The sequence below is a fragment of the Helianthus annuus genome, chromosome 9, assembly GCF_002127325.2.
Source record: "Helianthus annuus cultivar XRQ/B chromosome 9, HanXRQr2.0-SUNRISE, whole genome shotgun sequence".
Lineage (NCBI taxonomy): Eukaryota > Viridiplantae > Streptophyta > Magnoliopsida > Asterales > Asteraceae > Helianthus > Helianthus annuus.
The window spans coordinates 189,499,573-189,571,661 of record NC_035441.2 but is presented as its reverse complement, the minus strand read 5'-3'; the positions used below and the strand labels follow the sequence as shown (position 1 = coordinate 189,571,661).

Genomic DNA, 72,089 nt, shown 5'->3' with positions numbered 1-72,089 from the left:
ACATCGAGATTGTGGGAAACTTTTCAAGCAGCTCTAGGAACGACGCTGAATTTGAGTACCGCATTCCACCCGCAAACCGACGGGCAGACTGAAAGAACGATTCGTACTATTGAAGACATGCTCCGTGCGTGTGTTATTGATTTTGGTGGTAGTTGGAGCAAACACCTACCGTTGGTCGAATTTTCGTACAATAATAGCTATCACTCCAGCATCGAAATGGCACCTTTCGAAGCCTTGTATGGTAGGAGATGTCGCTCGCCTATTGTATGGCACGAGGTCGGTCATTCACAATTGACTGGACCCGAGATTCTACAAGAAACGACTGACAAGATCCACCAAATAAGGGAAAATTTGGTAAAGGCCCGGGATAGACAAAAGATGTACGCCGATAAACGACGCAGGCCCCGCGAATTTGCAGTTGGCGACTACGTGCTCCTAAAGGTATCGCCTTGGAAGGGAGTAGTCCGATTCGGCAAAAGAGGGAAACTTGCGCCTCGATTTGTTGGACCTTTTAAGATTCTGGAAAGAATCGGTAAGGTTGCCTACAAACTCGAATTACCGGAGGAACTCAGCAATGTCCACCCGACTTTCCATATTTCAAACCTTCGAAAATGCGTAGCCGACCACGACGCAATAATACCACTCGACGATCTTCAGGTCAATGAGACGCTACACTTCGTGGAAAAGCCTGTCGAAATCATGGACCGACAGACCAAGCAACTCAGACGCTCTCGCATTCCTATTGTAAAAGTACGATGGGAAGGCAAACGAGGCGCAGAGTTCACTTGGGAACTCGAAAGTGACATGAAGGCCAAGTACCCGCAGTTATTCAGGTAGATCTGAAGCATCAAATAGGTAAAATCACACGGCGATGTACGGTTCTCGGCCTAATTTCGGGACGAAATTCCCTAAAGGAGGGGAGACTGTAACACCCCGTGTTTTCCAAAGTCAAAGTCAAAGTCAAGTGTTGACTGTTATTGGAATTAAAGATTAATAAAGATTAATTTCATTTTAGTTTCATTTTGATTTTCGTATTATTTGGAGTAAGTGTTGTATAATTAAACTAATCGACCGATAATCGAACTATGAATCAACGATCGACTGTGAATGATAGGAAGTAACAACGCAATAAAGCAAGTCAATCAATAATCAAGCTAATCAAATCAAGCATCAAACTCAAGTGTGGGGATTTTAGTACTTTTATACGTGTGTGTGCCTTATGTGTTATTTGTGCATGTTTACTTTTATGTTAAAGTGTGTGGTGAATCAATCAAATCAATCAAGACTCGAAGGTGAATCAAACTCAATCAAAACCGACCTTGGAAACGAGTTGTAAGGATGCTTGCATGTTAGATATAGTAGTTGGGACTAAAAGTAATTTGATTAGGAATTCTATCATCCTCAAATCATCGTTCATCGAACTCGAAATATCGAAAATCGTCGCGAAACACTCAAAATCAGGCAAGCCGTTCGAACAGGGCAACCTGAACGAACAGGCTAGCCGATCGAACAGGGCAACCTGATCGAACAGGCTAGCCGATCGAACAGGACTGTTCGATCGGACAGCTGCTCGATCGGGAATGCTGTTCGATCAGCTAACCTTTCCTCTTTTGGAAGCCTATAAATAGGGCTGTCTTTGTCAAACTTTCCACTTTTGGAAAAGCTCTGACCGACCAGCCTCTTCTTCTCACTAAATCCAAGATTTCTCTCAAACCTGTAAGTATTTCACTCTAATCTTTGTACGTTTTTGTTCATTAATCGATTCTCCATCTTTCCATCTTTCAAAATCTGAATTTCATCCATGAAATCACCAAGATCTAGGCGTTCTTGAGTGATGTCATCATGGTGTTCTTGGTGTTCATCAAGAACATCATGTTCTTGACTTCATTCAACCATGAATAAGCTAGATCTAACCGATTTCCACATCAATAACTTAAAATCTTCCAAAGATCTTAACATTTCACGGTGGAAAAAGATTGGAAGATGGGTTTTCATCTATCTTTCAACTCTTTTACACTCAAAAAGGGTGAAAACGAGACTTGAACCGACTTACAAATCAACCTAAACAAACACATGGTTCAAGATCCGGGTTTTACCAAGAGATTTACCGATCTCGGGTTGAATGTTGAACTTAGGTTCCAAACCGTCTCTGACCGAGTTTGGGTGATTCCTGCTCAAGTCAGTAGGCTAAATGGGGACTTCAGCTTTGTGGTTCAACTCGTAGTCAAGATATCTCTAAAACATCAACAATTAACGGGAATACCCAAGTGTTAGGTGAAAAGTTAACCAAATCGAGAAGCTGGCCGAACGGCTAGGCTGTTCGATCGAACAGCCCAACCGAACGACTATGCCAGCCGATCGGTTAGGCTAACCGATCGACTAGCACTTAGACCCACCAACTCACAAAAAGTGTAGTATTGACGAGGTACTGTTCGATCGACTACGCCACTCGATTGTAATCATTACTGCTCGGATCATGAGATACTATACTTTAAAACACTTAGATTTTTGAAACAATGGAATGTCACCCGATCGAGCATGCTAACCGATCGAGTGACATCTTGCCAAGTCTGCAATGCTAACCGATCGGTTGGGCTAACCGATCGAACAACTGTTCGATCGACCAACTTGAAAGGTAGTACAAGCCATCATACACAAACACATCCTTCACATCAAAGGAAGAAACAATCCACTTGAAGGAACCAGCCGATCAAGCCAGCCAGCCGATCGAATGGATGTTCGAACGGACTTTCAACCCAATCGAACAGCCCACTCGATCGAACTGCTGTCCGATCGATTGGCCTATCCGATCCAGTTTTCCTTTGTTTACTTTTTCCGCGTTACTCATCGTTATGTTATCAAACTATTCAGGCTAACCTATTCTCAGTGCTCCCTTCAATCCACAATCAACCACTGTGAGTATACTCGATCCCTTTTTGCTTTCAGCACTTTTGGGTGTTACATACGTAAACTATCAAAATCACAATCAACACAAACTACTTGAACGCTAACTGATTTGCATGTGCTACTTGACTAAATGATTGCTGTTTATTATGTTTACACGTGGAGTGCTATCTACCTGCTTTAGCAACATAGTACTATAGTTTGGACTCAGCACCCGTTCACACGGGGGTTGCTAAGGACAATTACTTGCATGGATTACGGTGGTAATCATGTATTGCGAACTGTCTCGGACAGTCAACCCGCAGTCGTTGGTATCAATGGTCCCATGTTGATAATTTACATGCATCGTTTTCCCTTGTGTACGTGCTTGGTTATGCGTAAACTATTCGAACTCTATATGCTATATCAAACTTGTGTACTCACCTTTACATTATATGTATTGACTTTTATTTTAACGTATGTGACAGGTGTTTAAGCTACTAGCGTGCTAGGGAAGCGAGGCAATAATAAACTTCTAGGAGTCTGTGTCCTTAGGACAGTGTCCACATACCTGTTCCAGGGCCATAATTATCTGTAGATCTTGCACTGGCACCTGTAGTCAGTAAGATCCACAGTAGTCGTCTAGGGGTCTTAAAACAATATTTACATTTGGTCTGTAATAATTAAGAATTTGAGTTGTCGGAACAGTTCCCATATTGTTTGGTTGATTTCTATGATAACTTGTTATTATTTGGGACACGGTATGGGACGTGTTATATAACTGAATTGTATGATAGTTGTTGTGGAAACTTCTGAACAATCTGTTTCGCTCAGTGCCGCGCCCCGATGATTCCGCCATCGGTTGGGGTGTGACAGATTGGTATCAGAGCCATAACTATAGGGAATTAGGTTAGACACGATCTAGTCCGGATCGCTGTCTTAGAGACCTAGACTATAGTTAGGAACCAAGAGACCAAGTTTACGTGCTTATTTTATGTTGTTTCCTTCTAATCTATCAATACATCCGAACTCCGAGCCAAATTTTGTAGTTTGGACGGGATTAGGAGTGAAACCCGCAAATTCCTGCCTAAATTACAAATTTTGCCAATTATTTTTTTGCAAATTTCTATCAACAAACGGGGGGAAAGTTATACCAAATTCGGGGCTGAAACCCATGAATTGATGAGAACTTCCTCTAAATTTTCTTAAAACAAGGAAGAAATTGCTAAGCTAGGGGTGAAACCCTAACCTTGGCAGTTTTTCCGATTTTATTTTATCTCGCCAAGGCAATTGACGGACTCCAACGACCTGAACTCACGAGTATGACCTAGAATGCGCATGCGTAATGCCCAAGAATCGAGGCAGAAACATGTCCCCTAGAGTCGAAAGTGACGACAAGTCAACTGCGAATAGTTAAATCGCCATGGTTAGTCAAAGTCTAGTAGCCGCAGACAATCCATTTTTCGATTTGAGTGTTGCTTTGTTGATTTTTATATGATTTACCTGTTTACGTGCTTTAAGGTTTGTTGATTGCTCCCTTTGCTATCAATCAGCGTGACTTTTGTTGCTACCCTATCTCGATTCGAATCCCTGTTGATGTGATCTAAACGAAACCAGTGTGCTAGGCTACGCTATACGATTAAGTTAGACGATACAAGGTGAAGCTATCCGATATGCAAAACAAACGACACTCGACATGTGGATATAGGTTTCTGTTTTCTGACTGCTTCTGTGATAAAATTTCGTACGTGTTTAGGAAATTAAGTGCTCTATTTGCTTAATTGCTTCTGTGCTTGAGTTGCTTCTGTGCTTATGTGTCTCTGTGATTATGTGTTTATGTGTTTATATGTGTTACGTGACGCGAGATGCGACGTGATTCTAAGCTTTAGTAAACTAAGACGTGCGAGATTCGAATTCGTTGTGTTGAGCCCTATGGCGATGTCTATTGCAGACCATGTCGTCATCATCCAGGCCTCGTCAACGTCTTACTCGTCGGGAGAAGAGAGATCGTCGTCTTGCTGCTATCCTCTCTAAAACAGTAGCAAAGGCTGTGAGTGAAGTATTCGAGAACGCAAGCAAGTCATCTGAGGAATCCCGAACCCTCACGCCCAAAGACTCCAACAAAGCTACTTTTAGCTTCAAACAATTCAAGGCATGTGGGCCAAAAGAGTTTACCGGTGAAGATGGCCCTACGGCTCTGTTTCATTGGTTTGACTCTGTGGAAGTTACCCTTCGTCAAAGCGGATGCCCAGATCATCTCCGTACTCTCAATGCTACCGGTGTTTTCCAGTCACGAGCCTTGGACTGGTGGACCGCAGAAAGGAACAAGCGCGGGAACGACGCTGCATACGAGCTGACGTGGAAGGAATTGAAAGCGATCATGATGGACGAGTTCTGTCCTCCCCACGAACGCCAAAAGTTGGAGGATGAGTTCTGGAGTATCAAGCAGAAGGAGGGCGACAACGCTGGTCTCACTGCCCGTTTCAAGCAGTTGAGCATTATCTGTCCAGACCAGGTCAAGACTTCTGACATGACCATCAAGAAATACATCCGTGCTCTTCCGGATTGTGTTGCAGATTTTGTTCACGCCGCCAAACCCGCAACGATCGAGGAAACCTACCTACTCGCCGCTGAGATTAACGACAAGCGAGTTAAGGCTGGTGTCTGGGATAAGCCAAACAAGTCTCTGCATCAAGTCACCGCAGCATCAACCGACAACCCTACTGCTCAAGCCTCCAAGTCCTCAAGGAGAAGAAAGAAGAAGAGTTGCGCTGCCGCAACCACTGCTACTCCACTACAGTCTGTACCCGCGCAGCAGCAACAGCCACAGCGTTCAGCGCCAGTGATCAATGCGCCGCCAGCTAAGCGTGCGTACACCGGCCCCCACCCACTCTGTGCTACATGTTCTTATCATCACCCGGTGGGTGTGGCCTGCCGATTCTGCGCTCACTGTAACGTCTACGGGCATTTCACTGCGAGTTGTCGCTATGGTCCCCGTCAAGCTCAAGCTCAAGTCGCTGTCAACCAAGCTCTACTCCCTGCTCCTCAAGCTCCTCAAGCTGCACAGGCCCCAGCAAACAATGTTCGGACCTGCTTTGCATGTGGTGACCCTAACCACTTCGCAAACCGGTGCCCGAACAGGGTGGTGAAACAAGAAGCTCAACAACCCCAGCAACAACAACAACAGCCTCAACAACAAGCCACTCACGCCAGAACTTTCAACATCAATGCACGTCAGGCTCAAGCTGACAACAACGTGGTCAATGGTACGTTCCTTGTGAATGGTATATATGCATCATGTTTGTTTGATACTGGAGCCGATAACTGCTTTGTGTCATTTGAATTTGAGAAGCTTCTTAGACGTAAGCGCTCTTATCTTTCGACACCCTTCGAAGTAGAAGTTGCTACCGGGAGAACCATTGCTGTCAATTCTGTGCTCCGTGATTGTACTCTCAAGCTCAACAATCATATATTCCCGATTAATCTCATTCCAATGCAGCTCGGAAGTTTCGATGTCATAGTAGGCATGGACTTTCTTCGTGAAAACCATGCTGAAGTTGTGTGTGCTGATAAGATGATTCGTTTTGTGCTAGCTAGTGGTGATACTCTATGTGTTTATGGTGAAACTACTGCGAAAGATCTCAAGCTCATGTCCTGTCTTCAAACTCGCAAATATCTCCGCAAGGAATATCGAGCCTTCTTGGCCAACATCGTTGTAGCAGAGGCGGACAAGAAAAAGAAAGTTGAAGTCAATGATGTTCCTGTTGTCCGAGAATTTCCTCAGGTGTTCCCTGATGATCTTCCTGGATTACCTCCAAGTCGTGATACCGACTTTCGAATCGACCTTATTCCAGGAGCCAACCCAGTAGCCAAGGCTCCGTATCGACTCGCTCCATCTGAGATGCGAGAACTCTCGAACCAACTCCAAGAGTTACTTGAAAAAGGCTTCATTCGCCCGAGCACTTCTCCATGGGGCGCGCCAGTCCTTTTTGTCAAGAAGAAGGACGGGTCGTTCCGGATGTGCATCGATTACCGGGAGTTGAACAAGCTGACCATCAAGAACCGATACCCCTTACCAAGAATCGATGACCTGTTTGACCAACTACAAGGTGCTCAGTGTTTCTCCAAGATTGATCTACGTTCAGGCTACCATCAGTTGCGGATTCAAGAGGAAGACATACCCAAAACCGCCTTTCGAACCCGATACGGCCACTACGAATTTGTTGTCATGCCTTTTGGTTTGACCAACGCACCCGCGGTCTTTATGGATCTGATGAATCGCGTGTGTAAACCATTCTTAGACCGTTTTGTCATTGTATTTATCGACGATGTCCTGATCTATTCCAGATCGAGGGCCGAACATGCGCAGCATCTGCGATTGGTTCTCGAGTTGCTTCAAGGAAACCAACTCTACGCCAAATTCTCCAAGTGTGAGTTCTGGTTGGAGGAGGTTCAATTTCTGGGTCACATTGTGAATAGTCGGGGTATACACGTTGATCCTGCAAAGATTGAGGCAGTCAAGGGATGGGTTACGCCAAAGAATCCGTCAGAAGTTCGCTCTTTTCTCGGATTAGCTGGTTACTACCGACGATTCATCGAAGGATTCTCAAAGATTGCTGTACCGCTTACCTCCCTTACCCATAAAGACAAGCCTTTTGTGTGGGGAACCGCGCAGGAAACTGCTTTCCAAACCCTCAAACACATGCTGTGCCATGCACCAGTTCTTACACTGCCGGACGGAAGCGATGACTTCGTTGTCTATTGTGATGCTTCAAACCTTGGACTAGGCTGTGTTCTCATGCAACGAGACAAGGTTATAGCTTACGCATCTCGACAGCTCAAAATCCACGAGAAGAATTATACAACCCATGACCTCGAGCTCCGATTTGGAGTTTAGGGTTGGATGGTGGTGGTTCTGACGGTGACCGATGGGACCTGTGTTGTTATCTCCGGCGGTGTTTTTAATGTTATGACCTGTGTTGTTATCTTCGGCGGTGGTGGAGTGTCGATGGCGGAGGTGGTGGGTGCTCGATAACGGCGGTGGAGTGCCGATGTTGGAGGTGGTGGGTGCTCGATGATGGTGGTGGAGTGTCGTTGTCGGAGGTGGTGGGTGCTCGATGGCAGGTGGTGGGTGCTCGATGTCGGAGGTGGTGGGTGCTCGATTTGATTTAGGGTATGTACATCATTTTGTTATTGTTGATGGGGTTTTCTTTGATTTGATTTTGGGTATCTACATCATGTTTGGTTGTTATTGTTACTGGGTTTTTGTTGGGTTTGAATCTGGGTTTTTGTTGATGAACTGGGTGCATTTTTGATGAACTGGGTTTTTGTTGGTTTTGAATCTTGTTGGTTTTGAATCTTGTGGTTTGAATCTGGTTTGTTCTTGTTTGATCAGTGACTGTGGGGTTGATATGTTTTGGATTGGATGGCGATGATGCAAAAAAAAAAACTAGATTTTGATGACGATGGCGCGGCAAGGACGGCGGAGGGTAGGTTTTTGAACCTGCAACCCCACTTTGCAGCCTTTTTGATTATCGGAAAATCTGAGCCAAACCACGTTTTTTCTTAGATACACTTTGTTTTGATGTTGTTGTTTCAAAAAAAAAAAAAATATGAGGCGTCGATGACGATAACAACCTATCTGAGACACCTACCGAGTTTGCGATTTTCTGGGTGCATTTTTGTTTTGCGATTTATGGGTGCGTTCGTTTTAACGTAAAACGTAAAAACGTAAAAAGTTTTACGCAAAACGTAAAAAGTTTTACGTAAAAATTTCATGTAAAACGTAAAACATAAAAATTTTACGTAAAACGTAAATTTTTTAACATAAAAAGTAAAACGTAAAAAGTTTTACGTAAAATATTTTGTTTGTTGGGTTTTTTTTAGGCGTCGATGATGAAAACAATATATCCGAGACGCTTCACCGAGTTTGCGATTTCTGGGTGCATTCGTTTTTTCCTAAAAAAGTTTTTGTAAAAAAAAAAAAAAAATCGTAAACTTTTTGACGTAAACCGTAAACTTTTTAACGTAAAAAGTAAAAAGTTTTAGGTAAAACGTAAAAAACGTTAATGTAAAAACGTAAAACGAAAAAACGTAAAAATTTAACGTAAATCGGAAAACGTAAAAAGTTTAACGTAAAAAAAACGCCGCTTGAAAAAATCGAGCGTAAAACGTAAAATGTAAAATTTTTAACGTAAAACGGAAAAACGACGCGTTGAAAAAACGACGCGTGAAAAAGCCGGGCGTAAAACGTAAAAAACCGACGCGTAAAACGTAAAAAACCGACGCGTAAAACGTAAAAAACCGGGGCGTAAAACGTAAAAAACCGGGGCGTAAAACGTAAAATAACGTTAACGTAAAAAATTGGTGCGTAAAATGTTAAAAAAACGTTAACGTAAAAAACCGGGGCGTAAAATAACGTTAACGGTAAAAAATTGGCGCGTAGAACGTTAAACGTTTTACATAGAACGTAAAACGTAAAGATTTTAACGTGAAACGTAAAAAGTTTTACGTGTAACGTAAAAAGTTTACGTAAACCATAAACTTTTTTATCGTAAACCGTAAACTTTTTTATCGTAAAAAGTAAACTTTTTTTTGACGTAAAACGTAAAAAACGGCGCGTTAAAACGTAAAAATTTTAACGTAAAACGTAAAAAAACGGCGCGTTAAAACGTAAAAAATTTAACGTAAAAAAATGGCGATTTTCTGTTGCGTTCGGTTTTGCGTAAAAACATTTTTTGTAAAAAAAAAATTAAACCGTAAATTTGTTAACGTAAACCGTAAACTTTTTATCGTTAAACGTAAAAACGTGAAACGTAAAAAGTGTTACGTAAATTTTTTCGTAAGTTTTACGTAAAACGTAAAAAGTTTATCGTAAGTTTTACGTAAACTTTTTCGTAAGTTTTTCGTAAATTTTTTTCGTAAGTTTTACGTAAACTTTTTCGTAAGTTTTTCGTAAAACGTAAAAAGTTTTACGTAAAACCTAAAAAGTTTTACGTAAAACGTAAAAACCTTTAAGTAAAACGTAAAAAGTTTAAATTTTTAACGCAAAACGTAAAAAGTGTACAAAAAGGGGCGCGTTAAAAAAAGTGAAAAAACGGCGCGTTTAAAACGGCGTGTAAAAAAACGACGCATTAAAAAACGTGGAGAAACGGCGCGTTTTAAAAAAAACGACGCTTGAAAAAACGGCGCCTAAAAACGCGTAAAAAAACGGCGCGTTATAAAACTTCGGAAAAACGGCGCGTTAAAAAACTTCAAAAAAAGGCGCATTAAAAAACTTCGGAAAACGGCGCGTTAAAACGGCGTGTAAAAAGCGTGTAAAAAATTTGGCGCGTTAAAAAACGTGGAAAAACGGCGCGTTTAAAAAAACCACGCTTGAAAAAAACGGCGCGTTAAAAAACTTCGGAAAAACGGCGCGTAAAAAACGTGTAAAAAACCGCGCGTTAAAAAAAGGCCGATTGAGAAAAACGACGACTTAAAAAAACGGCTTAAAACGGCGCGTTCAAAAAACGCCGATTGAGAAAAACGACGCCTTTAAAAAACGGCGCGTTAAAACGGCGCGTAAAAACGGCGCGTGAAAAACGGCACGTGAAAAACGGCGCGTAAAAAACGGCGCGTGAAAAACGGCGCGTAAAAAACGGCGTTAAAAAACGGCGCGTTAGAAAACGGCGCGTTAAAAAATCGATGCGTTAAAAACGGCACGTTAAAAACGCCGATTGAGAACGGCGCGTTAAAAAACGGCGCGTTAAAAAACGGCGTTAAAAAACGGCGCGTTAAAAAAACGACGCGTAAAAAACCGGCGTTAAAAAACGGCGCGTTAAAAACGGCGCGTTAGAAACGGCGTGTTAAAAAAACGCCGATTGAGAAAAACGACGCCTTAAAAAAACGGCGCGTAAAAAACGGCGTTAAAAAACAACGTTAAAACGGCGCGTTACGCTTCAAAAACGGCGCGTAAAAAAACGGCGCGTTAAAAAACGGCGTTAAAAACGGCGCGTCAAAAAAACGTAAAAAGTTTAACGTAAAACTTAAATTGTAAAAAGTATAAAAATCTTTTAAAAAAAATCTGAATTTAAAAATGTTTTTAATAAAGAAATTATGTTTAAAAAATAAAAGTAATAAAAAGTAATTAATGAATAGGACAAAAAAGGTAATTTAAAATTAATATATATAAAAAGACAAAATAGAGTTATTTTACTTAAATACCCTTTTGGATTATAATATTAAAGACATAATAAGACAAAAATCTTTTAATATTAATATTAACTACTTTTAATCACATCCATCCATCTAGTTGATCTAAAGGCCATAAAGTGGTTCTCATGGTTTTTACAACTAGAGGTGGTTTTCATTTTAGCGATCCCATATATATATATATATATATATATATATATATATATATATATATATATATATATATATATATATATATATATATAGGGTAGGGATATGGTAAAAAGTGTCCAAAGTGTAAGAAGTGTAAGAAGTGTTTTAAGCCATTGGATCTTTGATCTAATGGTTGAGATCAATAGGGTATTAAAGTGTAAATTGTGTTTTAATTAGAAGGGGCTTTTGTAAAATTGAAGGGCAATAGTGACTTTTCCAACATTTCAAATATGGTAACCGTTTCAAAACCACCCATCAAACTCCTAAAGATCAGCGAATTATATGTAACCGCCATCAATCTCCAAAAAAAAAATCAGCGAATTTCTTCATACTTTAAAACATTCCCAGATTTTTAAAACGTAATCGCAGATTCAAGTCATGGTGTTTTATCTGGAGACATTGTTGATGGCGTGGTGTTTTATCTGGAGACATTGTTCATGGCGTAGTGTTTTATAAATACAAAACATTCCCAGATTCAAGTCATGGTGTTTTATCAGGAGACCTTGTTCATAGTGTGGTGTTTTAAACATCTATGATTCAAGTCATGGTGTTTTATCAGGAGACATTATTCATGGTGTGGTGTTTTATCTGGAGACATTGTTCATAGCGTGGTGTTTTATCTGGAGACATTGTTCATGGTGTGGTGTTTTATCTGGAGACATTATTCATGCCGTGGTGTTTTATCTGGAGACATTGTTCATGGCGTGGTGTTTTGTCTCCAGATGTTTAAAACACTATGCCATGAACAATGTCACCAGATAAAACACCACGCCATGATTCAAGTCATGGTGTTTTATCTGGAATCCCCAGCAACCTTCTATGAATATAACACCATACAACTTAATAGAACACCAGAATAAAACACTATGATACACATTAACCTGCATCGCTGGACTCCCTAAATATATTTTGTTCAAATCGGAGAAGATGATCTGAATCGGAGTTCGGAGAAGACGATGACGGAAGGTTAACAAGATGACGTGAACTGTGATCAATCCCTAAACATTCTCATAGTCAGTTTTTTTTTCAGTTATATTGTAAATCAATTAAATGACAAAAAAATACAATTACTAATCTACCCTTTTGAATTAATTAAGAGGAGGGACACTTGTCATTCCAAGATTATTTCTTACACTTCTTACAAAAGACCCACTTTTTACAGGATCCTCTACCTATATATATATATATATATATAAACGGGATCATGAGAAAACGCTCAAAAGTGTGAGAACGCATCCTGACCCAACACGTGTCCCGCGGCATAGAGAAGGGCGGAGGGGCTTTTTTGTCTTTTTATTCTTCTTTTATTTTCCAACGCTGTATAATATTTTATGGCGTCTAAGTTTTTTTTTTGCCGTTAATTGTATTTTTTAAACTTTTTAGCGTTGAATTAATTGTTTTTGTGTCACATATATAATTTTTTGGCTTTATAGAGTTTTCTGGTTAATTTTTTTGACGTTTATGGCGTTTTGTATAATAATTCACTACGAGTCTCTAATATTTGCATAAGATTACAATAAGACCAATTTTTTTTTGGCGTTTAGTGAATTTTTTAGCGTTTAATACCCTTTACAAGGTGTTTTGCCAGCAACTGTTCTCACAGTTTTCATACTTCTAGCGTTTTGGTGTTTGTAGTTTTTGGCGTTTTATATAATAATGTATTTTATTTATAGAGAATTAGATAACAAATCAACATATAACTTGATATCAAAACAATATAAAATGAAAACAAAAGTACTACAAAATGGTAATCTAATTTCTCTTCCGAATCTTCACTGTCATCAGCCTCTATCTTCTTGAATTTGTTTTGGCTTTTTGAACCTTTTTTGAATACTTTAGCTAGATGCCAACTTTCCTACATAAACCCCGTCTTTTTCAGAAGAAGCTGCTTAGTTGCATCCTGTTTTTTGGTGTGATATTCTTGTTTGGTGGCATGTCATTGAAGATCAACTCTTGCTTGATGCTATTTGTAATAATGGAGTCCAAAATAGCATTTTACACTTGTGTTGAACCCTTTCTTCCGTGCCTATAATCATCAAGAACAAAGCTCACATGATGGCATATCACTGTCATCAGTCTCTTTTTCTTGAATATTTGTCCATCTCATCCAGCAAAATATTATTGAGTTAACCCCCACAGAAAAAGGATTCATTTCAGTGAAAGCTTTGACATCTGTGGCGTTTTAAAGGGAGTGGTTTCTAGAGGATATGGCGTTTTTGTGTTTTTTTGGGTGTGATTAATTTCATTGTGTATAGACCCCTCTCTTATAGGAGTTTTTTGGCGCGTAGTTTAGGCGAGACTTTTTATTGTCATAAAGTAACTGTCTTTTCAGTTACTGTTTTTTGTATTTACTGTGTTGATCAGCTTTTATCAGTTTTATAGGTTATAGACGTCCCATCTTCTAAGTTTGGCGTTTTCTTTTAAATTTCCTTATGCAGACCAACATGACAAAATACAATAATGGAGTAAATAAAATATTAAGGAGGAAAAATATTTTTTTTGTTATTTTTGGCGTTTAGTTAGGGTTAACCATTTTTAGTATTATTTTGGCATTTTGCTAATAAAGATAGTAACATATCATTTAATTCTCTTAAAAAAAAGATCACATAGAAGAAAAAAAAAAGAGGAAAAAAAATTAAAATCCTTCGTCAGAAGGTTCTTTATCTGAATAGTATCCATCACTTGTGTCATCTTCTTCCTCCTCGGAGTCTTCATCTTTTCCTTCATCCATGTCATCACATTCACCTTCATCAGCTTCTTGTTCCTGAAGATTCTGAAGCCTCCACCTGAACATGTCTTGCATTAACTCCAATTTTGAGTCTATTTCTGTGTTGGTACAAGTGGCGTTATGCAATTCTTCCATGAAACCCAGTCACTGCTTTGTCATGATGTTCTCTAGCCAGTAGTCTTCCTGCTCACCGCTGTCGTATGTAACCGTCACCATGTCTGTTTCATCATCAAAATGCCATGATGTCATGACAGGGTCTGGCTTCACATCTCCTTTGATTAGTCCAAATTTGCTGGTTAATGCTTTCATAAGCATATGCGTTTCATGGCATTCGTTGTCTAGAGCGATGCCTATGGATAAGATTTTCCTCTTTATCTCTTCTTCCATCTTCAGAATTGCCCTGACCGTCTTAACATACACCCTCCTTCTATTGTCAAAATGGAGGACGTATCGCCCGATCCCCAGAGTGTATCTCCACGAAACGATTGTTGCCATTTTTGTCGTTTTGTTTAAGTTGGCGTTTTTGGTTAACGATTTTTTTTTTTTTTGCAGAAAATGGATAGATTGAAGTGATTATGGAAGCTATGTTTTACGTTTGTTTATATAATGATGTTTTTGGCGTGTAATTTAGGAGAGAATTTCTTCTAATAAATGTTAATAACTGAAATTCAGTTATTTGTGTTGTTTCATCTTCCTCCTGTAATATTCAACGTGTTTCATTTTTAATTTTTGACGTTTTGTTTTCAATGGCGTTTTATTTTTTTATGGCGTTTTATCATTTGATGGCGTTTTGAATATGAGGGGTAAAAGACCCTTTTACCCTTAATGAAGCACATCCCACCTAACAATATTGATGTTATTTACGAAAACGCCACCGCGCAATCTAGTACATGGATTGTTTTGATCGAACGGTCCATAACCGTTCTCACACTTTTCACCGTTTTCTCTAAATCCTAACCCTATGTTCTCACACTTTTCACCGTTTTCTCTAAATCCTGACCCTATATATATAGGGTTAGGATTTAGAGAAAACGGTGAAAAGTGTGAGAACGGTGAGAATGGTTATGGACCGTCCGATCAAAACAATCTATGGACTAGATTGGCGCGGTGGCGTTTTCGTAAACAACATCATATTTATTACGTCGACGCGCTTCATTAAGGGTAAAAGGGTCTTTAGACTCCTCTACATTAAACGTCAAACTCCTGAATAAAACGCCATTAAATTCCCGCCTTAAAATACAAAGCACATATCATCCTAATCTAAACGCCATTAAATCAAAAACGCCAAACTTTGTTTTTAAACGATAAAGCTGAACAAACAGTAACTGAAACGACAGAACTTAACTACTAGCATTTATTATAATAAAATCCCGCCTAAAATACGCGTCAAAAACATCCTATATAAACAACATCTCATACCTTCCATTAAACACATCAAACCCAAAACACCATATTTTACTATATACCATTCATCTTAGAAATGCCAAAAAACCCAAACATCAAAGATTTCAATCGACGTTTCTTTGAGATACACTATTTTCTCAGTAAACTTTCACTCAATGTGATGGGCAAAATCCTTATGTTGGGATCTTTCCATCTCATTGAGCAAAATCTTATTGAGTCTATCCTCAATATAAACGCCAAAACATACAAAAACCACAAAATTGAAAAACGTCATTTCTTCGGGATTCAGTTTTGTTCTCAATAAAGTTTCGATGAATGGGGTGGATAACATTGTTAGATATCTTTCTTAATTAAGGATTAACAATGTTGTCCATCTCATTCAGCAAAACATTATTGAGTTTAGCATGACCAAAATTAGAGGTTTAAAGTACTTTTGTTTAGCGGCGTTGTTGTTTTTTTTTTTTTGCGTTTGGTTTGTGTGTCTGATCTTATATTGTTTGTTATGTAACTTCCAAGTAACATGTTATGAACAATAAGTAGAAAAAAAGATGGAAAACAAATGCTATATAAGAGATATAAAACGCCAAATTCCAATCTGTGTGTGTTCTGTAACAATGAAAAATACAAAAACGGCAAACTACTCTTCACTTGCTCTCGAAGACCGGGTCAATTTTCTTTTAGTTACGGCCTTTTTGCATGTCGATGCGTAGTGTCCGTAGCCTTTGCAATTCTGACACTGTCTTTCTTTGGCCCCGGGTTTCGACTTTGATTTCGTTTTCTCGATTGCTATCTGCTGTTTAGATTTCAGGCTCTTCCGAGATCCAGAACCTTTGGACTTATACCCAACATGGACTCTTATCGGATTCTTGTCGTTTTTATATTGATCGGTTATCTCGACAAATCTATCCCTAGTACTAGCAGGAGGAGCAACAATTTGCATATCTTGAACCTTTTTCATATAAGATTGAACATGATCCTTGTATAAGGATAGCTCATCTTTATTACTACATAATTTGAAAGCGCCATAATACACACGCCATAACTTTATTGATTAACAAATAAACAATACTAATGCAGCGTGATAATGAAAACGCCATGAGATGAATAAATAAAAATAGGTAACAACATGAATAATTAACAAATATAACATCATAATGAAAGTGCCATAGTTAACAAAACTGATGTTTACACAAATTAACAAATAGTAATAGCTGATGTTTACAAAATACTACTAAATAATATTAAAAACTAATCAGGTGCAAAACTCCAATGATCGTAAAAACATAAGAAAAATACTAGATCCGAAACGACAATTAAAATTAATAATGAAAACTCCAATTATCAGTTCTTACTAATTGTTTAACTACCAATTAAAACGTGAATAAATTGGATACATGAACAACGTCATTGAAAGCATACAACACATTATGAAATATTAATTGGAAAAAAACAATGAAACAAGCATAAAAGAACAAAACGTCATATATGTTGTATATGTGTTGCATCATTTGCTGGAACAAAAATATGAAACGTCATCAAATATTACTTTGTCGAACAGAATCCACGTTAGACGCCATAGATATGAGAAAGCTTGGAAAGGAGGTAACAGCTAATACGAAATCTTTGGAGTTTTAATTTGAAACAGATTTATAACACGAATAAGGAGGGAACGTACAAAAGGACAATCGTACCCCTGCATATCATTTAGCGCCCCTGCCACGTATTGGGCCAGGATCCGTTCTCACACTTTAGGGCGTTTTCTCCTGATCCCATACCTATATATATATATAGTTGTTTGTATATAATTATAAGTCTTATGTGAATAAAATATATATATATATTATCTATATATTTTTATCTTAATTTTATAAATAATAACTATTATGTACATAGGGTAGGAGTTGGCTACAAAGCCATTTTTTCCTACAAAGTGTATTCCTACATCTGACATGTGGCCATTGGAGTTTTTAAGGTATTAAGGTAGTTTGATTATTGTTTTAATTATGGATTATATTAATAGATTAACTAACTAACTAGAAAATTAAGGAAACTAAATATCTCACTGAAGTCAAATCGACAGTTTCGTTTAAATTATACAATCGATACAGAGCATTCGTATTGCATCCGGTTCTTCATAACATCTTTACTGATCAAAATCATGGCGTCAAATGATATGGTTGATTGCGGTGATGGTAAAGTTTTATGATATTGCATAAACTTGAATATTTGTTTGATGTGTTGTAGCGATTGTATGATTTATCTAACAATGATTACGATATCGAATTAATGTTGGAGGATTTCTTATTGTGTTTTAACAGCATGCAGACTAATATCGTTGTGTTTTAGCAATTTATCATTGGATTAATTAGAGGATTTTTGTCGTTATGTTTTAAACATTCACTCTGTAACATGTGTTTTACCAGCTGCAATACTTCATGAACAATTTTTTGACGATGTGTTTTACGAGCTGCAATCCTTCATGAATAATTTCTTAACGATGTGTTTTATTTTACCAGTTACAAGTTAATTTATAATGTGTTATAACAGTTTGTGTTTTAATAAGGGAATGTATTTGTAATTATTGACATGTTTTTAGGAAGAAGATGTATCTATAATTTCTTGACAATGTGTTTTACCAGTTACAGGTTAATTCACAACCTTTTATACCAGTTATGATTCACAAATAACATGTCTTTTGTGGTTTCTTGTCGTGTTTTATAATTTTTAGGTTCTTAACGATGTGTTATATTGTACGATTCACGATATGTTTTCTTGGGTTTCTTCATTGTATTGTATGATTCGCGATATGTTTTCTTGGCGTTGTGTTTCTTCACGAAGGAGAGAAGGAAGAAAGAGAGAGAATCGTGAGAAATGTGGAGTGGTTTATAGGATGACAGTTATTTTCATATTTAAAACAAGCTAAATGACACATCTGCCACTAATTAATTAAAGCATCCTATTTTTAAGACACACATATTACCAAAATGCTATTAAGATGATCTCAACCATCAAACACACACTTCCAATGGTCAAGATAACTTCCTACACTTTATAGAGAAAAAACACTTTATAGAGGAACCTCACCCTATGTAGATATATACATATGGTGGAGTTATCCCATAAAAGGAATTTTATCTAAGGGGTAGATTCATGTAAAGTAGAGGGGCTCAAGTTGCAGTTTACTCAAAATAATTTAAAATAAAATATATATCAAACCAAGTAAACCACATGGAACGGTTAATCGTTGTCTTTTGTTTTTGGAACAAACCAAGTTCCATCATATTTCATTCAATCTTCATTTTACTGTACATTCATTACGTACTCCCAGTCACAACACCACGTTCCATAATTAAAAAAAAAAAAAAAGAGCCTAAAAAAGGTCTCCTGTCCAAAAAGATGACCCCCCCAGATGGAAACGCTTTTTTAACCTGCACATGAATTAGCACTGTCAGAGTGATTCCCAGTGGTTATGGTCACTTTACTAACTACTACTTATCTGCATCATCAGTATAAAAAAAAAAAAAAAAAAAAAAAACTGAGACAGCATGAAATTTCATATAACAGTTATCAAGGGAAGGATGGCTATCTATACCAAAAGAGATGCTTGGTTTCTTACTGAATTGACCAGCTTCATAATTAATCTTTACTTTCACCCTTTGAAAGCAGCAATAACATTACAAGTGTTTCTATTTCGTTTCTTCTTGTTTTAATCTCATACAAACCAAAAAACTATTATCAAAGAAAGGTCTTGTTTACTAAAGAAAATTAGTTTAGTTTAGACTGGAGGACTTTTTAAGATATAATAAGCCAACCCGTGGTTACAATAGCCAACTCCTAAAACTCATGGCATCGCATATTTTCTAGAAACACCAAAAGGATTATTATGATAACACTTTTCCCCCATACAGAGAAGAAGAAGACTGACTACCTTTTCTTCTAGATGTAGTCTGTTTAATTGCGTGACCAGAACGATTACTATTTGGGACAGATTTCAATGAAGAAGATTCAGGCTTCTTGTTAGAAGAGGATATAAAACCTGAAGGAAGAAGAGCGTCTACAGCTTCCCTTTGTTGTTTCCTCTTCTTATGATTCGGGTCAATGCTTCTTTCTACTGATATACTACTCCCTACAGCGGTATTTCTATCAACCCTTTGTTTTTCCTTCTTACCCCGAAAATCTTTATCAGTGGCTGTTTTCTTTACGCTGTTTTCAGATTCATTGCCCTTGTTTGCAGATGATGATGAATCATGATATTGCACTTTTGCTTTTTTCCCTTCTTTACTATTATCATTACTATGGTACCACCCTCTTTTACTTTTAGAGCTTCTTGGTTGTCTGTTAACCACATTCCCTTTTTTCTTATCTGAAACACGACGGTCACTCTTTATTATTAGGGAATTATGAAACATGGAAGCATATGGCTTTTCAACTGATAAAACTAAATTTCTGTCTTTCGCGTCGTTGACAAGTGCTCCCCAGTTCTTATTTCTCTGCAACGTTCTCACATTTCCCAAAACCCACAGAGAGTGTTTGGCCCTTGTCAATGCCACATTCATTCTTCTAACATCAGCAACAAACCCGATACCTCCGTTGGAGTTTGTTTCACTTGTTCCAGAGGATGATGCCCTAACTGTCGAAACTACTAGTATATCAACCTCCCGACCTTGAAAACCGTCAACCGTATTAAGTTCCATTTCATCCAATATACAAGAACCAAAAGCAGCTGAAAATCGTGAACGCAACAGGGATAGTTGAGACCTATACGGCGTTATAACCCCGATCTTTCCTCCAACAAACTCTGATGGATAACTGTCAAAACCAACAACATTTCTAAATTTCTAAAACTGGTACTGAAAAAGGATCAAAAACTAAACAAACAGACAGCTATACCACTTCCTGAAGAATCTGATAAGTTCTACTGCAGCATCAGCCTCGCACTCATTGTAGAGAGAACCGGAGTTCTTACCATGAAGCTCCACCCCATCCGCTATATCAAAAAACAAATAAGGCCCGAGGCCTTTGGTTTTGTGAAACGGTTTTTCTTTGCTAGACATCCCATCCCCATTCAGTAAGTTACCATCATAAAAATGCAAAGAAGGAAAGCGGCATATCTCTGGGTGCATCCTGTACTGAATAATAAACATTTAAGCCAAAACCCAATAATTAGTGTCAAACATATAGTGTATGCATGCATGATTTGTGGTTTTATGAGAGTAAGAAATAACAAAGTAAAAGATATTGTCTACCTGCTGTGTAAGCATAGTAACAGGGTGACCCGCTTTCTGTAAACGCTCAAACATACTGCATTGGTAGAGATATTTACTTGCAACATCAGAGAGAACAGTTGCAGGAAGCTGCTTTGGATCTCCAACCTTAAAAAAAACAATATACATAATGAATACGATTTGTACATGACATTCAACTTAACAACAAAAAAGTCAACCCATTACCATAATACACTTGCCGCCCTTTGACTTTAAGAGCTGTAGAGGAATCAGAGTCGCAGGTTCCAGAGCCTGTCAACAAGGAAGTGCACACTTAGACACCAAAGAATAGACAAAAAATGGAAAAAGGAAAAGATTCGTACTTGAGCAGCTTCATCAATTACAACGGCATCAAACAATGAAGACTCAGACGAAGGGCTGAACTTATGGGTTAACATAGATTCAGAGCATACTGCATACAGATCTCCACCACAACCACTCAATGTTGTTATCACAATTTCAGCTTCCTTTAGTATAGACTTACGCAATTTAAGTTTAAGAGCTTTTCTTTTCTCATTAACTTTCTTCTCTCGTGCCTGAGCAGCAGCAAGCTCTATGTACACTGCTTTCTTGTCGCTGTATAGCACTCTTAATCGCGCCCCTATTTCTGCATCCGACATTTCCTTCACGTCATCACCCCCCATGCCAGCATCCCCTTCAAGACAATGTTTTGTGTCAGGATTTCCATTGCTTAAATTGGCTCTTTTGGCTTCGAGAAATCTAATACGATCCACTAACTTCTCTAGCTTAGAACGAACAACACTTGAGGAATCTCCCCCATCCATGTCACTCTTCACATCCATCCTATTCTCCTCCTCGGTTAAACGCTCGTCAACGAGAGTGTCAATGAAAAAGGGCAGAGAACTTGAATGAACTGTCTTTGCATTACCTACCCTAACAAGATACGGCTTGTACATTGATCCATCGCTTCCATACAAGCCATGACTGGAAATTCTGGATACTAATTCATCAACCGCAGCATTTGACTGTGCACAAATGACAACTCTACCCCTTATATGACTGGCAGTAGCTGTATAGTTTTTACCCTCGCCGTCTTTTAATTGTTTGGCCAAGGCTGCATCCTGCCAGGCACGTGCAAATGCAGCAGATTGACTCAACTTATTCATGGTAGGTCTCATATCACAACTTTCAGTCCTTCGAGCATTCATTCCAGTTAACGAAAGCAAAGCACTGACAATAGCTACAATAGTTCGCGTCTTCCCAGTACCTGATATGAACATATATTAGATAAGAAGAAAAGAAGGCTGTAGTAAGACATTTATGTGCATAAAATACCTGGAGGGCCCTGTATAAGGGATAGATGAAGATCATTTCTTTTATCAGTGACAGTATTTATAGCTTGGAGTTGAGAGTCGTTAAAAGAAGATTTAAGAATCTGTTGTAATAGCTGGGACAGGTTACTGAGATCCATCCTTGATTTGATGAGCTTAGGTTGGTTATTAGGATTTAAGATGATGGGAAGTAGAGGAATACTATGTAGTGATGACAACGCCTGAAATTCTCTTAGTTGGGAGGTGATGCTCATGATGCGATAAATATACCACTTGCTTCGTTCCATTAGAAGCTTTTTGGCCCGATTTAGACGAGAACATCCGTTCTGAAGATACAACTTGATCATTAATATACTTGATCTTCTTTTATTATCTTTCTCGCATCTTTCTATCTGAACCAATAAAAAAACAAGTTGTGTCAAAATTCAAAAAAAAAAAACAAGGGCATAACATTTATAAAAAGGATAGAACATTTCAGTGAACGATAAGAACTCAAACCCTAGTTGCAGCCATGGATGTAGGTCAGTTTAGACCGAATCACATCAAATCCCTAGTGTTCTTTTTTCATCTATTTTTTGTCTGTGTGTGGTGCTGCCGATCATCAGCAGTCGCTGTGATCAGAACAGCTTCTGACTAAATCACCACTGGTCAAACTCACCGGTCAACTGATGGTCAACGTGGTCAAACGCATTCAAACAGCAGTAGCTGCTGCGCTTGAGATCATTTTTCCGGATCTGTTAACAGCCATGATACCATAACACTTGGGTGTTTTACAACATCATACTACACACACAACAGGTTTGGGTTTGGGTTCGGCTTAGAAACCATTTTTTTCCTAAAGAGTGTATAAAGGATTTTTAGGGATGGTGATACAGAAGAACATAAAGGTGCCAATAACAACCAGAGTGATGAAAGAGTACATGCAAAAAAATATACAGATATATCATCGGAAACTAAACATAACTCAAATTAATAAGGAAATTAAATATACCTTTCCAACCATGTGAACCTCATGGGAAGAAGTTTGAAAAGGTTGTCTTGTAAGCAATACAAGATCATTCTCAACACAGGTCTTAGAACCTTCTAAGTCTCTGTCATCGTGAACACAGCGAACAAGATGAAAGTCGTCAACTCTTTCAACGGACATAACCGACAGACTTCCGCATGACATTTCATCTGTAGACGACATCTCCAAGAATGAATTGTGTAGCTGTGCTTTCAACTCCTCTAGCACCAACGGACGGAAGACTGCCACATAGTCATCAGGAGATTCAAAATAAACAGGAACCTCCTTCAAATTCCCAATTGCCACGGCTGATGATGATGATGATGATGATGCTAGCCCTACTGTAGCATAATAATCCATCTCTAGGATAGGTCTATACCAATCATCTAGCCTTACAGGTTTGAACCTTTGATGTCCACCACGTAGCCTGTTTGATTGAGAAACTCTGTTTTCAACTGGTAAGTTTAGTTGGATGACTTTCCGTTTTGGGCCACCCGTGTTGGGTTTCCCAAGGTGTGATTGATTATTATGTCTTGCAGATTTCAGTGCAAACTCCCATGGATCGTCTTTAGCATCAAATACCAACTCCTTGATGACCCTATCACTCTTTGCTGAATCCTTTTTTATACTTTGGCTAGAAGATGACCTAGATATATTCTTCAAGCTCTTGGAACTAAGATTTTCTACACATGATTTCGTCCTCTGTGCGGCATAAGATTTTTCTTTACTTGTGTCTTGTAAAAGTTTCCCTTTGATCGCACAAGATTTGTCCACATTACTCTCTATATCCACTAATCCTATAGTATCAAAGGAAGAACTTTTACTACCTTCATTCATTTGTGAAGCTCTTTCAGCGCTTTGTAAAGTGTTAATGTCATCTCTTACATCATTCTCATCGTCTGTAAGAACTATCACATTCTCTCTCTCCGTTTTGGCACCAAAATCTGACTCCTTCAAGGGTAAATCTCTTAGCATACACTTCTCACGCAATATACCCTCAGCTTGAGACAATGGGTCTTTAAGGCTTAATTTTTCATATGCGCGACAAGGTACAGTGTCATCATTCACCAATGAAACAAATAGACCCAATACCTGCTCAGTAAATTCATCGATTGGAATGTTTTCTGCAGCCAAATAGCAAAACAAGAACTTCAATTTGCTGAGGCATTAGCAAAACATCGAAACCAAAGGTTTGGTGCATTATAAGCAACAACATACCACAGTTAAAAAGTTTTTCTATGGCCATGATTGTGGATGTTTTATCAACACATGACTCCTTAAGTAAATCAAGCAAAGAAAGCACTGCTTGTTTCCAATACCGATGAACAACGGTAAGTGTAGACCTCCCCCAATAAATCAAATCGTGAAGCCATTTATAGCTAACTGAATTCTTCACCAAAATGTCTGAATCTCCTGGTAACTTGTGCATAGATTTCAGGAGCCTTTGGAGAACAACAGGCAAGCATTCAAGTAATCGGATACAAGTCATCTGAAACAACAGAAAAGGAATGCTTAACTTTTATCAGTCACCACTGTCGCTAGTTAACGAAATCATCAAACCTCACACCACATAAAGGAAAGTAAAAAACTAGCACGGTCATTCATGTAAACCCTACACTGCATGTCAAATGCATGTGAAAGGCAAATGTTTCAAAAAAAGGTTTCTTTATCTTAAGATAGAGTATTTGGAAACTTGTTTTATTAAATTAGAGCCAGAAAACGCGTGTGCGCGTGTGTGGTCAGCAAGAAACACCAATAAAAGTGGTGACCAAAACCAAGTAGCCAAGAAGCTGCCCGTTTTTCCGATTTGCCGCCTCAAAGATTGTCGAACCATTTGTTGTCCCGAAGGCAGCCCTGCAACCAAAGGCCGCTCCCCCTCTCGAAAGTCAACTCTCATAACCGCCTGGTGCCTACAAAACTCTCATACCAATTGATGGCCCAAAACCCAAAGAAAAATTTTGAACAAAACCATAGAAGAAGAAACTCTCGACTTTTGACCAACACAATGATCGACACTTTCTGATTAATAAAAAACTGACTCATCAAATTACAAACCTCGACCCATTTAAATAGACCTATAAGAGCATTCACCATCCTTCCACCAAATTCTGTGAGAGGTTTTTATATTATAAAAAGTGGTTGTAAGTGGTTGTGAGTGGAGGAGAGAAAAAATGGTATTGGTCATCTGTATATTTGAGGGAACACTGTTCACCCTCTATACGTTTTTAATATATTTTGATAATAGTTGTGAATGAAGGGGAGAGAAAAGGTAATGATAAAGGTATGAAAAAGTATTATTTAACTGAAAGTAGAGAGAAAATGTAGTTTTTAGTGTAATTATAGGGTAGAAATGGTGGAAGGGATGTGAATGCGCTAAGACCACACCCTAACTTAATACCAATGACTATTAGAAAACTAAATCAACCCAAATACTAACTTACCAAAGAAACAAATAAAATCCTGAAATACGCCGATTAATCGGGATTCAAGTTACCAAAGACTGTTTGTAAAAATCGGGATTAATCGGCGATTAATCACTAATCGGTAGCCCACTGATTATATTTCACCTAGTGCAAAAAATCGGTAATCTGTCAAAATAGGTCAAAATGTTTGACGTATTTAAAAATTATACTTATTAATCCAATCTGATTAATAAGTTTTAAAAACTATATATAAAATATTGAAAACATTTGTGTGTGTATATATATATATAGAGGCCGGTTAATGTACAATATTCCTTAACGTACGAGCGTACGCTGTGAAACTACGCACATTGTAAAACTCAAAACCCTAATCACGCATGTGAAAAACATAATCACGCATGTTGACATAAACTCGGAACACTACTTCGCAAACTCCGAACCTACTTCATAAACTCGGAACCTTCATTCAACATGCGTAATTAAAAGATCATAACTCGGAATCTACTTCACAAACTCGGAATCCTTTCAACATGCGTAATTTCCATAGCGTACGCTCGTACGTTAAGCAATATTGTGTGTGTATATATATATATATATATAGGGTAGGGATAGTGTACATTAGTTCAGAAGTGTGAGAAGTGTATTATAACACTATATAACACCATATAAACACCGTATAACACTATGTAACACCATATAACACCATATAACACTATGTAACACTATATGACACTATATAACAATATATAACACTATGCATCTATCACAGACATGCTATCAGACAAACTATAGTGTTATATTTGTTATATAGTGTTATATAGTGTTATATGGTGCTATATGGTGTTACATATTGTTATACGGTGTTTATATGGTGTTATATAGTGTTATATATAGTGTTATAATACACTTCTCACACTTCTGGATTAATGTACAGGATCCTCTACCTATATATATATAAGTTTGAGAAGTTACATATAAATTCCAATCCGATTAATCCCTAGTTGGTACCCAATCGCTCGACTAGCGTTACAACCATGATAAAGAGACAGCAGTATATGTGTGTGTGTGGTTAGATGATCAAACATATTAGATATCATTCCAAACAAGTGCAAATAGTGGATAGTCTTCAATATAAAGCTGATAGGCTCTAGCCATTTCCATACATGCAAATCACATATATACATGTGTATAAGACTGACAAATGAAACATAATTGTACCTGTGAGATCTTATAGTCGATGAATGTCTTCCCTTCAGACAAACATATGCAAAAAGATGTCCATGCAACTTCTGATACTAAGCAACTGAACTTTTCCCAATGTGTGAAATCAAACTTTGACGAGTTTCCGTCAATGGACTCAAATGTAGGCTGCTGTAGAAATCCACCTTGAGATGACAACTTTAAGCTACTATGGTCATTGCTTTGGCCAGCTGGTACCCCTTCCTTAAGTAGTTTGCAAAGTACAAAAAAGAAATGATGTACACTTTGAAATGTTTGCAGCACCGGATTCAAAAGAAGCTGAAAGGACACAAAAATAATAATAATAAATTCATACATCTTAAATTACTGGATAAATCATTTAGCATTCCATGATCATATTACTACACTATCTATAATTAATTAGCACGCTAAAAGCATCAGAGCGTAGAAAAACATATATGCACACTGCTGATAAAAAGAGAGAGAAAACTACCAATTCCCGAGCATGTTTCAGACCAAGATATAGTGATGATATTGACGCAGAGCATGAACATAGAAACTGCAAACAAGAAAGAAGGCCCCTTGTGTTTGCAACTTGTTCAAGAATACGTCTACCCACTTGCCTTGCATTCTGCAACCAAAACATAAGTCTCATAACGACAGATCATTACAGGCAGAACAAAATAATGTAGATGATGGTTACAAAATGAATGACTTTAGGGAAAGTATTTACATCATCGGGATCAACAAGCAAAAGGATTAAGCTTTCAGCCATCCTTGGCTCCCAAGTCCATTGCTTCCCTTGCTCCATTCTTGTAATAAAATGGGATGTTAACCTGTGCTAAAACGATAAAATATCAACAAATATGATGCTTCTGGTGTTCACCATGCAATGATACAGCGCTTGAACATAGATTTAAGGGGCATGCAGCATTTAAAAATTAACCTCCTAAATGTTCTGATTAATGGGATGCACATTGTTATGACCTTGACTGAGTTTTTCGATTCTTCTCCATCCCCACCGTCATCAAAACCAGATGGTGTTCTCCACCCTAATAGACGTGATACCTCTGGAGCACGAGTGGTTAACCAATGTCCAACTGGAAGAGCCGTCTCAGTGTTACTTTCAGGTTCAACCATAGAAAAACGAGATAAAGCCCATGAAACCGCCTTAGAAAATGATACTGGTAGAACTGCAGGATCAATTTCAACTAAAACATCGACCCATAGCATTGGAATGCACATCCACACCCCAAATTCCGATGCTGCAGTTTGACCCTGAACGCTGAATTCACTCCAACAACTGGTACTGGTGTCCTTTTCTTCAACGTCATCTTCAAATAGGCCTTCATTCCCATCTTCATCTTTAAACTCAACCTTATTCCTATCAACACCTTTGTGTATTTGATAGTGTAGAATAGAAGACACTAATGCAGATGCATCAGAGACTAAGATAGTTTCGATCAAATCAAAAGCAGGTTGTCTAAGAGAACTGTATAGTGATGAATCCTTGAGAGATGCCACCAGAGAAGGACCCCTGTGCCAGAAAAATCAGATATCATCTCATAACAACTACAGTAATCAAAAAACATTACACTGGTAAAAGCTAATAACAAAATCATGATAAACAGACGAACTAGCCAACTAGACAAGGCACCATGGCCAATTGGCCATAATGATAACGATCCTGCCACCATGGGCAAAGCTTAAGTAGGGCGGCCGACCCACCGAACTCTTCGCTCAGTAGTGGAGAGTACGTAGTTTTCATATAGAAATTTTTGGGTATATACGTTTTCGACCCCCCGGTTTTATAGATTTTTAGGTCCGGTGACTTGCTAAACAGATGAAAGTCCGGCCCTAGCCCAAACCGTGTGTGTGTGTGTGTAGTTGGGGGGGGGGTGTTAGGCAAGTTGCCTAATTTACGGATTCCTTGTTAATCAAGATTGTAACCCTAATCTATTAGTATAATTAGATGTCTAGGCCTATGCAATTTCTAATCACCTCAATAATAAATCAAACCCTAGTTGCAGCCTATAGACGCAGGTCAGACTAGACCATGTTACATTGCACCTAGGCGACAAGTGAGCCCTTACTTATGTGCTTGTGTGCTAAAATATTATATTTTAATGTCAATTTAGTATTATAAAGTTTGACATTGTTACACAAAATGTCATAAATATACATAGTTAATGCATGTTTCTCTAAATTAGCTTGACTTACTAAGAACGGCATACCAAGTGACACAAGGATATAAAACCCATTGCTTTTAATATATCTAAATATTAATAAAAGACTACAAATAATGCCACATGGCATTCTCTCTTTCAACCACATAAATTTTATTTACATTTATTTAATAATATATAATATATTTCTTTTAATACTAATAACCAATATATATAAATATCACTTATCGTTATCTTTATCGTTATCTTTAGTTTAATATTCATAAATCCAATTAATAATATTATAAATATTTAAATCTAATATCAAATAAATTATTAATATTTTGTTTTTTTACTTATTAATAATATTACCCAAAACTTTCATACTTTTGCAATTTAGACCCTTTGTTTTTTTTTTTTACTTATTAATCTAAAGCTTTTCATCTTTTCCAATTTAACCCCAACTCTTTTTAATTTTCAATTTTGTTCCACCATACTTTTCATCATTCCTAAGCTTTTCGTTTCGTTCTAATTTTTGTGAGTTAACGCACCGCAACGTGCGTTTGGGGTTCAGCATTTTTCGTATATTTTTCCCGTTTGGCCCGTCAAAACACATCTATTTTTCTCCGTTTAACATGTTCGTCGCAACGCATGGGTCCTGGATTAACTTAGTTATTTTTTCTATGTTTTACGTTTCGATTTAATTTCTCTGCAACGAGCGTGCGTAATTTCAAAGATTTTACGTCTGCTTTTCGTTCGGCTTTGTTTTTTTTTCCGTTTTTATTTATTTTGTTTTTACGAGTTTTCCGGTGTTTGTGATCGCTGATAAAGATATATCATTGATACTACTTGACACAGTTTTACGACAACCGCTGCAATGCAGGGGCTTAATACTAGTATATATATATATAATACAAAGATTGCATACCACATGTGTGCACATTCAAAAGGCGGACAAGAAGGGTTCATCTTGTAACCTCGGTGGATAATGAGAAGAGCAATCTGCAAACAAAATTTAGCAATCAAGGCAATGCAAAGATCATATATGACAAGTGTATCTATTATACATACATGTCAATATAACAAAAAAACAGATACCTGGCAGGCTTTTTTTCTCATTAGAGCGCTGAAGTTGCTGCTTACAGTTACTTGATGCAGAAGAAAGTAGAGAAAATGTCTGCGTTGTTTTTTATGTTCCCCATCTTGCAAAGCCTCAAGCGACTGCGGAAATAGGATGCATACTTTATTAATCCCATCTACTGGCATTGTTTTCAACAACAGAAAATCACAGTAGACTAGAAATTATAACACAAGTATAATAGCACAGAAGCATGCCTGAAGAAAAGGTGGAAAAAGATCAAATATTTCTTTGTGGCTCTTCTCATCTTGAGTATGAAAACACTGACCCAGTAGTGTGTCACGCATTACACTTGGTGATAGTGTTGCCCTTAACCAGAGCTTACATCCTATAAAAAAAAAAAAACAGAACTAAGCATGCAATCAACTATTATTCTAAATTAGAGATATACGAGCGAAAAAGAAATACCAAGCATATCAAAAAGTAGTCTTAGGCAGTTGATTGCATAAGAGAATTCAAGAGAATCGCCAGAAATATGGTTGAGAACAATACTCAGAAAGCTGGGATAGCGCTCCAAAATCCCTTCTTCAAAAGCATGAGGCTCTAGAAACCCGAGCCTTTATAATAAAGAGTAAAAAAGAATTATAAGAAATGATGGCATCAAGAATACTATTAATGAAAGCTACTGCTCCCTACAATGCCTTGATTCCAAGCCATACAGTTGCACGATCCAGCTGCATCCTTGGCCTTGAGCTCTCAGAACTTGTAGGCACCACTTCTGTTTCTAAAAATACAATGCATTTCTTGAGCAGGGGCTGCAGAGGATCCAAATCCTCTGCACTCCTGGGGAGAAAGTTAACAGCAATTAGAAACATTCCTGCAATCACACTTCTTGATGATATAAAAAAGAAGTAAAGTTAACAAACAAGGACTACCATCATACATCAAGCTCTTGCCACACCTGTCTATAAAGATCAACAATTCAAATTTACTTGCGCAAAACGCACAATATATGCAAAGACCAGGACCCGTGGCACAATTTTGCCTAGCCCATAGCACAATGACAAATAGGTGCCTTTGCACAAACCAATACACGATCAAGCCATATTTGAAGGATGATGATGTTTAGCAGGTTCTACTAAAACTAAATTTTGTCTAGATCTAGAAAATGTCAATTATAATAAGAATACCTATTGGGAGAATTGGTGTGGAAGCCCGATCAAGGGAGGGCAGCTGGCCCTAGCCTTGGGTCGGCCCACACATCTTTTATTTGGCAGTTAAATTAGGGTTGTAATTTAGCCGACCCTAGTTATCTCTACGTGGGTTTGGGCCTAACTTGGGAATTAAGTTTCCTAACCCTAGATTAGTCTCTATATAAAGATTGCTTTGTACTTGTAAGTTTCCTAACCCTAGTTATCTCTATGTGGGCTTGGGCCTAACTTGGGAATTAAGTTTCCTAACCCTAGTCTCTATATAGACATTGCTTTGTACTTGTAATTCATTGAGCACCTGAATAATAAAGAAACCCTAGTTGCAGCACAGCGGACGTAGGTCAGCCGACCGAACCACTAAAAATCTTCGTGTCGTTTTATTGCTTTCGTGTGTGTGTTCAATCCTAACGATCCTAACAATACCAGGTTAGTTGTAATCACAACATCTCTCGAGACTTTTCAATGAGAACTGCTAACAATGTGCTACCAGAGTGAAGGCCTAGAACTTTCAGTTGGACAGATTAAGAATGCATAACTGAAGTTGGGCAAAACTAAGAACAACTTATAGCATGTTCTACTAAAACTAATGGCCAAAACTAGGAACTAATATGTGTGTCATGAATCAACTAACATTATATTGGGAACAGATATTAGATATTTGTATGCCCATTAAAAGCTTTCACTTGTTATTGGACTATATATGAGACCCATGTTTCTTCACAACCCTAGCAGCCAACCACAACTGCCTCAAAACCCTAGTTTCCACCACAAGCCGTGTCTCAACTAATGAGATGCAGCCTGCATTTTTAAACCCTAGCCGCCACCAACTAGCATAAACACCCTGCTTTCACCGGGTAGCAAAAACAATCTGGCTCAGAAACCCTAGTCGCCACCACAAGCAATCCACAATAGCCACACACAGTACTCGTCAAAAACCCTAGCACAAACAACCTTCTCTCATCAGGGTTTAGTAGCATAAACAACCAGCTCTCTGAAACCCTAGCCGCCACCACAGTCTGCTTACACTCCCCCACAAGCTAAGGTCGAAAAACGACTTGTATTTGGAGCATGAAGCGAGCTTTCTAATTTTTCTGTTTCCAAACTGTTTTTAGGATTTGAAATTAGTCGGCGGCCGTGAGTGGCAACATAGGGTCAAAAAGGATTATGGGTGATTTTTTGTATTCCAGTGACTCAGCAAGATCCAATGGTGGTGTGTGGGCAGCAATACCGCGATGATATTATAAAGTTTCATCACAGGTAGAATATGAGCCAATCGGATACCTTCTAAATAAGATAATGAAATAACTAATCTAACTTGTTTGCTAGTTGCAAAAGTTTTTCCATGCATGGGCTCTTTAGTTCTAACTACTCTCCTAACTGCTTCTTATTAATTAGTTTCCCATACTACTTCATTTTACTTACAAATGAGCTCTAGAGTGATCTCAAGATGGCACAATTATTTCATTATATGAAAAAATTAAAAAATATATATAAAATAAAAATAAAAAACAGGTCACTACTCAGGACATTCAAACATAAAGCGACCAGAAACTATACCTCAACTTTCCCATGTTTCCAGCTAAGCGAAACCCTATAGAACGACACCTCCTGGTCTTGAGGAAAAGTAGCGCATAAACTCCCTACATATCCCATCAGAAAACACTCAATGCGGTTGAAAAAAAAAAGCTGTTATGACCAAAAAGAGATAATAAGTGTATATTAACTAGAAAGTTGCCCCGCACGTTGCCGCCGTGTTGAAACCTAAAGTACATCAAATATGTACCGTCTAATCAAAACGTAGATCAACTGATAACGCACATAAAAATAAGCACAAAAACATATTATATTTGAACCGACTCAATTCCGGGGGAAAAAATTATGCTAAAACACAGACCAACCGATAACGTACATAATAACTAAAAGTGGTTTATGTATTATGTTTCTTGATGACAACAACTGAATACAAATGCCCTTTATATAGGGAGAAATACAACTAACTATAGCACCCTATAAGGAAACGATAATCATTCCTAAAAATACAGAATAATCTATAATATAAACTGATTGTGCTAATATTCCCCCTCCGTTTGAGCGGGCGCGAACAAACGCTCAAACTGGACAGAAAGGAATGAAATAGTTGTCGTGAAATGCCTTTGGTAAAGATGTCGGCGTACTGCAAGGAGGCTGGAACATGAAGCACTCGAATGTGGCCAATACGGACCTTTTCAAGAACAAAATGAATGTCTATTTCAATATGTTTGGTCCGTTGATGTTGAACTGGATTATCTGATAAATAAACGGCCGACACGTTATCACAATAAACCATTGATGCTTTCTGTAAGGGGGACATGTAATTCGAGCAATAGATACCGAATCCATGTGGCTTCAGTAACTGCATTAGCAACCCCACGATATTCTGCTTCAGCACTGGAATAAGAAATTGTAGCATGGCGCTTGGATAACCATGAAACCAAATTGCCGCCTAAAACGACACAATACCCACTTGTGGAACGGCTTGAATCTGGACATCCTCCCACCCAGCATCTGAATAAGCTGCTAGAGAATGAATAGCTGTTTTAACAACCCGTAGACCGTAGTCTGACTGTAAATAAAGTGCTCATGAACGCAAAATGTGGGTCACGCGGTTCATTTATAAACAAGCAAACCTGTTGAACTGCATAAGTGATATCAGGGCGTGTGAAAGTAAGATACTGTAAAGTGCCTGCTAAACTGCGATATAAAGTGGGATCATGAAATAGGGGACCATCTGTAGCACTGAGTTTGGCAGACAAATCTACCGGTGTGGCACAAGGCTTACACGAAGACATTGAAGCACGTGGAAGAATGTCTTTGGCATACTGAGACTGAGATTAAAAAAAAAAAAGCCATGTGCATGTCGGGTAACTTTAATACCGAGAAAATAGTGTAAATCGCCAAGATTCATCATAGCAAACTCTCGTGAGAGAAGGCGAATAAGATCATGACGAAGCTCATCAGTCGATGCAGTGAAAACGATGTCATCGACATAAAGTAACAAATAAGTGGTAGCAGCTCCCTTAGTATAGATAAACAATGAATTATCACACACACTGTTACGAAATCCATGTTGTAAGACAAATGAAGCAAACACGTGTACCATGCCCGAGGAGCTTGTTTGAGACCATACAGTGATTTCTTCAATCGACATACAAAGTTAGGGTACCTGTTATCAACAAAGCCCGGTGGTTGATGCATAAACACAGTTTCATTCAAGTTCCCATGTAAAAAGGCGTTCTTAACATCCAACTGATGAATAGGCCAAGAACGTGAGACCACTAGAGAGAGGATTGTACGGATGGTTGCCGGTTTGACAACCGGACTAAATGCGTCATCACAATCAACACCAACAGTCTGAGGTTTACCATTAACGACCAATCGTGCCTTGTAACACTCTAAAGAACCATCTGATTTAAACTTGTGGCGAAACAACCACATACATCGATAAACAGGTCTGTCAACCGAGCGGGGAACGAGTTCCCATGTATCATTTTCCTGTAACGTATTAAATTTTGTTTGCATAGCATGTAACCAATATGGGTCAGCAAAAGCTTTGGCATAAGTAGTGGGTACAAGGGAGATGGTCGTGGTATGTAGGTTGAGATGAACCGGAGGTTTTAGGGAGCCGGTTTTGGAGCGGGTGGCCATAGGATGCATGTTTCCGGTTTGAATAAATGGGGTAGAGTGTGGATGCGTGGTGGAGGGAGCTGGACCGGAATTCGGGCCGACTGTTGCGGACGTGGGTGGGGTTGTGGCGGACGTGGGTGGGTCTGGTGGGACGAAATGGGCTGGTTGGGTTGGTTGTGAGGTAGGACAAGGTCTACGCAAGTATGTAATGAGGAATGGGGCGTTAACGGAGGGTCTGGGTGGAGGCGGTGAACGGAAAACGAACATATCGGGGATTTGTACGTCTAGAGAGTTGTAGGACCATGGTGAGGTAAGGATAGTATAGGGAAACACGGTTTCGTCAAAAGTCACATGTCGAGAAACATGAACTTTACCCGTGGTAGGGTCGAAGCATCGATGCCCACGAAAATCTGGAGGGTAACCAAGGAAATACACCGAATGGAACGGGGATGAAGTATGTGTGGTTGGGTAGTAAAGGTGTCCGAGTAATAGACACAAACAAATACCCTTAAATGGTCATATTCCGGGTGGCGGAGATATAAGCATAGTTATTAAAGGCGTGAAGCGCACTCTAGGCGCATAGGCTCCGATTAGGGCCTAGGCGATGGGCGCAAAAAAAGCGTGGGCCCGAGAAAAAAAACGCACTTAAATAAAAAATTAAAAAGTTCATTAAGGGATAAAGTACTCAACCAAAACAATAATGTTCATACTAGCACTTAAAAAGTCACAGATAACAAAATACTTAAAACCAAAATGTTCATAGCACTTAAAAAGTATCAGATAACAAAATACTTAAAACCAAAATGCTCAAACTCAAAAACAAAAGATTCACTAAAGTAATAATGAGTAAAACTTGAAAGCCAAAAGAAACGCAAAAGAACTGAATAATCAGCTGGTAAAGAATAGGAACAATATCAAATCAGAAATAAATACACTGCAGAATATGAGGAGTTTACAAATTATAAAAATAATATCCCTATTTATCAGGAACATGTAGAATTAAATCAGAAATATACTAATCGAAGAATTCAAACTGAGATCCGGATTATTAGAGATATAATCGGCTGGAAATCTCCCTATAAATACTCCAGAACATCAGGAATTTACAAATTAAAAAAATATTTATCAGCAATTCAGTATTAATTGTGTGCTAAAATTACCTAGGAATCAGGAGCGCAATTAATGCGCATCGCTCAAAAAATTCGCCTAGGCGCCAAAAGCGTGCGCTTTTGATAACTCTGGATATAAGGCGAAGGTTGGTGTGAAAAAATTCAATTGTTTGCTTGGTAGTAATATCATGGAGGTAAGCGGCTGTGTGAAGCGCTTCAACCCAAAACATCGGTGAGAGATTGACGTGAATAAGTAGGGAACGGATGATGTCATTAAAATGTCGAATCATGCGTTCGGCCCGACCGTTTTGTGATAATGTTTGTGGACATGAAAACCGAAAAAAGTAGACCAGTTTGGTGGGCAAATTGTTTAAAGGCATGGTTATCGAATTCACCTCCTAAATCACACTTAAAAGTTTTGATGTGTAGGTTAATTGAGTATTTGAGTGAGTATGAGACGGTGAAATTTGACGAAAGCGGGGAAAGTCTTGGATTTATATTTGAGAGGATAGACCCAAATAAAGTGTGAAAAACTGTCAATCAAAACTATATAGTATTTATATCCAGTTTTGCTAAGTATAGGTGATGTCGTTTACTATTAAATAGTTGACAAGAATTGCAGATACTAGTGGATTTGTCTTTATTACATGAAAAATTAAGCCGACGACTTAAAATATTAAAACTTGAGCGCATGAATGTCCAAGACGACCATGCCATATTGCCATGGTAAGGATGGTGATGCAAGAAAACAAGCTTGAGGCGAAAGTTGTGGTGGTGTAATTGGATAGAGATCCCCGGTACTATTGTGACGGGAAAGGATGCGTCTAGTTTTGAGATCCTTCAATAAAAAACCGAAAGGGTCAAATTCAATGGAAACATTATTATCACGAGTGAAACGTCTAACAGAGATAAGGTTTTTAGTAACAGATGGGCTATAAAGAATGTTTGGCAACATGCATCTGCGGTCGTGGATTTTATGAAAGCCAGTGCCTGAGCCATGTATCAATAGACAATTATCATTGCCAACAAGAATTTTAGTGCGTATAGGAAAAGATGAGGGAACAGACATTTTACCTTGGTCCAAAGTGAGAAGGGAGGTCGCCCCAGTATCCAAGATTTAGTTGCATGGTGGAGAAGGCAGGATGCAAATCTGACGAGTTTAAGGCGTCTGTATTGGGCTGCTGGGTACCGTACTAGGCTTAAGGTGTGTAGTCTGCAGGAGCATATAAGGCCTGATGGTTCGATTGTGGGCCAGATTGGCCCAAAAATTTCTGAAACGGGCTTGAAGGTTGCGTTGGTTGCTGAAACGGGCTACTGGGCCGCCAGTTGGGCTGCGTCGGATATGAGCAAGGTAGTGTATTCCACCAGGCCCAATTCGGGTAACCCGGAGTCTGTGAGTTCCATGAAGTGTTTGTGTTACCCTGAGAACGACTGCCACCTCGTCCCCGACCACCACGATGGTACCCCTGTCCGCGTCCGCGTCCTCGAGACCGACTAGAATATTGATTCTGATTAGAGTATTGTTGTTGGTTCGGATTCGGAATGGGTTAAGAACTTGAGATGGTTGCGGATTCTGTGGAGAGGGTGTGGATTGAGCAACCAAGATAATGGAATTAGGGTTTTGACGGGCCTCAAAACAGATGATTTCATCCTCTAACATACTACGAGCAAGATCCCAATAAGCATTGTTTTGGTTGATTAGGGAGGCCGTTGTGTCGTATTCTGCTGGCAGGCCCCGAACCAAATCTAGGACGAGGCGAGCTTGGTGATCAACATCTTCCAATTGGTTATTGGTTAGCAAGTTCTTTCAGCTTCTTCTGACAATAATCATCCGTGGATGAACAAGCACCAAGAGTGAGGGTGCAGAATTTAGTCTCCAAAGCAGCAGCACTGGTTTTCTTGTTGCTGAGGAAAATCTTTTTGAGCTTGACCCGGGCATTCCTAGTGGTAGAGTCGGAGTCAAGGACCCGAACCAAAAGATCGTCAGATACGGTGCTATAAATCCACTGCAATACCAAAGCGTCTAATTCCTTCCATGTTGAATAGGTTTCATCAGTCTCTGCAGGTGCTTCAGTACCATCGATATGGTTTAAGACTTTATAGGCTATTGCATGGAGTTTGAAAAGTTTAATCCAGGATGTGTATGTGACCTTGCCGTCGAGGGTGCGGATTTTAGTCTGTATGTTTGTTACAGAATATGCGGGATGAAGAGAGGGTGCGGGTTGGAAGATTCAGGCGTTTCTTTGGTCATGGTTGAAGATCGACGAGAAGGGTATAGGGTATCGACGGCGGTTGTAGGGTTTTTACCGGAACCGAAGCTCTGATACCATAAAAGTGGTTTATGGTATTATATTTCTTGATGATTATTAACCGAAGTCATTAAGGCCTTGGGCCGGCCCTAGCTTAGTTAAATGTGTTTAGGGTTTTCCTCTTCTTGTCTATATATACTAGATCTTTCATTATGTAATTTCATCACAATATAATACAAATTCAGTTTACATTGTTTATTATGGCATCAGAGCCAGTCTAACCTAATTGCCGCCGACATCTCTGCCTCTCTTAACCTTTCTTTTTCGATCGGCTTTCTTCACCGATCGTCCTCCATCTTGCAGCCATGACACCTCCTATTACCCCCTTCACCAAAGCAGATAAAACAGCAAATAACTCTCACATTACCCTTACACCCACAAACTATGCCAATTGGCAGGCCATGATTCATCCTTTTCTTGTCACAAACGATTTATTCGGATACGTTGATGGCTCCATACCCTGCCCGCCAGAACTGGTCCAGCCTCCTTTAACCGAAAAATCATCTTCAGAGACATCTGAATCAGTCCCTAACCCTGGTCATCGAGCATGGATATCGAATGATGCACACATCCGCATGCTGATCTCTTCCACAATCTCAGAAAAGTGCTTTCAACATGTGCAGACCACAAAAACTTCTCGTGAATTATGGGAAGCACTCCGCCGAACCTATGCACCACAAACATCGGCTCGAGAATTTACTATCAGATCCCAGTTTTTACGTTTACAGATGCATGGTGATGAAACTACAACTGCGTATCTTGATCGAGCACAAGAATACGCCACCGCTCTTGCAAACATCGGTAAACCTATGGATGAAAAAGATATACTAATGCTTGTTGTTTCAGGTTTACGTGAAGAATATAATGGAGTCAAACAGATTCTCTTTTCTCGTGACTACACTGCTGTCTTCACTGAACTCCCTGCGCTTCTTGCTGATCACGAGTACATGATCAAGAAGCCAATCTCTGATGTTCCTCCGGTCCATGCCTTTACAGCTCATACTACACCATCGTCATCCATTCCTGATGAAACACTGCAAAGTCTTCAACAACTTGTTACAAAGTTAGGTTTTCAGCTTCAACCACAATCATCTTCATCTTCTGCATCCACGGCCAATTCTAATGGAGGCTCCTCCTCCAGCCCGTCGGCCTACTACACCTCTCGTGGTAGGGGCCGTGGGGGTAATGGTTTCAATCGTGGTGGTCGTGGTGGTCGTTTCACTCAATCAAGGGGCACTTCTTACAACCGAGGAGGTTCTTCACAGTTTTCATGGGCATCAAATCAAAACACTGTGTACGGGTCGTGTAATAGGTGTGGCATTGGCCATCTTCCTACCCATTGCCCAAACAGGGACCCATCTACTATTCGTTCAAGGCAACCTATCTCTAACTTTACTGATTTCAGGTCTCAAAACTCACAATCTTGGATTACAGATACCGGCTCAAATTCACATGTTTCTCCAGATATGCAAGGGTTCGATTCTGCCCAGTCTTACTTCGGTGAGGACAACCTGCACGTTGGTAATGGTAAGGGTCTTCCTATTCTTCACATTGGTTACAAAAAAAATCTTTTCCCCATCTAAAACCTATCACCTAAAGAATATTCTTCATGTTCCAGATATCAAACAAAATTTACTTTCTGTCCAAAAATTTTGCTTTGATAACAATGTCTATTTTGAATTTCACTCTACCTTTTTTTGTGTGAAGGACACGTTTACACATCATACCCTCCTCACGGGTCCAAGTAACGATGGGCTCTACTCCATTCGCTTTCCGTTCTCGCAGCCAGTTCCTAAAGTCGCTTTTTCAGCAAATAAAGCTTCCACAACCACATGGCATCAACGATTAGGGCATCCTCATTTTAGTTTATTCCGTTCTATGATTTCAAAATTTGATTTACCTGTACTAGACAAGTCTTTTAACATTCATTGTGAATCATGTTTAATTGGAAAATCTTCAAAGTTGCATTTACCACCTTCTGATTATAAAACATCTAATATATTTGATCTACTCTTTTGTGATGTTTGGGGTCCTGCTCCTGTACCCTCATTTGATGGCCACAATTACTTTCTCCTAATCGTTGATCACTTTACAAAATTCATGTGGATTTTTCCCATAAAACAAAAATCGGATGTACTAGACACTTTTAAACGTTTTATAATAATGGTTGAACGACAGTTCTCCACTAAAATTAAAGCGGTACAATCCGATTGGGGAGGAGAGTTCCGACAACTCTCTTCATTTTTTAAACAAATTGGCATAAATCATCGTATCTCGTGTCCTCACACCAGTGAGCAAAACGGCACGGTTGAACGACGACATCGACATGTCGTTGAAACGGGCCTTACTCTCATGGCCCAATCTCGTGTGCCTTCTCGTTTTTGGCATTTTGCATATGACACCGCGGTTTATCTAATCAATAGAATGCCATCTAGAACCACCGCCAACCTTTCTCCTTTTGAACACCTTTTTAAAATTCAACCCGACTTCTCCTTTTTACGGGTTTTTGGATGCCAATGCTTTCCCCATCTCCGTGCGTACAATCCAAACAAAATGGATTTCCGCTCCGTCTCGTGTGTTTTTCTAGGCTATAGTCCATCCCATCATGGCTATCGCTGCTTCGATCCGATTCATGAACGTTTGTACATCGCGCGTCACGTTCGGTTTATTGAAAGTGCCTTTCCTTTCCATACACCGCCATCTGAACCAACAACACAACCTACACCCACCTCTAATCCGTATGTCTCCTCTTACCCGGATGGTCCTACTTTTCCAACCGAACAACCTACTCCGCCACAAACCAGTGCAGCAGCTTCTTCATCTCCACCTTCATCTCCTCACACAACCGCATCTCCGGTGGCTGACCTTCCTGATCCGCCGCTTCCTGAAACTTCCTCATCGGCTCCTGTCGGGCAGCCTCCATCTCCACCACTACAAACCTATTCCCGTCGCACATCATCCACAATTCCCGCATTCAATAAATTCACTTCCACGGATCAGTCTCAACCCACTTCCACTCAGCCGTCTTCTACCTCACAAACAGATTCAAATCAGCCGCCTCCTAACTCAAATCGTGCTCGTCCCAGCCACCTTCGTCAAAACGTGAAACCTCCACAAAAATATAATCCTTCCGCTTATCATGCAACCACTGCGCCAGAAACCGAACCCGTAACCTTTACCAACGCAAATGGCAATCCTCAGTGGCGTAAGGCTATGGCCGAAGAGTTCTCTGCACTATTAAAGAATGGAACATGGACATTAGTTCCTCGTGATCCAAATTATCATGTTATAAATTGCAAATGGGTGTACAGGATTAAACGTGATCAAACAGGGGCGGTCAGTCGATATAAAGCACGTTTAGTTGCCAAGGGATACAATCAACAAGAGGGTGTTGATTATAACGAAACTTTTAGTCCTGTTGTGAAACCTGCTACCATTCGCACCGTCTTATCTTTGGCAGTTACTCAGAAGTGGTCACTCAGACAATTAGATGTTCAAAATGCTTTTCTAAATGGTAATTTGCAGGAAACAGTGTATATGCAGCAGCCTCAAGGATTTGTTGATCCTCATTACCCAGATCATGTGTGTTTGCTTCGCCGTTCCCTTTACGGTCTTAAGCAGGCTCCTCGGGCCTGGTTTGAACGGCTTTGTTCGGCTCTTGGTTCGCTTGGATTCTATGGCTCTAAAACGGATCCTTCACTGTTTATATATTCACATCATGGGACACTTCTTTATATGCTCGTTTATGTTGATGACATTATTCTTACAGGGAACAATGACAGGGCTATTGATCAGGTTGTAAAACGTCTTGGCGCCACCTTTTCTTTACAAGATATGGGCCCTTTGTCTTACTTTCTCGGTGTGGAGGTTGTGCGTCAGGGTTCTGATATTATTTTATCTCAACGGAAATATATTCAGGATATACTTGCTCGTGCAAATTTGTTGTCGGCCAAACCTGTTCACTCTCCTTGTACTACCACATCATCCCTGTCTCTTGGTGACAGTCCAGCCTTCTCGGATCCGGTACGGTATCGCCAACTTGTGGGTGCATTACAGTATGTCACTCTCTCTCGTCCAGACATCTCCTTTGCTGTTAATAAGGTTTGTCAGTTCATGCACTCTCCCACAGAAAATCACTGGTCTGCGGTTAAAAGGATTTTGCGGTTTCTTCTTGGAACTATCAATCATGGTTTGCTGATCTCTCATTCATCACCGATTCATCTTCATGCCTATGCTGATTCGCATAACAGTTACATTCAGGCTTACTCAGATGCAGATTGGGCTGGTTGCCCTGATGACCGTCGATCCACGGGGGGATTTGCCATCTATCTCGGGAATAATCTAGTGTCTTGGTCTGCCAGAAAACAAAAGACTGTATCGAGGTCATCAACCGAATCTGAATACAAAGCTATGGCCGATACCGTCTCAGAGCTTGTTTGGCTTGAAACTCTTCTTCGTGAGTTACATGTTATAATGAAGGCTGCTCCTACCCTTTGGTGTGATAACTTGGGAGCTACTTATCTTTCCAGAAATCCAGTTTTCCATGCTAGAACCAAACATATTGAAGTTGATTATCACACTGTTCGTGAACGTGTTGCTCGGGGTCAACTGATGGTTAGATTCATATCTACAAAGGATCAGATTGCAGACATTTTCACAAAACCACTTCCGACTGATCGATTTGCTTTACTAAAGACCAAGCTTAAAGTCAGTTCCCGCCATTAGCTTGAGGGGGAGTATTAACCGAAGTCATTAAGGCCTTGGGCCGGCCCTAGCTTAGTTAAATGTGTTTAGGGTTTTCCTCTTCTTGTCTATATATACTAGATCTTTCATTATGTAATTTCATCACAATATAATACAAATTCAGTTTACATTGTTTATTAATGATCACAACTGAATACAAAGGCCCTTTATATAGGGAGAAATACAGCTAACTATAGCACCCTATAAGGAAACGATGATAATTCCTAAAAATACAAAATATACAGAATAATCTATAATATAAACTGATTGTGCTAATAATAATAAGCATAAAAACGTATAATATTTGACCCAACTCATTTTAGGGAAAAATTTACGTCGAAACGTAAATCAAAACTTAAATTTATACCGACACCTACATAAAAAAAACACATAAACTTGATTACAAAGTCTTTAAAAGTTAAGGGGCTGTAAATGTAAAATGCTAAAAGCTGAGGGTAAAGTATATAAATGTACAAAAACTAAAAAAGAAAAAAAATTGAAAAAAGAAAAGTCAAAATACTATTCACATAGGTTGGTAATTGTAATATAGATAATGTTGTACCGGGTATTGTTGATGGCCTGCCAAAGTGAGTTCATGTGAATCCTCAACTCTTTCCATAAATATCTGAAACTCAGTGGCCAAGGACTGGTCATCCAACAAGACAGGAAACATTAACACCTGAAAGACAACAAAAGGTTATATTGAGAACTATTGTGCGAGATATCCGACAGTCATGGTTTAATAACAAGAAGATTACATAGCTAGTAATGCAAAAAAATTAAAAAGATGCATAAACTAAGTATATTAATCAGGTATAAAGCTATCAATAAAATTCGTACTCAAGAATGTTATTTATGAGGGAGGTTCAAATAAGAAGTTTAGATTGCCTAAGAAGTGTAGGATAGATTATGAGTCACATGTGGCACTTCACAAAGTAAGAGTAAAGGGCATTTTAGTCAAAACACTATCCTCCCCTCATCTTTCTGTGTATCTTTTTCTTTTATCAAAATGCAGCACATTAACAAACTTCTGTGCTGATAGCATAGTTATCAAAAGCGTGCGCTTTTGGCGCTTAGGCGTTTTTTCTGGGCGATTCACAGTAAATGCGCTTATGCTTCCAAGGTAATTATAGCGCAGCCAAAACCCTAATGATATTTAATATTTTTCTCTATTAATTCGTAATAAATTCCCCTATTTCTGCAGTATTTATAGGGCTTTTACCAACAAATGATATCACTAAAGATCAAAATCTCTTTCAATAATATTCAGTTCGTATGAAAATTCCACTTTTTCTGCAGTATTTATAGGGCTTTTTCTTCAGTATTTTTTTGCTTTCAGGTTTTACTCTTTATAACTTTTGTTTTCGAATATGAACATGTTGGTTTTGAGTATTTTGTTATCTGAGACTTTTTAAGTGTGAGTATGAACATTTTGGTTTTGGTTTTGAGTACTTTATTGCTTTAATGAACTTTTTAGTTTATTTTATTCAGGTGCGCTTTTTTTCTCAGGCCCACGCTTTTTTGTGCATATAGCCTAGGCCCTAAGCGGAGCCTAAGCGCCTTGAGTGCGCTTCGCGCCTTTGATAACTATGACTGATAGTTAAACTAACCCCAAACTGAAAACACGATCCTTGATGTTTTACTTGCGAAATAAACTAAAAATTAAAAATTTTAACTGGTGGGTTGATTGGAAGATGGAAAGACTTTTACGGGCCCAAAGATATTGCTTATGCAACACCAAATCTTCATGCAACTAAGGATAGCCAATGGGAAGGATAGTCAAAGATGATCCAATCAACAGTTGGTGTTGCGATGTGAAGAAAAATCAACAGAGATGGCCCCAGTAGATCAAATGTTATTTGTTAAATTTATTTAGGAGCGATTCTTCAGTGAAGACAATAAATATTTATTTTTTATTGTTGTTAAATTTAATCAAGCTTTATGGCATTTCAATACTGCTACAAGAGACTCTAAAATGCAACATGAAACTGCTACAAAACTATAATAGCTAACAAACAGTTGCAACAACCATACCCGGTACAATCCAGCCCATAGCCAAACTACTGGGGTTTGGGAGGGTGAGATGTAGGCAAGCTTTACGCCTTTACCCCAACTACAAAGTCATATCCAACCATAAAAGTCATAAAAAAACATACAAAGGTACTAAAAATTCGCACAATCATAATACTGAAATGCATAATAAGGACAAATAACACATCATATATAAACACAGACCAACGATAACATGCAAAGGCCACCATAATAAATTGAGAAGCTAAGCACCTAAGGCAAGAACCTATAAAAACCAAATCATCCTCCTAAAAGTCCCTATCCTTAACCTTGTGTCACCACAAACTCCTATCCTCGACCATGCTCTAATAGAGATGCAAGTCTAGCAAATCCTGCCTAATCCGCTTGTACCAAGTAAGTTTGGGTCTGCCTCTACTCATCCTTTCCTCCACACTATAAGTTTGCGCGATTCTAACTGAAGTTGTTGCCTGCCTCTTCTTGATATGCCCAAACCATCTCAACCTCTCATCCCTAATCGTATCCGATATAGTAGTCACCTCTAATCTTTCCCTGAAAACCGCATTTCTTATCATGTCCAACCTAGTGTGCACATACATCCACCTCAACATCCTCATCTCTGCTACCTCTAGCTTACGCGCGCCAATACACCTTTCATGATGAATAGGTGTTGCATAACTAACTATCCTAAGATTCCAATATGAAGAGGCTATAGATCAAGAAGAACATGTAACTTCTCTTGGGTAGCTGTACTAAAGCAGTTGTACAGTGTTAGATGCATTGACTGGTCAACGATTTGAAGGAAAAGCAAAACCATTCAGAATCTACAACGCGATACATGCCTGTAATAGCCGGCAGACAGTTATACTCAAATAATGAAGAGTTGGGAGGGGTAAGATTACCTCATACATGACGCTGATTACTTTTGCACTGTCTTTCACTGGGTTGTACTTCCCTTGTGCTATTTGCATGTTGATCTGTTTCAATTGATTAGTAACCCTTTCTTCATCTAGGCTGCATAAAACATGAAGAAGAGGACCAATGGAACTCAACTCATACTCCATGGCATATGTGTCCTTGGCTTGATGATGCTGGCAAATGCATTGCATGCAATCTTGTAATTCTTCGGAAACTCTTTTCCATAGAAGCTTGAGAGGAGAATCCGGGCGATCGTCTTTAAAGTAGTTGTAAAATGTTTCTAAAAGTGGCCCCATTATATCCCAGGAGCCACACCAAATGTGTGTTTCTCTAGGAAGATAAATCAAAAAGTTGAATGCATCTGAGAACCTGAATACAAATCATCACTAAACAATCAAGATAAAGGATTATTCAATGTAAGCTTCTTCTATGCCAATGAACGATTCCATAGATACAGTTATTATCTATCTGGCTTTGCAATCTAATCTATATTATATGAATAACAAGTGGATATTGAAACTATATATTGATGTGATGCCGATATAGAATAGAAAGGGGCTGGCTAAGCTAATACTGACCAGCTTTCTTTAAGACGACGGAGGCGAAGTTGTTTAGAGTTATCGAATTCGCATTCATCATCATCATCGTCTTCTTCTTCAATAAGCCTCCATCGGGTTAAGAGCTCTGTTCTCGTAGACATTTTTCAAGCGCCAAACACACGAACGCATTCAACCCTAGCTACTTCAACAGGAAGAAGAAGAAGAAGAAGAAGGCTGCTTCGGAACCCAACCAAGGCACATAAGTAGAATTGTCATAATATAATACATTTTTTTATAAGGGTAAATTACACTTTTTGTCCGTTTGTATCAGATTGTAACAGATAACCTTTAACTTCAATAATTACAGCCGCAGTCCTTTATTTGCAAAACTCATTACACTCTATATTCTTTAGTACTAACCAAGTTAAAATTTTTGGTCAAATATAACATGTGACTTGCCCATAAGGGTATATTAGTAATTTTGCTTCTCTATTTGTTTAAAGACTTTCTCTCTCTCCACAAACTACTATTTATCTCTCTAAAGTCTCTCTCCCTCTCACATCAGTATCCTAGCCATCACCCACCAAGTTCCACCACCATCATCACCGCTATAAATTCAATTTCTAACCAGACACCAATTATATATAAAACAATTAAAAATTAACTTAGGACTCTTGTGGATAATACAAGTTGAATTTCATGTGATTGTTGTTCATTCATCATTTATGGCTAAGTGGGTTTCTATTCAATATTTAACATCTCGTTTGTGAAAATTAAAATCCCAGTATAATCATACATCCATTTTGCTGCTCAGATCTGAACATTAAAACAAATTAATCGATGAACACTAGGGGTGTTCAAAAAAATCCGAATCCGAAACCGAATCCGAAATATCCGAAAACCCGTATCCGAAATATCCGAATTTTCGGATATCCGAATTTTCGGATATCCGAATATCAGATAATCCGAAAATTCGGATTCGGATTCGGATAATGATTTTGAGAATTTTCGGATAATCGGATTATCCGAAAATTTAATTTTTTTTTTTTCGGATACCCGAATATCCGAAAATATCCGAAGTATCCGAAAAATATCCGAAGTATCCGAAAAATATCCGAAATATCCGAAAAATATCCGAATTATCCGAAAATATCCGAAATATCCGAAAGATATCCGAAATTTATATTCGGATATCCGAAACTATCCGAAAAATCTGGTTCCAAATATTAAAAAATAATAAAAAAATAAGAATTAAATAAAAAATTGGATATTCGGATATCCGAACCCGAATCCGAAATTTCGGATATCTGAAAATCGGATATCCGAAATTTCGGATTCGGGTTCGGATGTCAATATTTCACTATCCGAAATTTCGGATATCCGATTTTCGGATATCCGAAAACCGGATTATCCGATTTTGAACACCCCTAATGAACACTAAAACAACCTAATTCCTTAGATCTATACACTAAAAAACCCAACAACCAACCACCCGCTCCATCGTTTTCTGTCGTCTTCACGCTCCGATGATTTTCTACACCTGTTTCGTAATCGATGACACAATAGCAAGTTAATTTTTTTTTTTGCAAAAAGTTCAAACTCCTTAATCAGATCTATCTGTTTGCTCTGCTCTCAAGTATCGATCAGATCTAGAGGTAGAGGATGAGATAGAGAGATACTAGGGAGAGATAGAACCTGAACTCAAATCTAGATTTTCTGCGTTGTTGTAACGCCCTGCGTCCCTAAACTTTTACCTTTTGTCAATTTTAGTCCTTATACTATGTGAAACTTGACTCTTATGATACTTGAAACTTTGTGAATCTTGATACTTTGAAACTTGAATCTTGGTGATACTTGATACTTGATTCTTGATACTTGATTCTTGATACTTGATTCTTGATAACTTGATTCTTGATACTTGATTCTTGATACTTAATACTAGTTGCTTGATTCTTAAAACTAGAGACTGGATGCTTGACTCTGATACTTGATTCTTGACTCTTGAGACTTGTGAAACTTTGAGACTGTAAAACGAGAAACTAGAGACTTGACACTTAGGTAAACTTGGAAACATGGAAACTTTTGTGTTAATAATCTTGTCATGTAATAATACTACACAATAATACGCAACGCAACACTTAATCTAGCTCGCAAAACGAACCAAAGACGGAAAAGTAGTTGAACGGATTGGACTGTCCAAATGGACATCCGATCGGATGACCATCCGATCGGAGGGCCATTCGACCGAACGGCCATCCGACCCAGCTTCCTTGCACCGCCTTTCCCACCTCTTGCACTATAAATACGAGCTGTCATATCATTCTTCACTGATGTGATAGACTCCTCCGACCAGATGCACGCACTCCTCCATTCAAAGGCACTTTTCTTCCATTTTCCGGCGATTCTTGTAAGTTTTCCACTTGATTCTTGTACAATTTTCATCAACACACATTTCCTCATATAATGCTTCATCAAAATCACACTTTTCACCATGAAATCACTAAGATTCGAGCTCTTGAGGATGACGTCATTATGGCGGTTTGTACAAACGGTTGTGTGATGTCATTTTCGTCAAGCCTTAGCTCAGATCTAAGAGATTCTACGTGTTTTACCACGAATCTTTACAAAGTCTAAATGTTTTCGATTAATTTCATATTTCCTTCAAACTTTCTTAAACTTTTACTCAAAATGGTGGTGTCTGGAACCAAAACAGGCCAAGGACTTGTTCCTTAGTTTGGATTCGGCTCAATAATGGATTTCCACCGGAGAGATGACCATATTACTGGTCAGACATGAAACCTTGTCAGGAACAGCCGTCCGATCGAACAGGGTGATTCCCATCCGATCAGACAGGCTGAGCCTTGGTTAGTTTTCTGTTGTCCTGATACGTACAACGTCGTCTCCGCTAATTTCAAACTTATAAATTTTACGATGGTTGCAAGGGAAAAAGGATCACACAGTCGAATGGCCTTCCGATCGAACGGCCATCCGACCGAACGACCTGTTCCCCCTAATCTTCAACACTTAAACTATTTTGAAACAGAACTTTGAACTTTGAAACTTATACTCAAACAGTCATCCGGCTGAACGTTCATCCGATCGGATGACCATCCAATCGAACGACTTGGATTCACACTACAACGAAAACTTCAAAAGTGATATATTTTGGGAACTCACTCACTGACCGAATGACCATTCGATCGAATGGTCATCCGTCCGGATGACCATTCGATTGGATGGTGGTCCGCCTAAATTTAACAGGTCATCCAACCAGATGACCATCCGTCCGGATGGCCATCCAATCAGGAACCTGGTTCGACACCTTGCACTGTTCAGCGTTCTGTTCGACGCTTATCTGTTATACTATATTCAGGCTAATCTCAGCGCTCCCTTCGATCCAATCAGTAGGTGTCGATACTTAGCACCCACTATGAGTATACTCGATCCCTTTATGTTTTAACACTTTTGGGATGCAACATGTATTCTATAAACTTGATACTTGAAACTTGTTTGAAATCATACTCTACCCTCTGTAAATGTGAAACTTGATACTTTTTGGACTCTTGATTCTTGATACTTTATGTTATGTGAACGTTTAATCCTTGTGTGTAGTTCCGCCTTAACAATAGTAGCGCTATAGGAGTAATGCACATCCCCCATTATTCTCGGGGAAGAGCTTTAAAACGCATTGGGATTCTTGGGCTATCACTTAGACTGCGTAAACTAGCATGGCTGAAACTTTTATGTGTTTACACGATGGATATGAGTCTTTTAATCTATTACTATATACTAAAACTTGTATACTCGCCAGTACATTATTGTATTGACATTATTTTAATACATGTTGCAGGCTGATAGGATGCTAGATCCAAGAAACTTGCTAGGATGCTGCTTAGAAACACATCATAGCTAAATTAGAACTTTGAATAATATTTGAGATGTTTGTACTTGATATTTTGTGGTTGTGAAACTTGATGCTTAGACAATGTTTTGAATTTAAACTAATTTATATTGAAACAAGTAGTGTTGTGGAAACTCATGAACAATCTGAACGCTTAGTGCCGCGCCCCGATGTTTCCGCCATCGGTTGGGGTGTGACAGATGTGACAACCCTCACTAAACCAGGTATCCGTACGATTTAATTAATAAATAATTGCTGCTTAATTACTGTGCTTAACTGAAATTACTGACAAACTGCTACTTGATTTCTAGTACTTGTATATTCCTGCATCATACTTTGATTTCCGTCACTACATTATTTACAAGTTGAACCTTAGTGACAAACATGATGCACTAAAGCACAGTAGCATTAGAACGGATAACCTATTGAACATGCTGATAAAGCCAGCATCAGGCAGACACTGCCTCTAAGGGCCTGTATGAGCCAGAAATATTTTACTACACCCATAGTGAGTGTAGGGGTACAAGGGTTGTAGAACTGCGTCTCTAGGAATAAGATATAATGACTGGATGTGCCTAAAACGTACTCTAAGCACAAGCCACAGCACTTTTATTAACATACTAGCTTCTGGCTAACTAATAAGGTGCCAAAACATGAGGAAAATATTCCTGACACTTTGTAGAATAAGTTGTGTCACTAAAAATATTATTAACGACGCTTAAAAGCTTACTTAAGCTCTTTAACGGATTTCTATCCAACCGAACAACCGGATTATACCCGGAACATAAAAATATTGACAATAATATTATTGGTCTTTTTCTGAGCCAGTTAGGGTCCCTGAATACCCTAACACCCGCGTTAAAGCACAACATGTGACTAACTAAGTTAACCCCTAAATCTAACTTGGTTTAAAGTAACTAAACTCTAACTATCCACTTGAAATCGAACCAAGACCCCCCCCCCCATTGAGATCGGCCAACTAGAGGGGAACACAAGAGTACACATCTTGATTATTTAATTGTTTGTGTCTAGTATCTTGAAGACACCATAACCATTGGATAATTATCTTGATTTTGTCTATAAATACCTTAAGTTTACACAAGAGTTCATTCACACCACAAACCACTCAAAACTCTCTCTCTTTCCCTCTCCAAGAGCTACGGCCGAACACCCCCTTGTCTCTACATCCATTGTCGGCTTTTGATCCATACATTCCTACATCACACAAGTGTTAAGGATCTCGCATAAGGAGTCTTGGAGCTAACGGAAGGTGAAGGACCTCGTTATCTTGCTTTTATCCACCACCTTTTCGCCTAGATTCTTCCCTAGCCCCGAGCTAGAGGTATAACACTTAAAACTCATTCTCGAACATATCTAAGGTGGTTAATAAGATTTGTAACGGTTAAAATGCGGAAACTTATCTTTTGAAGCTTTAAAGTCTACTAAAACATGAATATTGATGGTTAAAAGCTTAATACTTGTGTAAAAGTTGTAGTATTTGAAAGTGGTGATTATTTAGGCCCGATCTACGTTGTGGTAGCTCGGATCATCGTTTAACCCGACTTTGTTAAGATCATAGATCTTGACATAAGCTTGTTTCTATCGGTACAAGGGTTAAAAGGTGAAACTCTACCACACGAGAAACATGAACTTGTGTAAAAGTATTTTTACTTGCAAAATAGTATTTAAAACTAGCGGATCTACGTATGTACAAGTGGTATTTTCGTAGAACCAAGTGTCGAGAAAATCATGTTTTATAAAAGTCGGATGACACACTAACAAATATGATCTTTACAAACCACAAGTGTATAAACACTTGTGAAATGAAAAGTTTCGACAAAATAACAATCTTTGAGAAAGATGACGGGAAGTTGTAAAGGATGATTTATTCTAAAAACGAGGTTTTTTTACGGGATTAAACTATTTTATACAAAGATCCACCAAATATAACGGGATCTACACTATAGTTTTCGGAAAAAACTACAAGTTCATGTGAACATGCGATTTACATACTCGTCAATTAGTTGATGTGTCGGAAATTGTTGATTGAATAAAGAAGTTGTTGAAATGATTTTGTAAAAGAAAATGATACGCTTGAAAGCGTGGCCACCTCCAGTTACAGGGGAAACTCTGGCGAAATTTTTCTAAAACCTAACACTTAGAATTATTCACAAGTGTTAGAATTATTTTTGACATGTTTTCAAAATATATTTCGCCACGACTTTATTTACAAATATTCGGAGGTGGGATTTTCACAAAACTAAACGTGATAAATATATATTTAGTAAATATATTTTCACAGTACTGTTTATGATTATTTTGTGAAAATACACAAATATTATTTTTAGAGTAAAAATAATATTTACAAGCGTTGACGAATCCAAAATATTACGAACGCTTCCACGATAAACATATAAGTTACAACGGTAATTATTATTACCACACGGCCGCTAAAACGTAACTTATGCATTATGCGGAAATAATTGTGAATGTATATTTATCAACGTATTATTTTTGGGGAATATTATGTGAAGTGAAAATATAATATTTTTGAGAAAAATACTTATATTTTGGAATTGGAAATAAATATATTAAGTGAGACTTAATGGTGTAAATGGTGTAATTCGAACGCATATGTATTAAATCCCTCATCCTTGGGAAGGAGATTAACTACCAAGTATATACGAGAAGTAAACACGAAATAGTTATCTAACTATTTCCCAAAAACTTAAACTATAAAGCTAAGGCACGGCCGTCCGTCTAATAGAATTAGCACATGTAGGTCGTTGCACAGCTGCCCGATTTGGAGTACTTGGTAGAGACGCACCGACTGTGAGTTCATGTCCCCCTTTTCTCTTAACTGTTTTCAGTTTTCTAAACTGCGGGGGTGAAATACATGTTACTATGACTACGAATATTTCTTACATGGTATGGTCAGCTAAGGAAGGAACTATTAGGTTATGTGATTTGGGTAGGTGAAACCTTAAGAACATTAGTCCTCGTAGTACGATCGAGGGATACAAGTGATAGGCCTATTTGAGCATAACAAACCCCACCCATGAGCCCTAAGGTTGGACCATGTGGTGACCATGTCTTAACACCACCCATGCGCCCGCAGGTTGGACCATGTGGTGATCTTGTCTTAACACCACCCATGCGCCCGCAGGTTGGACCATGTGGTGACCTTGTCATAACACCACCCATGCGCCCGCAGGTTGGACCATGTGGTGACCTTGTCCTATCCCCTCCCATGCGCCCGCAGGTTGGACCATGTGGTTACACATTAACTTATATGTTTCCTTATTTGCTTTCATACCAGAGTTTACAAAATATTCACACTTACAATGGTTATAAAGGTTTATTCGCGCGCACATACTAAACACATGAACTCGCTCAACATTATTGTTGATTTTTCAACTTACATGTATTTCAGGGTGACCATGTCTTAACACCACCCATGCGCCCGCAGGTTGGACCATGTGGTGATCTTGTCTTAACACCACCCATGCGCCCGCAGGTTGGACCATGTGGTGACCTTGTCATAACACCACCCATGCGCCCGCAGGTTGGACCATGTGGTGACCTTGTCCTAAGGTTGGACCATGTGGTGACCATGTCTTAACACCACCCATGCGCCCGCAGGTTGGACCATGTGGTGATCTTGTCTTAACACCACCCATGAGCCCTAAGGTTGGACCATGTGGTGACCATGTCTTAACACCACCCATGCGCCCGCAGGTTGGACCATGTGGTGATCTTGTCTTAACACCACCCATGCGCCCGCAGGTTGGACCATGTGGTGACCTTGTCATAACACCACCCATGCGCCCGCAGGTTGGACCATGTGGTGACCTTGTCCTATCCCCTCCCATGCGCCCGCAGGTTGGACCATGTGGTTACACATTAACTTATATGTTTCCTTATTTGCTTTCATACCAGAGTTTACAAAATATTCACACTTACAATGGTTATAAAGGTTTATTCGCGCGCACATACTAAACACATGAACTCGCTCAACATTATTGTTGATTTTTCAACTTACATGTATTTCAGGGAATTAAAGGATCTGGCACGGTATGGCACGTTTTCCCGCTGCACTAGTTTCCAAGGTCATCCGGGGTTTAGGGAATGTGACTCTTTCCTGGACAAGTCACAGTCCTTAAACTGTGTTTATGTTTTGTTTGTTTGTTGAACAAGATTGTGGTTGTTAGGGTGTATTCCCGTTAAAACAATGGTATTGTATTTGGTTTTCAAAACTTAATGGATGATCTTGCATGTTTTTAATTCATATAGCTTTGTTATGATTAAGTTATGGTATTAAGAAGTCACACCAAATTAACCACGCTTCCGCAAAGCCAGGGTGTGACAGCTTGGTATCAGAGCTCTGATCATAGCGAACTAGGATTCTTTCTCGAGTCTAGACTATGATCACTAGGGCTCTCACGAAAACATTTTTACTGCATACCACTTAAGTCCAGATCCAAAACGTTTTTACAAACACATGTTGAGCACATTTTATTATTTTAGGCTCAGTCTTGGAGGCTGAGGCTCGGTCTTGGAGGCTGAGGCTCGATCTTAGAGATCGAGGTCGATGGCTAGTGAGACTAGGAAGAGTAGGCTCAGTCATGAAGGCTGAGGCTCGGTCATGGAGGCCGAGGCTCGATCTAGGAGGTCGAGGTGGATGATAGAGCAGTCTTAGAGACTGGAAGGAATTTGGCTAGTGGGACTAGGAATATCAGTCTGGGAGGCTGGGAGGCTAGTGGGACTAGGAGAATTATTTGATTGCTTATTGCTGACTAACATGTTTATATGTGGATGTGATTGATTGTTATACGTATATGTGTTTATGTTACAAACGCCATGCTTTCATCCTGTACTAGAAAGATGGACACTACGAATCCCATGGCCATAGCATCAGACGACATAGTACATCGAAGCACGAGGTGCACATTTCCGATACTACCGGCACAGACAATGACGACATTCAGCCCTTTGCGCTGCCTAAAGTCGTAGCAGAGCCTACTGATGGCCATCTCGTTGGGAATTTGCCACTCACGGTGATCCCTGCTCCTGTGCCCCTTGCCACATATCCCATTGTTGAGATGCCCCCCGACGTGGCCTCTAACGACGATAACGATCTACTAGAGGAGGACCCATTCGAGGGCGAGGCCCTATTGCTGCTGGTATTAGCCTACTGCTTGCGGACGCTCCTGCAGGGGAAACTCATGCCCATTCCCCTGTCCCAGACTCATTTGAGTTTCCGACATCCGCATTTTCGCATATACAGGGAGTGCAGCACCATTCACACAACGCCGACCCTGATACGGCATCATCGGCTGCACCGGTTCCCGCACACCGCTTTGAGTTTGATCACAGTATTGAGGGTGATCCTGTTCTTCCATCTGGTTTTGATCCAGACCATGACCTTGAGTTTATACGCTTAGGCCAGCCCTTGGAGGATCCTGTAACCCCTTGTGATGGTAGATCCAGCTGACTTTGAGATGAAGTTTATTGATCCGGAGCCAGCCGCGGCCCTTGAGCCAGGCGTTGCTCCTAACACCGCATTGGAGCATGACCTTGTTCATACCGATGCACCTGCTGTTGCTCCTTGATTGATCATCTGCTTGGACGAGAGAAAATTTGGGGTAACTGTGCAAGACAATTTATTATTACGGGGGCCCACGTAATAACGACTTGTAGTGCACAGAAATCCTGGTGGACTCTGCGGGTCAAGCTAATGAAAACCAATGTAGCAGGAAATAACTCGAACACGAATGACCAAGGCGATGAAGCCTCGAGTTCATTCTATTTCTAGCAACAAGCCAAATTGGCAAGCCTATGTGAAGGCTCAGAAAAATTTATTTCCCCACCCATACATTGTGTAAAATTGGGTGAGTACATGATGGCTCATGGTGCTATGTATCTCATAGACAATTGGAAAGTTGTCTAACCCACTTCATGCCATTTCGGCAGAAGAGAATGCCACCCAGGCGTGACACAAACACCAGTATGTTGCCAAGGATAGAAGCCGAGCTGCAAAAACGCAACTCACAGGCAATTGCACGACATGAAGCTCTCCACTTTTTGCACAGCAATGGCACCACTGGGAATAACCCCCCCCCCCCACTGGCTGCACCTATAAGCAGTTCCTGAACTGCAAGCCTTTGAACTTCGTCGAAACAGGAAGCGCCATTGCATTTGTTCGTTGGTCCGAAAAGACCGACTCCATCCTAAGAATGAGTAACTGTTCGCCCCAACAGAGTGTTACCTATATCTCGGGGTTATTTCTAGATGGCACCCTCTCATAATGGAACCTCCAGGTTCAGACCCTGGGTACAAAATACTTCTAATACACTGAGCTGGGATGAGCTCAAAGGAATGATGGAGAAGAAGTACAAATTCTAGGGCTGGAAACCAGAAGCGTGAGATAGAGTTCCGGAATTGAAAATGGACGGACCAGAGATTCCTGAATGCATCCAGCAATCTCACGACTTGTCTAGGGTCGTCCCCTACTTAGTCAAACCGGAGTTCAAAAGGATTGAACGATTCATTTGGGGACTTGCACCCCAGATCAGGGACATGGCTACTATCTCGAAGCCCTCAACCATTACAGAGGTTATCAATATGGGTGATTGATTTATAACATGAGATGTTATGTGATTAATTTATAACATGAGATGTTATGTGATTGATTTATAACATGAGATATTATGTGATTGATTTATAACATGAGATGTTATGCGATTGATTTATTTATAACATGAGATGTTATGTGTTGATATTGTTGTATACTTACGTACACTTTACTTGCTATGACCTGACCCATATGATCATCATTTAGAAGATGCCTCCAAGACGGGATGTACGCATACCCACCAACGAGGCGGAACTTCAGGGAATCATTGCTGCAGTCATCGCACAATACGAGGCCCATCACTCCGAGCGCAACGGAGGTACCTCAGGAAATAACCCATCCAACGGCTGCACCTACAAGCAGTTCTTAGGCTGCCAGCCCCTACATTTCGACGGCACTGGGGGTGCCGTAGCCTTCGTACGCTGGATTGAAAAGACGGACACTGTTTTGCGTGCGAGCAAATGTGCCCCAAGAGATCAGGTCACGTACATTTCCGGGCTGTTCCGAGATGGGGCTCTGTCATGGTGGAAACTTCAGGTTCAGACAATGGGCGAGGCTGCTGCGTATGATCTATCATGGGACGAGCTGAAAGAGCTAATGCATAAAAAGTACTGTTCGAGAACAGAAAGCCAGAAGGTAGAAACTGAGTTCTGGAACTTGAAGATGGAAGGTCCAAAAATAGCTGAGTATGTGGAGAAGTTCCAAGCTCTATCGCGTATCGTTCCTTACATGGTAGATCCGGAGTTTAAGAGGATTGAGCGTTTCATTTGGGGATTGGCACCCCAAATCATGAGCATGGTAACGGCATCAAAGCCTGCAACAATCACTGAGGCCATCAATCTAAGTGTAGCCCTGACGGAAGAGGCAATCAGGATGAACAAATTTTCAACCTCTGAGGAGAAGAAGGAGACTCATGTAGAGTCATCTGGGAACAACAAGAGGAAGTTGGCGAATTTCAAACAGGGTACCCAGTCGAGTAGCGACGACAAGGCCAAAAAGAGAAAAGAGTACACGGGTATCTTACCAAAGTGCGACAACTGTCGACGTCACCATAACGGGCGGTGTAGATATGGAAAATGTGGTAACTGTGGCAAGGTGGGACATGTCAAGGAAACGTGTCGGCAAGGTACTAAACATGGAAATAGAGGTCAAGATGGTAACGGAAATCGCGGAGGAAATAACGACGACGACAACTATCAAGGCAGGGATGGTGACGATCAAGGCTGTGGCCAAGCATGTTTTAATTGCGGTGATGTGGGGCATTTCAGGAAGTATTGCCCTAAGAACACTCAGGCACGTGGATGAAAGCTCAACAGCGGGGATAGAATCCAAGCGTGGATATCGGTACGTCTCATAATAGTCAATGTTACGCTCTATTTGACAGTATTGTCAAATTTTAGCTTCAGAAAATATAGTTGTTTTAGTAGTAATTAACCTAGATACCCAGTTCTCAATAGAACAAGCCTAACGGAAGCTTCGATGTGATAATTGGGATGGACTGGTTGTCGAACAACCCGGCGGAGATTGTCATCCGCACCCCGACGACGAACGGAGAAATGATTGTGATTCATGGAGCAGGATACGCTCCTACGGATTATCAGGCAGAGAAGACAGAAAAATTTTCGCACAAAGGATGTGTTGCATTCTTGGCTCATGTCGTGGAAAAAGAAGCCGAAGAACCAAAACCCGAAGACATCCCTGTGATTGGAGAATACCCCGAAGTCTTCCTCGAAGACTTGCCGGAATCGTCTCCTCCACAATAAATTCCAGGCACTGCACCCGTAGTCAATGCATCGTAGCAACTTACATTTTCGGAGATGCAAGGAATGACAGAGAAGTTTTAGCAATGGGTAGAGAAGGAAGATAACAGACCAAAATTCCCTTTTGGGGTAACCCCATTACCACTCGTCAAAAAGAGGGATGATGGTTTTCAGATAAACATCATCTACCGGGAGCTGAACAAGTCGGCGATCAAGAATAGATACCCTCTGCCAAGAATTGATGATCTGTTTGATCAACTGCAAGGTTCAAGCTTTTACTCAAAGATCGACTTGCGATCTGGATACCATCAGTTAAGGATACAAGAGGAAAGTATCCCGAAGACAGCCTTCAGAACTCGTTATGGACACTACGAGTTCCTTGTTATGCCATTTGGTTTGACAACGCACCTGCAGTGTTTATGGACTTGATAAATAGAGTTTGCAAGCCGTACTCGGACAAGTTCATGATTGTGTTATCAACGACATCTTGATTTATTCAAGAACAAAGGCTGAGCACGAACAGCATCTAAGAGCTATTTTGGAACTGCTAAAGAAAGAGCAGCTGTATGCCAAATCCTCTAAGTGCGAATTTTGGCTACACGAAGTCCAATTCCTTGGGCACGTGGTAAATGGGGATGGAATCCACGTGGATCCCACCAAGATCGAAGCGATTAAGAATTGGGAAACGCCAAAGACGCCAACCAAGATTCGACAATTCTTGGGTTTGGCTGGCTACTATCAAGGGTTCATCGAGGATTTTTCTAAGATCGCTCAACCATTGACGCTCCTCACGCAGAAAGATAAGAAGTTTGATTGGGAAATCAAACAGGAAGAAGCGTTCCATATATTGAAAGATAAGCTTTGCAACGCGCCAATTTTAGCCCTACCGGAAGGTACAGATGATTTTGTGGTATACTGTGACGCATCGCGCCAAGGATTGGGCTGTGTGTTGATGCAACGCCAAAAGGTTATTGCCTACGCGTCACGCCAGCTGAAGGTACATGAAAAGAACTATACCACACATGATTTGGAACTTGGCGCAGTGGTTTTTGCTTTAAAGATCTGGAGACACTACCTTTATGGTACGAAGTGCACAATCTTCACAGATCACAAGAGCCTCCAGCATATATTCAACCAGAAGGAGTTGAATATGAGGCAAAGACGATGGGTTGAATTGTTGAACGACTACGACTGTGAGATAAAGTATCATCCAGGGAAGGCGAATGTGGTCGCCGATGCCCTAAGTCGAAAAGAAAGGATCAAGCCCATAAGGGTTAGGGCTTTGGAGATGGTTATTCGAACCGATTTTCCTCTGCGCATTCGTGCCGCGCAGAAAGAAGCTCTCAAGGAGAGAAACCTTGAAGAAGAGTATCTCCGTGGGATGGAGAAGTTATTGGTACCAAACAGGGAAGGAACGTTGTGCTTTGAGAAAAGGATTTGGGTTCCTCTGTTTGGTGGTTTAAGGAAGGTTATTTTCGATGAAGCTCACAAGTCGCGGTACTCTATCCACCCTGGAGCGGATAAGATGTACTAGGATCTTAAAGATTATTATTGGTGGCCTAGGATGAAAGGCGATGTGGCTGTTTATGTGAGCAAATGTTTAACATGCGCCAAGGTTAAGGCGGAATACCAGAAGCCTTCGGGACTTCTGCAGCAACCAGAGATTCCCAAGTGGAAATGGGAACAAATCTCTATGGATTTTATTACGAAGTTGCCAAGAACACCAAGAGGCCATGACACTATTTGGGTAATAGTGGATCGCTTAACGAAGTCAGCACACTTCTTACCTATCCGCGAGAAGGATAATACGAGCAAACTGGCCGAAATTTACATGAGAGAGATTGTTACACGCCATGGAGTACCTCTCTCAATCATCTCCGATAGAGACGGAAGGTTCGTAACGAGGATATGGCAATCCTTCCAGGAAGCTTTTGGCTCAAAGTTGAATCTGAGCACCGCGTTTCACCCGCAGACCGACGGTCAAAGCGAGCGGACGATTCAGACATTGGAAGACATGCTGAGAGCATGTGTGATGGATTTGGGCGGTAGCTGGGATAAACATTTGCCTCTGGTTGAGTTTTCATACAACAACAGCTACCACACCAGTATTGGTGCCGCGCCATTCGAAGCTTTATATGGGCGCAAGTGCAGATCACCACTTTGTTGGGCTGACGCAGGTGATAGACAATTGGTTGGTCCTGAAATGGTACAGGAAACCACAGATAAGATCGCACAGATACGGGACCGCATCAGTGCGGCTCGTGACAGGCAGAAAGCCTACGAATCGAAGCAGGAAACCTCTAGAGTTTGAGGTTGGTGAGATGGTTTTGTTGAAGGTATCACCCTGGAAGGGTGTGGCACGCTTTGGGAAACGTGGAAAGTTGAATCCGAGGTATATTGGACCGTTCAAGATCTTGGAGATAATCGGGATAGTAGCAAACAAGTTGGACCTACCTGCCGAACTAAATGGTGTTCACGATACATTTCATGTATCCAATCTGAAGAGAAGTCCAACGCAAGTTACCGTTGCCATTCCCACCGACGAAATTCATGTTGACGACACGCTCCATTTCGTTGAAGAACCTGTTGAGGTCACGGATTGGAAAGTAAACAAGACCCGCCGGAGCAGTGTCAAGCTCGTCAAAGTTCGTTGGAATGCTAGACATGGTCCTGAATTCACCTGGGAGCGTGAGGACCGAATGAAAGAGAGATACCCCCACCTATTTCCTGAGAACCCTGCTTCTACAAGCAGAACTTAAAATTTCGGGACGAAATTTTTCTAACGGGGGGAGAATGTGACAACCCTCACTAAACCAGGTATCCGTATGATTTAATTAATAAATAATTGCTGCTTAATTACTGTGCTTAACTGAAATTACTGACAAACTGCTACTTGATTTCTAGTACTTGTATATTCCTGCATCATACTTTGATTTCCGTCACTACATTATTTATAAGTTGAACCTTAGTGACAAACATGATGCACTAAAGCACAATAGCATTAGAACGGATAACCTATTGAACATGCTGATAAAGCCAGCATCAGGCAGACACTGCCTCTAAGGGCCTGTATGAGCCAGAAATATTTTACTACACCCATAGTGAGTGTAGGGGTACAAGGGTTGTAGAACTGCGTCTCTAGGAATAAGATATAATGACTGGATGTGCCTAAAACGTACTCTAAGCACAAGCCACAGCACTTTTATTAACATACTAGCTTCTGGCTAACTAATAAGGTGCCAAAACATGAGGAAAATATTCCTGACACTTTGTAGAATAAATTGTGTCACTAAAAATATTATTAACGACGCTTAAAAGCTTACTTAAGCTCTTTAACTGATTTCTATCCAACCGAACAACCGGATTATACCCGGAACATAAAAATATTGACAATAATATTATTGGTCTTTTTCTGAGCCAGTTAGGGTCCCTGAATACCCTAACACCCGCGTTAAAGCACAACATGTGACTAACTAAGTTAACCCCTAAATCTAACTTGGTTTAAAGTAACTAAACTCTAACTATCCACTTGAAATCGAACCAAGACCCCCCCCCCATTGAGATCGGCCAACTAGAGGGGAACACAAGAGTACACATCTTGATTATTTAATTGTTTATGTCTAGTATCTTGAAGACACCATAACCATTGGATAATTATCTTGATTTTGTCTATAAATACCTTAAGTTTACACAAGAGTTCATTCACACCACAAACCACTCAAAACTCTCTCTCTTTCCCTCTCCAAGAGCTACGGCCGAACACCCCCTTGTCTCTACATCCATTGTCGGCTTTTGATCCATACATTCCTACATCACACAAGTGTTAAGGATCTCACATAAGGAGTCTTGGAGCTAACGGAAGGTGAAGGACCTCGTTATCTTGCTTTTATCCACCACCTTTTCGCCTAGATTCTTCCCTAGCCCCGAGCTAGAGGTATAACACTTAAAACTCATTCTCGAACATATCTAAGGTGGTTAATAAGATTTGTAACGGTTAAAATGCGGAAACTTATCTTTTGAAGCTTTAAAGTCTACTAAAACATGAATATTGATGGTTAAAAGCTTAATACTTGTGTAAAAGTTGTAGTATTTGAAAGTGGTGATTATTTAGGCCCAATCTACGTTGTGGTAGCTCGGATCATCGTTTAACCCGACTTTGTTAAGATCATAGATCTTGACATAAGCTTGTTTCTATCGGTACAAGGGTTAAAAGGTGAAACTCTACCACACGAGAAACATGAACTTGTGTAAAAGTATTTTTACTTGCAAAATAGTATTTAAAACTAGCGGATCTACGTATGTACAAGTGGTATTTTCGTAGAACCAATTGTCGAGAAAATCATGTTTTATAAAAGTCGGATGACACACTAACAAATATGATCTTTACAAACCACAAGTGTATAAACACTTGTGAAATGAAAAGTTTCGACAAAATAACAATCTTTGAGAAAGATGACGGGAAGTTGTAAAGGATGATTTATTCTAAAAACGAGGTTTTTTTACGGGATTAAACTATTTTATACAAAGATCCACCAAATATAACGGGATCTACACTATAGTTTTCGGAAAAACTACAAGTTCATGTGAACATGCGATTTACATACTCGTCAATTAGTTGATGTGTCGGAAATTGTTGATTGAATAAAGAAGTTGTTGAAATGATTTTGTAAAAGAAAATGATACGCTTGAAAGCGTGGCCACCTCCAGTTACAGGGGAAACTCTGGCGAAATTTTTCTAAAACCTAACACTTAGAATTATTCACAAGTGTTAGAATTATTTTTGACATGTTTTCAAAATATATTTCGCCACGACTTTATTTACAAATATTCGGAGGTGGGATTTTCACAAAACTAAACGTGATAAATATATATTTAGTAAATATATTTTCACAGTACTGTTTATGATTATTTTGTGAAAATACACAAATATTATTTTTAGAGTAAAAATAATATTTACAAGCGTTGACGAATCCAAAATATTACGAACGCTTCCACGATAAACATATAAGTTACAACGGTAATTATTATTACCACACGGTCGCTAAAACGTAACTTATGCATTATGCGGAAATAATTGTGAATGTATATTTATCAACGTATTATTTTTGGGGAATATTATGTGAAGTGAAAATATAATATTTTTGAGAAAAATACTTATATTTTGGAATTGGAAATAAATATATTAAGTGAGACTTAATGGTGTAAATGGTGTAATTCGAACGCATATGTATTAAATCCCTCATCCTTGGGAAGGAGATTAACTACCAAGTATATACGAGAAGTAAACACGAAATAGTTATCTAACTATTTCCCAAAAACTTAAACTATAAAGCTAAGGCACGGCCGTCCGTCTAATAGAATTAGCACATGTAGGTCGTTGCACAGCTGCCCGATTTGGAGTACTTGGTAGAGACGCACCGACTGTGAGTTCATGTCCCCCTTTTCTCTTAACTGTTTTCAGTTTTCTAAACTGCGGGGGTGAAATACATGTTACTATGACTACGAATATTTCTTACATGGTATGGTCAGCTAAGGAAGGAACTATTAGGTTATGTGATTTGGGTAGGTGAAACCTTAAGAACATTAGTCCTCGTAGTACGATCGAGGGATACAAGTGATAGGCCTATTTGAGCATAACAAACCCCACCCATGAGCCCTAAGGTTGGACCATGTGGTGACCATGTCTTAACACCACCCATGCGCCCACAGGTTGGACCATGTGGTGATCTTGTCTTAACACCACCCATGCGCCCGCAGGTTGGACCATGTGGTGACCTTGTCATAACACCACCCATGCGCCCGCAGGTTGGACCATGTGGTGACCTTGTCCTATCCCCTCCCATGCGCCCGCAGGTTGGACCATGTGGTTACACATTAACTTATATGTTTCCTTATTTGCTTTTATACCAGAGTTTACAAAATATTCACACTTACAATGGTTATAAAGGTTTATTCGCGCGCACATACTAAACACATGAACTCGCTCAACATTATTGTTGATTTTTCAACTTACATGTATTTCAGGGAATTAAAGGATCTGGCACGGTATGGCACGTTTTCCCGCTGCACTAGTTTCCAAGGTCATCAGGGGTTTAGGGAATGTGACTCTTTCCTGGACAAGTCACAGTCCTTAAACTGTGTTTATGTTTTGTTTGTTTGTTGAACAAGATTGTGGTTGTTAGGGTGTATTCCCGTTAAAACAATGGTATTGTATTTGGTTTTCAAAACTTAATGGATGATCTTGCATGTTTTTAATTCATATAGCTTTGTTATGATTAAGTTATGGTATTAAGAAGTCACACCAAATTAACCACGCTTCCGCAAAGCCAGGGTGTGACAACAGATTGGTATCAGAGCCATAACTATAGGGAATTAGGAAAAGTAGGAATGCTTTGCCTAGTCTATAGTTCTAGGAATCTTGACTCTTATCTGTTGTTTAAGACTTATGCATTCTACCGTACTTGCTTCCTAGCAACACATATCCCTGTTAAAAACATACATGCCTTTCCTAAGGATGACACGATATACACTTGGATACCTTGAAAACACTGCTTATCAGTGTTTGTATTTTGCACAAGATTTACCCTCAAGTCAGGAGTGACATCCGAACCTTGATGGGAAATTTCCATATTATACTCTAGTAGGTCTTATCTTTTGATAAGTACCGACGCTATTAGGGTACGAAATTGTCAAGATAGAGGTGAAACTCATACCTTGATAACTAGTCCCCCTCTTTGATTTTTCTGTCTCACCAAAGTCTCGAAATTCCCAACCAATTAGGAATGTGAAATGATCGAAAGGACGAATATCGTAGGCCTAACATCGATGACGTATTTGTCTAAGTAAGTCAAGACACATTGCCTCAATTCGGAAGGGGTTCGATTCACTTTGGTTAGTCAACGTTCCTCTACCCGGAACGATCCTATGTTTTATGAGCCTATCTTTTATGTTATCTCGATTTTCGTATGTGGTTTTAAACTTGATTCTTCGTTCGTTTGAGACTTTTACACAAATCGCATGTTGTCTGCAATCTAGAACAATAATCATAATCTCTCAGGTTCGAACTAAATTTATGAAGCTTTATTCATTATGATAAACTATGTGGAATCTTGATTAAACTATGAGAAACATGATTGAACGTGATCCTATGTGAATCTACTTGGTTAATCTATGTGCTGATGTGGGTAGCAAAGCACTATACGTAACATGGCACCGAAAGACGAGACAAAAGTAACATGGACGAAACATGGTGGATACGCCGCTGGTACTTCCTATATATAAGTGTTTCCGACATGTTACCAACTTTCGTACCACGTGCCATGCGAAATCTAGTGTTTTGCAGGCCGGTGATGAGAATGTTGAACACTAAGCTATGTGAAACTACTTGTTTAAATCTATGTGTACTCTAATGTGTATGTGTTGTTGTGAGTGGCAAAATACGAAACGTAGCCTAGCACCGAAGACGAGACGGACGTGACATGTCCGAAACATGGTGGATACGCAGTTGGTACTTCCTATATATAAGTGTTTCTGGCATGTTACCGAACTTTCGTACCACGTGCTATATGAAATTCGCAGTTTTGCAGACTCGTGGTGGAAATGTTGAAACTATTTGATTGATATATGTGTGAAAATGATGGAGTCTAATGGTATGAGTGGCAAAACATGACACCGACGACGAGACGGACGTGGCATGATCGAAACGTGGTGGATACGCCGCTGGTACTTCCTATATAAGTGTTTCTGTCATGTTGCCAAAGTTTCGTAACACGTGCCATGTGGAATTCGTTGTTTTGTGTACTGTGGCGAGGATGTTGAACGATAAGTTACGTGAAACTATTTGGTTAATCTACGTGTATGTGATAATGCTGGAGTGTATTGTTATGGTTGGCAAAATGCGACACGTAACATGACACCGAATACGAGGCGGAAGTGATGTGCCTGAAACATGGTGGATACGCCTTTCACACCCCAACCGATGGCGGAAACATCGGGATGAGACGAACAAATTGCTCAAAACATCATAACACTACATGTGACAATATAATTAAATTTCATTTATTAAAATTGCAAAGTTTCATACATTGTCATAAAAGGAAATAACAAACATTAAACATAGTTTATTTTAAAAGTGGGTTTCTAGGCCATCCTATTCATTTCTTCAAATCTTGACTTCCTCATCCTGCAGTATGCATTTAAAATAAAGTCAACAAAACATGTTGGCGAGTATACAAGTTTGAATATAGTATAATATGTTTGAAATAGTTTAACATGCTCAAATCCACGTGACTACATGATTTCATATTAACAGTTATACTCGTAACGATGATATCTATGTGTTCAAACCAAAGTTTAACGCAATTAACATAGCCTAACCCTAGAAGGGTGGTAACATGAGTAACATAGAATAAACCTAACAATACCCATAATATTATGGGAGGGGCGTTTCTCAACCTACAGCGCTGCCATTGTTAGGGGAGGCTTGCAAAGTTAATGAACACACAGTCATAAATGTTTAACAGTAGCATAACATGATTAACATGAGTCAAATAGATTCACATGAAATGTGGATTGATAGTGCAAAAATGTTTAACATAGTGTGTTTGATATAGAAATGCATACAACACCCAAAATGTGATAAAATAGAAAATGGGTCATGTATACTCACCTTAGGTTGCGTTGCGTTTTTCTTGGAAAAGATTAAGAACAAGAGATTGCCCAAGAGAATGTGCACAAGAGATTTACCCTATTAATTTTGAGGATTGTTAAATATTGGGAATTTAGAGATTATTTAAATAACAAGGCATTTATAAAATAATATTAACATTTCTAAAGTGAAATAATAATATGTCTTATTTTTATATCTTGTATTTAATGAAATAAATGTCAATTTATTTTATAAATAAGTGAATATAATAATACTGATTTGTATATAATATTAAAATAATATTTCTGATTTTACCAACATATTATAAATATTATTACTAAAATTTTGGATTATATAAATAATAATTCCTGATTATTAAGCACTTAAAAATAATAATTTTGATATATATAAATAAATATTATAGATTAATAATTCTGTTTTAAAATAATAAATCTGATTATTATATATAAAATAATAATTCTAATCTAAATAAAATAGTAAATCTGTTTATTATATAATAATTCTGATTTAGATAAAATAAAATAATAAATCTGATTATATAAAATAATAAATCTGATTAATAATTCGGATTTAAATAGTAAAATAATAATTCTGTTAAATAAATTCTGATTTTATATAAAAATTCTGAAAATCTAAAATAATCTGATTATTATAATAATTCTGAATAAAATGGTAAATCTGATTAAATAAAGAATAAAAAATTCAGATTTTAAATGATAATTTAAATAATAATTCTGAAAATTTAAAAATAAATCTGATTTATTTTGTTGTAAAAATTCTGATTATAAAAAAAAACAGAAATAATATTTCTGTTATAAAATTTTAGATTTAAAAATATATTAATAAATTTGTTTAATAATAATAATTATTCTGAATAAATCTAGTAATAATATATTTGTTTAATATTATTAAATATATCTAATTATTATAAATATAGATAAATAAATAAATAAAGATTATAATAATAATATTAATAATCTAATAATAATAATAATATTAATAATAATAATACTAATAAGTAATAATAATATTAATAATATTAACAATAATATTATCAATTACTGTAACAAAATAATAACTCAAAAAAAAATCGAAATCAAAAAAAATGTAAAGCCGGAAAAAGGAGAGTACCGGGCCGGTTGCAGGTGGCGGCAGACGGCGGTGGTTGGTGGTTCCCGGCGGCGAAGGTGGTGGTGTAGGATTCCGGCGAAGTCGTGACGGAGACGCGAGCCGGTTACGGTTTGCTTCGGGGATCGGGGTGAAAGGACCGAGCATGAATATTTGGTCGGGTTTATATAGGGATGTCGGACGTCGGTTACGAACAGGAAAGGTCGAGTTTCCGGTCGTCAACCCAACAGTCGGAGAAGACGATCGGTTGGGCGGTTTTTATTTTTTTTAAATTCTGCGCATTTAATTTGTGGTTAAATATAATTAGACTTCAAGATATGCCGGATGTGGCATGCCCGGCCGAGTGGTTAGTCGTTTGCTTGTTAAGCGCATGGTCCCGAGTTCCATCCTTGTTCCGCGCGGTTCAACCCCCTTTTTTTTACTAACAGTTAGTCTGACTAACTGGGTTAGTCACTAACTGAGTTTTCTAACTCAGTTAGTGCTGTCCTTTGATAAAATTAACCTGGTTAGCTGATTTAACCAGGATTTAGCTAACCAGGTTAGTTTAACTAACCAAAATAATCAAAAATCATTAAAAATTCAGTTTAAAATATTTATTTATTTAGTTTTAATTATTAGTTTACTTATTTAAAATATTAATAAAATAATATAAAAATTATTTTAACCCAATTTTGATATTTTTACCAAATTAACGTATAAATTCCCGGTTTTTTACGGTTTAGGGTAATCTCTTGGCAATGATGAATTTGAGAGCTGAGATTAATATGTATTTTTACTGTTTTTACGTGCTTAACATAGTTTGACATGTTTTTAATTGTTTTGGCAATACATAGTATTCAAACACAAATATGAATAAAATAATGCACTTTCATTATGATTTCAAGTCTCGAGGTACAGTTTGGGAATAAAACCAAATACCACAAAGGTACAACTTACAAAAATAGAAAGTACAAGTAGACTTGCCAAAAATGGAAAGATCGAAAATACGAGGTGTCACAGTCTCCCCTACTTTAGGAGATTTCGTCCTCGAAATCTTAAGAAGAAGACTGATCGAAGAGATGTGGATACTTTGCCATCATGTCACTTTTGAGTTCCCAAGTAAACTCAGCACCACGCTTGCCTTCCCATCGTACTTTTACAATGCGAATTTTGCTGCGTCTGAGCTGCTTGGTACCTTTATCCACAATTTCAACTGGTCTTTCCACGAAATGAAGCGTATCGTTGATTTGCAAGTCGTCGACTGGGACATGAAGTCCTTCATCAGCTAGACATTTCTTGAGATTTGAAACGTGAAATGTCGGATGAACATTACTCAGTTCCTGTGGTAGATCCAGCAAATACGCTACCTTGCCAACTCGTTCGAGGATTTTGAAAGGTCCAACGTAACGAGGGGCAAGTTTACCCTTTTTACCGAATCGAACAACCCCTTTCCATGGAGATACTTTAAGTAATACTTGATCCCCAACATTGAATTCCATGGGTTTGCGTCCTTTATCTGCGTAACTCTTTTGTCGATTCCTGGCCTTGAGTAAATTGTCACGGATTTGAAGAATCTTGTCCGTGGTTTCTTGAATAAGCTCAGGACCAGTAAATTGCTTATCACCAATTTCGTGCCAACTGATTGGTGATCGACATTTTCGCCCATATAATGCTTCGAATGGGGCCATTTGAATGCTGGAGTGATAGCTGTTATTGTACGAGAATTCGACCAGGGGCAAATGCACATCCCAACTACCACCAAAGTCAATGACACAGGATCGAAGCATATCTTCGAGAGTTTGAATGGTACGCTCAGTCTGTCCATCTGTTTGAGGATGGAAGGCTGTACTAAGATTTAAATGAGTACCCATGGCTGATTGAAAAGTTTGCCATAGGCAAGACGTGAAACGACCATCACGGTCTGAAATGATGTCACGAGGTATGCCATGACGACAGATGATTTCATCAGTATAGACTCGAGCAAGTTTTTCAACTTTGAAGTCTTCCCGAATAGGTAAGAAATGGGCTGACTTGGTCAAACGATCAACGATGACCCAAATACTATCATTACCAGATGAGGTTCGAGGAAGTTTAGTTATAAAATCCATTGCAATACTATCCCACTTCCAAACAGGAATTTCTGGTTGTTCAAGCAAACCAGAGGGACGCTGATGCTCTGCTTTAACCTTCGAGCAGGTAAGACATTTTGAGACATACAAGGCTATATCATCCTTCATACCAGGCCACCAATAAGATGTTCGAAGATCATGATACATCTTATCAGCACCAGGATGTATTGAGTATTTAGACTTATGAGCCTCGTTCATGATAAATTCACGAAGATTGTCGCGATTTGGTACCCAAATGCGATTAAGATAATACGAAGTCCTCTGACTTCGTCACAAGTTGATCCATAGAGGCACCACGGATTTCGACGAGCAGACTTCCTTCGTTAGCTGACGCAAACTGTGCCTCACGAATACAATGGTGAAGGTCACTTGACACTTGAAAACAACGCATACGATAGGAATGAGCCTTACGACTCAGGGCATCAGCTACGACATTCGCCTTTCCAGGATGGTAGCGAATCTCGCAGTCATAGTCGTTAAGTAATTCCACCCAACGACGTTGACGCATATTTAGTTCTTTTTGATTGAAGATATGTTGTAGACTTTTGTGATCAGTGTATACAACACATTTCGTACCATAGAGGTAGTGACGCCATATTTTTAATGCGAAAACGACTGCACCAAGTTCAAGATCATGAGTAGTGTAATTTTTCTCATGAATCTTTAATTGGCGAGAAGCGTACGCAATGACCTTGCCTTGTTGCATAAGAACGCAACCAAGACCACGATTTGATGCATCGCAATATACTACGAAGTCATCATTTCCGTCAGGTAGGGTTAAGATAGGAGCATTGCAAAGCATGTCCTTGAGGGTTTGAAAAGCTTCTTCCTGCTCGTGACTCCAAACGAAAGGTTTTTCCTTTTGGGTCAACATAGTGAGGGGAACAGCTATCTTAGAAAAATTCGAGATGAATCGACGGTAGTAACCCGCCAATCCTAGGAATGAATGAATTTCTGATGGGTTTTTAGGTGCGATCCAACTTTTGACAGCTTCAATTTTAGCAGGGTCGACATGAATACCTTTTTCGCTAACGACATGTCCAAGGAATTGGACTTCCTTGATCCAGAATTCACACTTTGAGAACTTTGCGTATAAACGTTCACTTCGCAAAAGTTTGAGTATGAGACGTAAATGACGCTCGTGATCGACTCGAGATTTTGAATAAATTAGGATGTCATCAATGAAGACAATCACGAATCGATCTAGATAAGGTTTGCAAACACGATTCATCAAATCCATGAACACGGCGGGCGCGTTAGTCAGACCAAAAGGCATGACTACGAACTCGTAGTGTCCATAGCGTGTTCGAAATGCGGTTTTTGGGATATCCTCTTCGAGGACACGAAGTTGATGATAGCCAGATCGAAGATCGATCTTGGAGAAATAACTTGCACCTTGGAGTTGATCAAAGAGGTCGTCGATGCGAGGTAGTGGATATCGATTTTTGATAGTAAGCTTGTTGAGCTCTCGATAATCGATACACATTCGAAATGAACCATCTTTCTTTTTAACGAATAGAACAGGAGCACCCCAAGGAGAGGTAC

The 72,089-nt window shown here is 39.1% G+C and overlaps 1 protein-coding gene across 4 annotated transcripts; it reads right to left on the bottom strand.

The window, feature by feature from the left end:
* Positions 1-18,575: 18,575 nt before the first annotated feature.
* On the bottom strand, positions 18,576-46,598 carry LOC110880324. 4 transcript variants are annotated; one of them, XM_022128912.2, is made up of 23 exons: positions 46,385-46,598; positions 45,791-46,175; positions 43,423-43,539; positions 32,594-32,676; positions 30,522-30,668; positions 30,294-30,442; positions 30,083-30,213; positions 29,846-29,968; positions 29,676-29,749; positions 27,529-28,119; positions 27,316-27,418; positions 27,076-27,213; positions 26,601-26,900; positions 24,178-24,448; positions 23,787-24,083; positions 22,945-23,708; positions 21,958-22,345; positions 20,985-21,889; positions 20,848-20,913; positions 20,644-20,769; positions 20,288-20,526; positions 19,326-20,206; positions 18,576-18,825 (listed from the first exon to the last, which is right to left on the bottom strand). In XM_022128912.2, the coding sequence occupies exons 1-23, from the start codon at positions 46,504-46,506 to the stop codon at positions 18,821-18,823; spliced, it is 6,405 nt and encodes a 2,134-aa protein (XP_021984604.1). In that variant the 5' UTR covers positions 46,507-46,598; the 3' UTR covers positions 18,576-18,820. The 4 variants fall into 4 exon arrangements, 3 of the variants coding, with proteins under 3 accessions (XP_021984604.1, XP_021984600.1, XP_021984605.1); XR_002559347.2 differs by having other exon boundaries at positions 20,288-20,521; positions 22,945-24,083; XM_022128908.2 differs by having other exon boundaries at positions 22,945-24,083.
* Positions 46,599-72,089: the final 25,491 nt, after the last annotated feature.

Coding starts and splice junctions, on each gene's coding strand:
- LOC110880324 (XM_022128908.2), bottom strand. CDS start 46,506: ATGTCTACGAGAACAGAGCTCTTAACCCGATGGAGGCTTATTGAAGAA. Junction 29,750..29,845: donor TGAGAAAAAAAGCCTGCCAG/GTATCTGTTTTT, acceptor TTTTGTTTGCAG/ATTGCTCTTCTCATTATCCA. Junction 27,419..27,528: donor TTAATCAGAACATTTAGGAG/GTTAATTTTTAA, acceptor GTTTTAGCACAG/GTTAACATCCCATTTTATTA.